The sequence below is a fragment of the Microtus pennsylvanicus genome, chromosome 13 (genome assembly GCF_037038515.1).
Source record: "Microtus pennsylvanicus isolate mMicPen1 chromosome 13, mMicPen1.hap1, whole genome shotgun sequence".
Lineage (NCBI taxonomy): Eukaryota > Metazoa > Chordata > Mammalia > Rodentia > Cricetidae > Microtus > Microtus pennsylvanicus.
The window spans coordinates 74,421,000-74,492,405 of record NC_134591.1 but is presented as its reverse complement, the minus strand read 5'-3'; the positions used below and the strand labels follow the sequence as shown (position 1 = coordinate 74,492,405).

The following is a 71,406-nucleotide window of genomic DNA, read 5'->3' as shown; positions in this document are numbered from 1 at the left end:
GGACCATGTGAGGCAGCTCGGAGAGGCTGAATTTGGACCTGCCTGCTTCTGAGAGGAAGTCAGCTGTCTCATCGTCAGGAGTGAATGACCTCCAAAGAAGGTGGATTTTTGTCATGGGAAAGAATGGAAAGAGGTCAGGTGTAGGGGATGTCCAATCCAAACGGACAAATAATTTCACTCCCACTTTTCAGGGAATCTTCTGGTGGTTGGCTGTCATATTGCTAGAATCTAGAATCATGTATAAGGCAAGTCTCTGGCTAGGTATGCCCCTGGGGGACAGGCCTGTGTAGGCTTTTCCGGATTCGGTTCCTTGAGTTATGAAAGACCCACCCTAAAGGGGGCTGTACCATGCCATGGACTGGGGCCTTGGACTGTTTAAATGGGAACAGTGAGCTGAGCACCCGCACATTCCTTGATCTGTTTTCCTTGATTCTGCTGCCGGCCAGACCTTCCCCATGCCCTGATGGACCGTGCACCGTCAAACTGAGAGCCAAGGTGATCCCTTCCTTCCTGAAGCTGCTTTTGTCAGGCATTTGATGACAACTACAGGAAAAGTGATGACTTTGCCCAGTATGCCAAAAGGCAGAACATGAGTGTACACACATATACACACATGCGTACATATGCACAAACATGCACACACGCACGCGCACACATACACACACGTACACATGCATACACACACACACACACACGCAGAGGTGAATCCAGGTCCTTTCTCCAGCTTACTCACAGCCCCGCTGTGTGCTGAAAGCCTTCATTTCCCTCTGCTGATTAGTTATTCAGGAGTTGTCCATGGGTGACACACACCTTAGAGTCGTGGTGACTTTCAATCCCCTGGAGTGTGGAAACTGGGCAGGGAGGCCTCTGTGCAGAATGGCAATGCGCACTGGGAGCAGGTGGGGAGAAAGGCTTCATGGTTGCCTTGAAACAAGACCTGGTCTCTGAGAGAGCAGTGCCGCAGACGGGACCCAGAAAGGCGTCCAGAGTGACTCTTTCCAAGAGACATCAGGCTAAGACAGGCTGGGAAAGAAATGAGTGAACAGAGGGGAGATGAGGGGACTTTTCCTCTCTGCTGGGATGAGATGAGTTCCTGAGAACTAGGTTGGAAATTGGAATTTTTATAGTTCAAATCATTTTCCCCGTTATTTCCCTTGCCCGCCCTCCCAAATGGCTCCTCAGAACATTCTCCAACTCTTGAATATAATAAAATTACAGCCAAAGCCTCAGCAAACCTTTAAACATTATTGCTTTTATAACGGAAACTGACCATTTTCTTATATTAAAGAAAATCACATGTGGAAAAACATGAAATAACATAGCTGAGGTTGCTTCTCTATGTGGTACCATAGTTTCAGTGTTAATGGCTGTTGACTGAGCGGCTCCTAAGTTTGGGGCAGCAGAGGAGAATTTCAGCACAGCGCCCAACTTCACTGTGAACACAATCCTGAGAGCTAACTATTACCTCCGGCTTAAAGTGCGGTGATCACATTTGGGTCGGGGGTAAGGAACTTACCAACACTCTTGGTGAGCTAGAACTGGCAAACTGAGAATCTAGACCCAGGTAAGAGTGGCTCAAAGACTGTTCTAGTCTCCTTTCACTTGAGGTACTCTATTAACTGAGCTACATCCTCAGCTCTGCCAATACCACTAGGCTTCCAACACCTCTACGCTCAGGGGCTAAATCAGACCCGAACTATAGCACTGGGGGACGACGTGCGTAGCTCAAACAACCTCTAGGACTTGAGGCTTCTTCTAGTAAATGGGAGCGAGCCTGCCCCTCGCTTCAGTGGTATTGTTGAGTCCACAGAAGGCTCACACACACCCCACACCTGAAGTCAGGGTCTCACATCAATTCACAGCAGATGCCCTTTTCTCGCAGTTCCCCCAGGAGCCTCAGGCTGAGTGTGTGGCTCAGCAAACAGCTGATAAAGTAGTCTTAAATTAGTTAGATAAGAGACCTTGCCCCTAAAAGGATACAGCCCTAGCCAGCCCCGGTACATCTCGGGGGGAAGTCAGCAATCAACGGCCATACTAATAATAACCCTTCCCCTTTTCTTTTTGAGACTGGGCTTCACTATATATCCCAGGATATCCTTGTGTTATAGTTAGTTAACCTTAACTGTCAAGTTGACACAACCTACAACTCCCTGGGAGAGAGTCTCAATAAGAGATTTGTCTACACGGAGTTGGCCTGTGAGCATGTCAGTAGGGGACAGCCTTAGTGAAGTTACTTGATGTGGGATACCCGGCCCACAGTGGGTGGCAGCATTCCCTAGGTAGAGAGCCCTGGCCTGTACAAGAGTGGAGAAATAAGCTGACCCCAACAAGCCAGCACTCACTCATGCATTGTTTCCTCTTCTCTCGACTGTGGATATGATGTTACTAGCTGTTGGAAGCTCCTGCCTTGACTCCCCCACACTGATGGACTGCGTACCCTGGAATTGTGAGCTAATAAACCCTTTCTCTCCTTAGTTGCTTTCTGTCTGAGGAGCTTACCACAGCAACAGAAATGACATTCAGACAGCTTGAATCCTAGACCCTCCTCTAGGACCTCCTGAGTGCTGGGACTAGAGATGTGTAACCATTTTTAATTGACCACGAAGCAACATGGTTTGAGCTCTGTCTCAGAGGTAGCCTTAAGCTGTTGTTGTTGCTGTTTTTCCACAAAAAAAGAAGTCTCAACTCATTGGAAGTCTCAACTCATTAGCAAAACACAAATTCTGGTGTGCTCTTTAGAGCCCCTCTGAGGACCATGCTGACCTGGAGGTAAACTGCAAATCCTGAGGAATAAACAAACTCCCCACCCCCTGCAGCGGGCAGGGCCCCCCAGCCTGGACCACCCTCCCTTGCTCTACTCCCTGGACTCCAACTGGGAGACAAAACAGCAGTTGTTTCCTCCCCAGCTTCAGGGATTCAGAGGATCAACTGCTGACGTCAGAGATGAATTTCTCCTGCTGGTTGTGGTCTAGAATTTCACAGCCTTCGGTGCCAGGAAGGCCTGAGCCCTGTAATGGGACACAGGTGGAGAGATACTGCCATGAGCGAGCTGTCCTGCTTGGGTTACTCACAACTGCTGGGCCGAAGGGAAAAGCCGGGCATGTCTACAGTTCCAGAGACTGGGAGAGTGAGCGGAGAAGGTCACTCGAGCCCAGCAGTTCCCTGCCCACCTGGGCAAAACAGCAAAGGCATGTCTCAGAAATAAACCAAGAAAGAGAGCGACTGGGAAAGAGGGAGAGAGAGAGAAAGGAAGGAAGAGAGCAAGAGAGGAAGAGGAATGAAGGGAGGAAAAAGGAAAGCAGAGAGCGAGAGAAGAAATCAGGTATTTTAGTTCAAATTTAGAACCCCAGCACTTAGAAATCTGAGAGAGGGGGGTTGCCATGAGTCTGAGTACAGCCTGGGCAAAATAGTGAGTTTCAGAGCTACACACACACACACACACACACACACACACACACACAGAGAGAGAGAGAGAGAGAGAGAGAGAGAGAGAGAGAGAGAGAGAGAGAGAGAGAGGACTCAGCCAGCCATGATAAGCTTAATAGGAGTAGACCACCCGAAGGAAGTTCTTTACTTCCAACCATTATCACCTACCAGAGTAGGACTCAGACATCGATAAGTTTAATGGAGGCCTGAGTCTCAGTAGTTTACCCTGAAGCAATACCTGGTTGCGGGAAGGACCACAAATTTAGATTACCCAAGCACCATCTAAAGGAAATGCCTAACATTCTAACCATTGTAGATAGGATCACCTGCAGCACACACTCATGAGGACACCCCTAGACAAATGTCAGCCAATCAGGGGTCCTGAACCTTAGAAATCCCTCACCCCCACCTTTACTACTATAAAAACCCAACTCTAACTGAGCTCGGAGACTCTTCGATTATTCCAATACGTTGGGCATGCAGAGAGACCGAGTTTGCAAACTTATATAAAATAAAGGATCTTTGCTTTTACATACGGGACTCGGTCTCCTTGTTGGTTTTGGGGGGCCTTTGCAGATCTGGTCATAATAACACACACACACATAGATCTTTCTCAAAAGAAATTAGTAGGATATTCCCCTAGTATAACCCTGCTGCCCTGGGTTCGATCCCCAGCACTGTATGAAACAGGCATTAAGACACACACTTGTATAACCCTGTTGTCCTGGGTTCGATCCCAGCACTGTATGAAACAGGCATTATGACACACACTTGTAACTCTAGCTCTCAGGAGGTGGAGCCGAGAGGATCAGAGGTTCAAAGTCATTGTTAACTTCATGGGGAGTTCCAGGATAGCCTGGGCTACATGAGAGCTTATTTGAAGAAAAAAAATCAAGGAGTAAGAAAAAAGGAAAGAAGGGAGAGAAAGAAAATTGGAAGAAGAGAAGGGAAAGAAGAAAAACTGTGTAACAGCCCTAGCTGTCCTGGAACTAGCTCTATAGATCAGGCTGGCCTCGAACTCACAGAGATCCACCTGCGTCTGCCTCCCAAGTGCTGGGATTAAAGGCATGTGCCACCACTGCCTAGCTCCAGTTCATGTCTTTTGTGTCTTAACATGATCAAATGTATACAACTTTATCTCATGACGAAAAGAAATTGTTTATTCTCAAAACCCTCAAACTTCAGAGTTTCGGAGTTACCCAGGACACAGGATGAGTCCAGTTCAGCAGACACATTAGAGACAAAGGAAAGGGCTACTGACTGTCCCAGGAAGGGCAGCCATAGTTCTCCAGCTCCTTCGGGTCCCAGCTGAGAACAGCTCAGTCCCAGCCCAATCAGACAGCCACCCTGTTCCTGGTCCCAGGTTCTTCACTCAATCAAAGGGACCAGGAGCATCAGGACCACCAGTTTTGGTGGTGCCTAAGGACACAGCTATGTACAAACAGGCATGAAAAAGAAACAGACAATAGACAGAGAGAGGGGTGAAGGACAAGGTATTCACACAGGAATGGGCTTACAGGAAGACTGTTGGGGGCTCCTTTGCCTGAGTGGTGGGAGATGGCCTCTGTGAGGGAACATCTGGATCGCTGCAGAGTTAGGTTTTGGATGAGCAGTGTCCTGGTTAGAGGTGGAATCTGCCACATGCAAAATGAAAATACAGAGCTTCATTCAAAAGCCAGTGTAAAGTGGAGCTGAAGATGTGGCTCAGGGATTGAGGGCACTGGCTATTCTTGCAGGGCCACAGGTTCAGTTCCCAGCACCCTCATGGCAGCTGACAACCGCCTATAACTCCAGCTCCTGGAGAAAGCACGGGTGTTGTAAAGAGGCTGCTTGTTTGTTTCCCAGCTGCCCAGACTCCTGAAATAACCACACAGAAACTGCATTAATCAAATCACTGCCTGGCCGATTGCACTAATTTCTTATTGGCTAGCTCTTACATTTAACCCATTTCCATTATTCTGTGTATCATCACAAGGCTGTGGCTTACCAGGTAAAGTTCTGGCATCTGTCTTCAGGGGGCTACATGGCTTCTCTCTGACTCTGCCTCCTTTCTCCCAGCATTCAGTTTAGTTTCTGCCCCCCCCCCCCGCCTACCTCTGTGCTTCTCTGACCTGCTATAGGCTCAAAGCAATTTCTTTATTCACCAATGGTATTCACAGCATACAGAGGGGAATCCCACATCACAGGGGGATTTTAACTTCAAGGTCAGTGTGGGCTACATAGTGAAATCAGAAAGACTTTTGGCATCTCAGAACATTAAAGCCAGTACAAACCCTTCTAAGCCCAGAGCCCCAAAAGATGACTTGGGAGATACACGCGGAGGAAGAAACACCAGAAGAAGGTCTCGTTAAAGACCCAGAGCCCTGAGACTTGTACAGTCCCAGAAAGTCCTGGAATTAGAGAAACAGTGTGTGTGGAAGGTAGAAGGCAGGAGACATGGTCAGAATGTTGTGTGGTGGAGAGATGGAAGAGGCAAGGGGTGGAAGCCAGGGAAAAGGGTTGAATTGTTGACATGGCCATGCCAGACCCAAGGGAAAATATAGGTATCCCAAGCTAGGAAGCATCTCCCCATTTATTTCTCAGAGTGAGGCTCAGAGGCAACTGGCAAAACCTGCTTGGGGGTCTAAGTATGAATTTGATTGTGTGTGCAGAAGATGTCTACCATGGCTTTCTCCCCCGAGATATTTATGGCCTGGAAACTGACCCCCTATAGAGACTGCTTCTACTGAGATTGGCTAAACCTGTATACCATAAGCCCACCTTCCTGGTCAACTGTATACCATAAACCCACTTCCCTACTCAACTGTATACCATAAACATACCTCCCTGACCAACTGTATACCATAAACCCACCTCCCTGACCAACTGTATGCCATAAACCCACCTCCCTACTCAACTGTATACCATAAACCCACTTCCCTACTCAGCTGTATACCATAAACCCATCTCCCTGCTCAACTGTATACCATAAACCCACCTCCCTGCTCAACTGTATACCATAAACCCACCTCCCTGCTCAACTGTATACCATAAACCCACCTCCCTGCTCAACTGTATACCATAAACCCACCTCCCTGACCAACTGTATGCCATAAACCCACCTCCCTACTCAACTGTATACCATAAACCCACTTCCCTACTCAACTGTATACCATAAACCCACCTCCCTACTCAACTGTATACCATAAACCCACCTCCCTACTCAACTGTATACCATAAACATACCTCCCTGCTCAACTGTATACCATAAACCCACCTCCCTGACCAACTGTATGCCATAAACCCACCTCCCTACTCAACTGTATACCATAAACCCACTTCCCTACTCAGCTGTATACCATAAACCCATCTCCCTGCTCAACTGTATACCATAAACCCACCTCCCTGCTCAACTGTATGTAATAAACACATCGTGAACTTCCAGGCTGATGGGGCTTTCCACCAGAGGGTTCAGTCTCCCCGATCCCAGCTTTCCTGTGTTTCTGTAGGTCTGTTTGTCTGTTATTTCATCATTCTCTTGTCTCCCTAGTCAGGCAAATCTCTGAAAGTTGTGCAAGGACTCCACAAAATACTGCTTATCAGTGAGGGGGGCCTGAAGGGAAGCAGGGGCCATGTGAGAAGGCTGAGATGATGCACTTTGGGCCCCGTGATGGCGGTGGAAGGATGGGATGATTCACCTTGATTGTAGACTTGAATCACCATGGAAACAAACCTCTGGGTGTGTCATCAAGGGGGCTTCTGCACCAGCATCCATCCCTCCTCTCCTCTAACTGTGGATGTGACCAGCTATCTCCAGCTTCTGTCACCAAGCTCTCTCTGCTGGGAAGGACTGGACCCTTCAGCTGTGAGCCCAAACAGACCCTTCCTCCCTTCCCTCTCTAAGTTGTTCCTGTCAGCAACAGGAAAAGTAACCGGTACAGACACACCCCACCCCCTTGTTTTGTTCCTTTAATATTTTGGGGGGAGGGCATGCATCTCATGTAGTCCTGGTGAGCCTCAAACCTGGTAGGTAGGTGGGGATAACTGAACGTCTCAATCTCTCCTTTACTAGCATCCATCTCTCTCGGCTTCCTCACTTCCAGACCCAGCGTGAGCAGCTGCTTTAGACTTCTACTACCATGGTGGACTGTCACCTTGAGCCATGAGTCAAACCTTCCTCCCTAACTTATTTCTGTTCATACTTTGTTCAGCAGGAAAAAAAGTAACGAACAGAGTATAGAAAATAGAACACTTGACTGCCTGCAGCTCCTGATGTCCACCTTAGGGTCCTCGCTCACACAGTCCTCTCCTTCATCCCTTCCTTCCTCCCCTCCATCCTCCCCTCTGAGGGACTGGGCATCTTGGACCTTCACTTTGCGCACTCCGTCTCATTCTGCATCCCTGCCTGAAGGACCACAGCTCCTCCCAAGTGTCCACCTCCCCAGCTCTGAGTCCGCTGTCTTCCAGGTGGCCCCCAGAGTGTCTACCACATGGTGATGGTAGTCACATCGCTGTCATCAAATGAAGACATTTGTCAACTTCAGCCAAGAAACAGGGCTCTGCTCCAGCCGTGCAGATCTGAGCCTAGACCTTGACCTGGAAAAGGAGAGTGTATTTCTAAACAACCAGCGCCTTTCCCTCTCATTAAATGTTTAAAAAAAAAAAAAGAAGAGAGAGAGTCACTAAAAGAAAGAGCAGAAGCTGACATCCGAGGCTGTGGCACCCAAATTGTAGGCTGTAACTATTGTTTACGCTATATTTGTCCTGTCTCCTGGCATCATCCCGGGGACAGGAAGGAAAATGTCAAGCCATTGGCTTCCCTGGCCCAAGCACCACTAACTGAATGAGTCCGTGTTGCCTCCTTGTGGCCAAGATGGGAACTGCATTGACCTCCAAAGCAGAAAAAGCAGTCGGATGTGAAAGTAAATGTTTCAGTCAGAGAAGGGTGGGTGAGCCATGCTCTTAGGCTGGGGGGCTCCATTAGCCTGGACTGTTATTTACTGGTTGGGTTGCATCAAAATCCTAAGGTTGCCTACACAGTAGCTGGGAGACCTGTCCCAGACAGGCGACTGGCAGCTCCGGTCCAAGGACACAGGGCCTTTTAAAACGACTTTTAATGTCCCCCTTCACAAAACGACTTTATTTACCTGCCGCATGGATGAGGCCTAAGAAAAACCCACATTTAACGTGTAATTTAGAGCTAAGTACACAACAGATGTCCGGAGTTTTAAAATTAGCCAAGTGAACTGAACGCTGGGGTGTTCTGCTTGCTCTCAAGCGCCTGAGTGTCTGACAGGGAAACATTGCCTGGGGCAGATTCTTGATAAAATAATCAGGCTCTGTCACTCCTGAGGAAGAAGGGGGACACTGCTCATAAAAGGACCTGCTATCCCAAACCTTCTCCATTCATGTCAGTGAGAAGAGCTGTCTGTGTGTCCCTGCCACACACACATGGGGTGCCCTGCGGTTTGCAGAGATTAAAGTGAGATCCAGAATGATTTCTGAAAGACTTTTGGATATCTAGTTTTATGAATGTATCCCACCCACTTAGCTTGAAAGCCAAGGCTTTCCTCTATCCTGTCTCCATCCCCTACACAGGGTGATAGAGAAAGCGTGTTCAGTGAAGAGAAGTTCCCCAGTGCCTACTGAATCCATGCTAGGCCTTCCCATTAATAGCCAAAGCAGAGGCTGTGAGGATGGTTCAGTGGGTGAATGTTCCCGTCTTGCCATCATGAGGACCTAAGATGGATCTCCTGGCATTGTGGTACACACTTTGTAATCCCAGTTCTAAGGAGGCAGAGACAGGATGGTCTCTGTAGGTTGGGGAATAGCCTCGTTGGTGAATTCTACAATAGTGAGAGACTCTGTCTCACAAAATAAGCTGGACCCCTGACCTTCACATGCACATGTACACACGCTCACGCGTACACACACATACACACACACTAGCTGAAGTGTGAGAGGTGCTTTTCCTATGCTCTTCACTCTCAATAATTCATAGAATCCTTACCCTATGGCTTTACAGGACCAATATGACTTCCTTTTCCTGAAGGAAGGGGCTGAGAAATCAGGGAGGAACAAAGACTTGCACGTGACCACCATCTTAGTTTGGGTTTCTATTGCTGTAAGTAGACACCATGGCCACGGTAGCTCTTATAAAGGAAAACATTTAAACTGGGACTGGCTTACAGGTTCAGAGGTTTAGTCCATTCTTGTCATGTTAGGAAGGTTGGTGGAGTGCAGGCAAAAATAGTGCTGGAGAAAGAGCCAAGTTCTAAATCCAGATCAGCGGACAGCAGGAAGAGAGAGTGGCATTGGTCTTGGCTTGAGCATCTGAAAACCTCAAAGCCCACCCCCAACTTTCTCCAACAAGGCCACACCTCTAAGAATGCCACTCCCTATGGATCTATGGAGGCCATTTTTATTCAAGCCACTGTGGGGGCCAGCCATGGTAAGCTAAGTCTGGGCAGGCCACCCAAAGGAAGTTCTTTACTTCCAATCATTATCACCTACCAGAGTAGAACTCAGCCAGCCATAAATTTAATCAGAGGCCTGGGTCTCAGTAATTTGCCCTGAAGCAACGCCTGGTTGCAGGAGGAACCACAAGCTGAAATTACCCAACCTCCACCCAAGAACAGACCATTCAAAGGAAATGCCTGGCATTCCAACCACTGTAGATAGGAACACCTGCCAGCACACTCACCAGGACAGGACACCCCTAGACAAATGTCAGCCAATAAGGGTCCTGAACCTCAGAGACCCCCAACCCCCACCTTTACCACTATAAAAACCCAATTCTAATTGAGCTCTGGGCTCTCCAGTTTTTCCAACATGTTGGACATGCAGAGAGAAGGAGTAGGGAGCCAATCAGTAGCAATCCCATGGAGCTTGGCTATACAGTTCGGAAATATGCACCATGTTCCCGTATCCTCAAACACGGCAGCTTCAACAACCGATGCTTATTGTCTCAGCGCCCAAAGTGGGAACGTAAAAGATGATTAGTGGGGTAACGATGGGAGAGTGTGTTCTGGGAGACTGCAGATGAGACTCCAGCCAGGACTGCAGTGAGCTCAGGGGTCCCCGGAGGCTCAGTGATTTGATGCTAAACTCACGCTCTGGACTATTGGCATGGGCCATAAGCTCCATGGCCTTAGCCCTGGGCAGCTCACACTTGGAAGGTTGGTTTCTGCAGAGCAAGTGAGGAGGGAGGGTGGGAGAGAAAGGAAGGGAGGGAGGAGATAGGCAGGGAGGGAAGGAGAGGTAAGTACTCAGGAGTAATCCTCTTCCCTGTTACCATGGGAACCGCCTTGATACAATATGGCGCTCCTTGAGGACACGAACGATTATTGGATGCTGTTTTGGAAGGTGTCCACTTCAGAGACAGAGAGGTTGGAAAGACAGAACAAAACGATGACTTTAAAATACAATGAGCCAGATATTGTGGCCCACACAAGTTATTCTAGCACCTGGGAGGCTGAGACAGGAGGATCACCATGAACTGAAGCCCAAGCTGGGCAACAGACTAAGGCAATGTCTCAAAATTAAAAAAAAAAAAATAAAGTAACAACAACAACAAAATCCCACTAATACACACGCAAGAGGCTGATACCACAAGTTCAAAGTCTCTGCACTTGGAATACATACCAAGTAAAAAACTAGTCAGGACTATGTAGTGGAACTCATTTGTTTGTTTTTGTTTCTCAAGACAGGGCTTCTCTGTGTAGCCCTGGCTATCCTGGAACTTACCCTGTAGACCAGGTTGGCCTCAAATTCAGAGATCTGCCTGCCTCTGCCTTCTAAGTGCTGGAATTAAAGGCATATTAGGATTCCCATCTCAACAAAAATAAATACTGAAAATCAGCAACAAAAGATATGATCCAAGATGTTGGGCCACAGGACTCCTTCAGGGCTATCCATGACACAGACATATTTAGCTACCGGGTCACAGGTGGCTCTGGAAGGCAAAGAAGCCAGGTAGGCTTTATGAATTGAAAAGTGGAGAAGGCTACTGAAGGTATAGTGACGGTGTCCTGGTATAGAGACGGTGTCCTGGTATAGTGAGGGTGTCCTGGTATAGTGACGGTGTCCTGGTATAGAGATGGTGTCCTGGTATAGTGATGGTGTCCTGGTATAGAGATGGTGTCCTGGTATAGTGACGGTGTCCTGGTATAGAGATGGTGTCCTGGTATAGTGATGGTGTCCTGGTATAGCGATGGTGTCCTGGTATAGTGACGGTGTCCTGGTATAGAGATGGTGTCCTGGTATAGTGATGGTGTCCTGGTATAGAGATGGTGCCCTGGTATAGTGATGGTGTCCTGGTATAGCGATGGTGTCCTGGTATAGTGACGGTGTCCTGGTATAGAGATGGTGTCCTGGTATAGTGATGGTGTCCTGGTATAGAGATGGTGCCCTGGTATAGTGACGGTGTCCTGGTATAGAGATGGTGTCCTGGTATAGAGATGGTGTCCTGGTATAGTGATGGTGTCCTGGTATAGTGACGGTGTCCTGGTATAGTGACGGTGCCCTGGTATAGTGACGGTGTCCTGGTATAGAGATGGTGTCCTGGTATAGTGATGGTGTCCTGGTATAGAGATGGTGTCCTGGTATAGTCACGGTGTCCTGGTATAGTGATGGTGTCCTGGTATAGAGATGGTGTCCTGGTATAGAGATGGTGTCCTGGTATAGTGACGGTGTCCTGGTATAGAGATGGTGTCCTGGTATAGTGATGGTGTCCTGGAATTTGATAGTCATCTGATTCGTCACTGTTGGCAGACTTGGTGAGACAATTGGGAATTCTTTTTTTTTTAATTTTATATATTTATTATGTATACAACATTCTGCCTGCAGGCCAGAAGAGAGCATCAGATCTCATTTCAGATGGTTGTGAGCCACCATGTGGTTGCTGGGAATTGAACTCAGGACCTTTGGAAGAGCAGGCAATGCTCTTAACCACTGAGCCATCTCTCCAGCCCACAATTGGGAATTCTTAAAGAAAAGAATTAGTTAAAAGAGAGAGTTTTTTCCCGTGCTAAAAAATGGGAAACACTATTACACTGGAGAGAGTTGTGTCTCTGTGTAATTTGTGGAACAAGTAAATTAAAAGATAATCAACTGGTATTGACATAATGTTAACTACCATTTGAATAATCTTTGCTGTGGGTTTGATAGTCCTTGATTTATCCTTTAAAAAGTTGGTTGATATGAGTGCCAAGATACAGGTCTTAGAAAAACGTAGTAAAACAGATCACAGAGATATTCAGATCTAGACAGAGGAAATTAAAGAAGAACCAATTTCAGCATTGCAATATAAGATTAGAGAAAACAACCTAAGGTTTCCAAACAATCAAATTTAATTTATCCAGTAACTTTACAGGAATTGGCAATGATAGATATCACCAAGGCTGTGCAAGAGCTGAATGAACTCCTGTGGAAATTTTAGATTTAAGGAGATTCAAAGAAACAATAGTCTCATATGGCATGCACTCACCTTTTGTCAAACAGATGTTAAATTCAACATGTAGTAGAACTATCCTTTAAGACTGGAGAGACTTTGTTACAGCAGTCTTGGAGCCTGGTTCTCAATTACAATGGGGGACCTGGTAGAAAGATGAGGCTATAACCATTGAGCAATGAAGAAGGGCTAAAGGTATGGAAATCTCCAAAGACCAAGGACTTCTTTGAGAGGGAGATTATGTTAATGTACAAAGGCAATCTCTATATAATTATGCTGTGCAGCAGCTTTGAATGCTTGGGATAGAATTGAAGACGTAGCAAAGAAAATTAAAACATTTATTAAAGTTATGCAGGGCCCGAAAGAAATCTTCACTGATTTCTTGTAAAGATCGACTTCAGCAGTAAATAGAATACCTAATAATTGAATCTCTGGCTTTTGAAAACACTAATGCACAATGCAAGAGGGTAATTAGGTCATTAAAGGCAAGATCAGCACCCTTGGAGAAATGGATCTGAGATACAACCAATACTGAATCTCATAACCATGATGATGCTTGGATAGAAGAGATGATTTCTTGAGGTTTGAAGAAAAATCAAAATGTCAAGTGTTTCAGTTGTGCTAAACAAGGTCACCTAAAAGAGGATTGTAAACAGGGTGTTTCTAGAAACAATATTTTTTTTTCTAAGCACAATCCAAACAGAACTCACCTCTCTTCTGGATTATGTAGAAGATGTGGCAATGGCAGGCATTGGACTAATAAATGTGGATCAACAAGGGACAGTCAAGATAACCATTTGCCATTGGGAAATGCCCTGAGGGGCCTCTCACAGACCCCCATGTCGAATTCAGTTCAATCATTTCCTGTCATCATGGAGGAAACTCTTTCCCAGAACAATTAAAGGACCTAATGCCTATTATAAGAAACCATATTGCTCTGGATGATAGAACAGCTTTAGAAAATAAAACCAACATTTCGGGAGAAACCATAAATCAAAATGGATAAGGGTTCAATTTGAACAAGAAAGACCTCTTAATTAAAAGAGGTGATAATTCATCGACCAGGGTGACCATTCTATCTAGACTAATTTAGATGACTAACAAATGCTTCTCATCTGATCAGATATTACTTGTCATAAGGGAACCTCCCTAAAGTTAGGGTTGGGGCAGGGATTTCTTTTGTCTTTTCAGGAGAAAAGAAGGCATCCAGCCAAGGAATCTGAAGACAACTGGACAAATGAGACATCTGAAGAAAAAGAACAAATCATCCAAAAAAAATGTCCTAAGAGAAAGAGTAAATTGGCCTACCAGTATATCACATTTCCAACAGGATAAAATTTCATAAATCTTCCCAAATGTTTGTTTCTGCTGTTCTCTACAGACATATAAAGTAAATGGTCTTTTTGTAGTTTCAGTTCAATTAAAAATTAAACCTGTCTTTGAAATTGGGGCATGGCTCTCTGCTTCTCTAAACCCAAGCATGATTATTAAAGTAAAATCCAAAATTCCTGTCTCATGTCAGAAGAGCCACCTGATATGGGATAGAAGGAAAATCAAAATTAAGGAACCATTTTGTTGCCACTAATCTCATAATCTTTTGGTTTTATTTTTACTTTTTAACAGGTTAAGGTACAAATATTATCTCAAAATTTATAAGATTAATATATATATATTTAAACTTTTTGTCATGATATTAATGATCATATTGAGTACTAACTAATTCTAGGAAAAGGCTTCATCTAGCTTCCTGTACATGATTTCAGGTTTGAGTCTCTATCAGCTAACTAGGAATTCAGTTTTTGTACGCTGGATGGACATAACAAAGTATGGTCCTTTAACATTTTTTAGATCTGCTGCATATGATATTTAAATGTTTAAGTTTTCTCCAGTGAACCAAGACTGTGCCTAACAGTGAGCTTTGAAGTCTCCAAAAGGAGGATGGGGCCCCACAACGATGATTCCACAAGGACTATGGTAACACCAAGCTGAAAAACACCACCTAAAGACCGGCTTTTGGCTACAAACTGCTCAGGACAATTTCAAGGTGGCTAGCTGAGTGATCCAGCCTCACAGACTACTCTAGTCAGTGCTTGAGACAAGCCCTGCACCTTCCCATTACACAGAGACTGGACAGCAAATGATACAGCTACCTCTCCCAGGACTTAACAATTAACCCAAATTTTTTCAGGGTCCCCAAAGATACCATTGCCCCAAAACAGCAGTAAGTAAATTTAAGAACACTATTCCCACATTCCCAAGAGGTAGGGTGGGTGGTTTTTGGTCATTCAGTGAGTTATGGATAATTGCCATTGTTTAGGGTGGTTGATTACAAGTTGTTATCAGTAACAGTTAAAAGTTTGGTTTTTTTTTTAATGATAATGGGACAGTAGCATCAATCTACATCAGAGAAGATGATGGGCACCAAAGAAACTTCACACGGAATTTACTTTCTTTGTGGCAAAAGTTAGCCATTGGGCAAGAAAGTGCTCTCGCCTTGACAGCTGGCAGTATGTTGCCCTAACTGAACAAGGAGAACACAAAAGATAGCCTGTAGGCCCAAAATGGATGCCCCAACATTGGTCAGGTACCCTGGGTAACTGTCCAGACGGCCAGCTGTTTCTGTCATTTCTCACATATTTTAGAAGTCACTTCCTTGCACTTCCTACTTACTCAGGTAATATTATTTCCTTCTCAGGTCCCTGATGGAGTTGAAGACTTTATAGTTATAGTTTTCCTTGTTACCATAAAGTATATGAGGTTGAGAGACATTAGAAGACAGCTTTGGTAATGCAAATTAGGATAGAAGGTGAATTAAGTACAGTCCTTTGACCTAAAATAGGATAGATAATGGAATATTTTTTCTGAATTTGTCATATGCATATGGACTAGACATTGTTGATGTATTTATTGCCTGCATACATTGCATATAGTCATTGTACTTATTGTATATAGTTTTCTTATATTAGTTATAACCTTTCCTATTTTAGACAAAAAGGGAAAATGTGGTGACATTTGGTTTGTGATCTAACGAATAAAGTTTGTCTGAAGATCAGAGTGTAGAGCTAGCCACTAGTTAACACTGAGGCCAGGCAGTGGTGGCACATACCTTGAATCCCAGCACTCGGAAGGCAGAGGCAGGCCGATCTCTGTGAGTTCAAGGCCAGACTGGTCTACAAGAGCTAGTTCCAGGGCAGGCTCCAAAAGCTACAGAGAAACCCTGTCTCAAAAAACCAAAAGGAAAAAAAAAGTAAGTAATAAAGAAAAGTGTCCTTAAAGAATGGGGCTGTTGCTGACTAGTTTGTTAAGAGGAATTGTGGAAGAGTCTGGAGTTGCAGCCTAGAAACATCCTAGAACAGCGGTTCTCAACTTGTGGGTCACAACCGTCAGGAAACACTTATTTCTGATGGTCTTAGGAACTGAGACACCACTCCTCTACAAAATAAAATAGCAATGAAAATAATGTTATGGTCGGGGTCAGCACAACACGAGGAGCTGTATTAAAGGGTCGCAGCATTAGGAAGGGTGAGAACCGCAGCCCTAGCAAGTACAACCTGGTGGGTCATTGAGGTGGGAGTCTGGAAGATTAGAATGTTGACAGACAATGTGGACAATGAAGGCCTAGCTCATGAGGTTTCAAAGGGAAAAAAAAACTCTGCTTGGAATTGAGATAGAGGTGGCTCATGACATATTCTAGCAATGAATCTGGCTGCATTCTCCCCAGGACTTGAGAGCTGAAGTCAAAAGTAATGAACTAATTTGCTTGGCAGAGGAAATACCAGGAATGAGCGGCATTCAGGCTGTGGCATGGTTTCTGGTCACTACTCTTAACCAGGTTTACAGTGAGAGAAAGAAAGAGAGCACAGCTCGGCGATGGTGGCACACACCTTTAATCCCAGCACTTGGGAGGCAGAGGCAGGCGGATCTCTGTGAGTTCGAGGCCAGCCTGGTCTACAGATGAGTACCAGAAAAAACTGCAGAACTTGGCAGCACAGTTGACGTCTACTGGGTTTGCCTGCATTAAAAACACAAGGACGACGGGAGCATGAAGGCATGCGCCAAGGCTCCGGAGAGCTGCTGAGGCCAGGCAATGGATGACAGGGTCAGACTCCTGGCAAGGAGGAAAGGGAAAGCCATTGTATGAAACTATCGAGATGAAACCTAAATTGCAGTGGATGTTAGAAATGCCAGGACCGTGGAGTATCTAACACAGGAGAGTTGCAGACACAGGTTGGAGCTAGCCAGGGGAGAAGACCTGGAAGGGCAGGGCTGTCTAAGGCCACTGGGTGTTGACTGATTCTTGATGAATAGACCAGCAAGGCCATTGGTCCTCTTATTCCAAGCCATGTGTGTGGTAGCCTTTGCAGCTGCTGTTTCTCAGCTCTGCTGGTGGTTCTGGTCATGAGATCTGAAGTCTCCTGCCCTTCTACCAGGACCAGGTCTCCTCTTCACATCCCTGCTACTTCAAGGTGATAGGAAAGTCTTTTCTATAAGCAGTTACCTCTGTTACTTCAGGGTCTCCTTTGGGACCCTCCATACACTGAGCCACACTGCTGCATGCAGGCCATGGTGGGTGTCTCTGTAAGCAGGACACCGGCTTGGATGTTCTTGAGATTTATTTTCTTCCCTGGCCTTGGGCAGCAGCTCCCAGAATCAAGCATCCCACCTCCTCACTTTGTTCTCTTTGTCACCCCTTCCTAAAAGACAGTGCCACATACCACATGTCACATATGGATTCTCTCTAAGCAAAACCCCTATGAGACAAGCTTACCGGGTTTAGCTATTATTGTAAAAAGGATGCTTGGACATTCTCAGTGTGACTTGATTATTTCAGCCTGTTTTATTGCTGAGGATTTTGGAAGCCCATTTTGAAAACCAAATACTGGGTACCAAGCCCTTTCTCTATATAATCTTATGTCCCCAAAACTAATCTTCCCAAAGGAGATACTCTGACTGACTGGGTTTGCAAAATGAGGGTCGATGGGGGAATTTTATTGTTTAGGTAATCTCATGTTTTATCATTACATGGAAGTAAACGGGTGGATACCACTGGCACCTGGTGAATTGATTTCATGAATGTCCCTAAATATCTTATAATGCCCAGGGCATGACTTCATAAAAAGGAATTACCAGGTCCCAACTATCAACAGTGCCAAGGTTCAGAAGCCGGGCTGTGGCTGAGCAGTAGGAACATCCCAGATAAGCCTTCCCAAACCCCATCATCCATCAGCAGTCACACAGTCGATGTCTGTGGCTCCCTGCTTCTCCACTCAGCTCCTGTGGTCCCCTCCCGTCTCTCCTCCAGTGGACCAACCACTCCTCCGCCTGTCCTTCCTGCTTGTTTCTTCCTACATGTTCCTCTTTCTGCTTGCCCGTCTCTCTGGTCTTGCATCAGTCAGCAGTCAGCTGAAGGTGACTGTCTCCTCTTCAAAGACTGCCTTCCTTCCTTCCTTCCTTCCTTCCTTCCTTCCTTCCTTCCTTCCTTCCTTCCTTCCTTCCTTCCTTCCTTCCCAAAGCTCTCTGCCACTACACTGTTCTTCAGGTTTGAGGGGCGGGTTGTTTGCTTAATTGATTTTGTTTTTTTTCCAGACAGGGTTTCTCTGTGCAGCCCTGCCTATCCCGAAACTCACTTTGTAGATCAGGCTGGCCTCAAACTCAGACATTCCCCTGCCTCTGCCTCCCAAGTTCGGGATTAAAGGTGTGCACCACCACATCTAGCTTGGGTTTTGTTTTGCCTAGAAACCTTTCGAGCAATTTCTAAATGTTACGTATCCTCTGCGCACACTTTAAAATCCTTAGAGATGCTTTTGGGCCGTGCAATAAAATGACAAACACAAAGAGAAGATCCTGATCTATGTTCTCTAGATCCTTCAGGAAACATGGAGTTATTCCTTTGGCCACAGATGTGTGAGAGGAGAGGAGTCACATTATAGACAGCAGGGGAATTCACGCTGTTCAAAAAGGAACGCCCGTAAGTGTCACCATGGCAAACTTGGAGCAGTCTATAGTGTCCACTCAGCATGCTGACGGCGTTGTAAACAAGCACAAACAAAATTCTTGCCAGGAGAATTAATGTGCAGATGGAGCCTGTTAAGGCCTCCAAGAGCCGAGACAGCCTCCATAAACGGAAGGAGAATGATCTGAGAAAAGTGAAGCCAAGGAGAAGGCACCCGAGTTCAGCTGAAGCGCTGGCCTGCTTCTCACAGAGAGGCAGCCTTTGTGACAAGGGAAGAACCCCCGAGCAGCTGGAGCCCATCCTGCGAATTCACTGCTCAGTGCAGAAAAACAACCCTTCAGATCTGCAGAACCACAGACTCTGGAGAAGGCAGACACCTGGAATTCCAGCACCACCTCAGTTAGTAGAGGCAGGAGGAGGGTCGGAAGCTCAAGGTCATCCTCTGCTAGGAGTTAGACTCTGTCTCAAAGATGGACAGATAGATGAACAACAGACAGACAGTGAATCGTTCATCACAAGCTTAGTAGCTGCAAAGATGGAGCTCCCAGCCCGGGCATATATCTCAGGTTAGGCAGCTCCAAGTCCTCCTATACAGCAGCAATCTATCACTGGTGTCTGCAGCTGCCTGCTTAGCACAACAAAAGATATGGATAGGTCTGTGTGTGTATGTGTGTGTATGTGTATGTGTATGTGTATGCATATAAATGCGGACACTCTAAAATAATCTCTTTCAGATTGCCCTGCGACTCCACACGTGTGCCATGGCTCATGAATACAGATAGCAAACAAATAAAGTAATTTTAAAATTTAAAAAACACAGAACTCCTTAAAGATAGTCCCCAAAGTTAGCAATACATATTAACTGTTATTCTGCTTAGAACATTTTTTTTTTACGAATGACACTTTATTCAGTCATTTTCAAAATTAACATCCTTGCCCGTGAGCTTCTTATACACACCAGAAAAAGTTTACACCTTGTGTTCCACGTTGTTCTGCTGTGCTTTGTCTAAATGAACCTTTACGAGCCGGCTGCTGTCCAGTTTCACACGGATCCTCTTGCCCACAATCTCACTCAGGAAGACCAAGTCCTCAAGGATGGCATCGTGCACTGCGGTGAGCGCGAGGCTTCTGGGGTGCTTCTGCTTATTTTTCGTACGGCTTTTCCCAGTTGGCTTGGGCAGAATCCTCCTCTGAGCAATGAAGACTACGTGTTTCCCGCTGAACTTTTTCTCCAATTCACGAACCAGCCGGACTTGGATTTTTTGGAAGGATTTCAGCTGAGGAACTGGTACAAAAATTATGATGGCTTTCCGGCCACCACCAACTTCAATTTCCTTGGCCGCAGTGATGTTGAGCTCCCGCAGCTGCGCCTTGAGATCCAAGTTCATCTCCAGCTCGAGCAGCGCCTGAGAGGTGCCGGACTCGAACTCGTCCGGCTTCTCGCCATTGGGCTTGACGATCTTGGCGCTCGAGCTGTACATGGCTCGCCCTTACGAGTGCCGGCTTGGAAAGAGCTCCTTAGAACATTTTAAGTAGATGCACCCAACATGGGAAAATCTTTCCTAAGACCCATGCACGTAAACTGGTTTGATATCCCCACCCACTTTATACTTTGTTATCCATTTAACCATAGATTTTGTCCAGTGAATCAGTAGGAAATTTCTCTTCCTAACACTCTGCTGGCAAAGCCGTCTTCCTTATCAAGCGGGTCATCAGATCAGCCCGTCTAGTCATCGGTCTGCCTTCGTTTCCTGTCTGACGTGACATGTTGTCACACCTGTCTTGAGACAGCTGACAAGATAGATGGGTTAGGCGGAGCAGCGCTGTGTGCTTGTTCTAGTGTAGAGCCAGGCTGTTCTGCCCATTGTGTGATGTTTTACACTTTGGACTCTTTTGGGGAGCCCACTGCCCAGCTCCCAAGTAAATGACACACAGAGACTTATTCTTAGTAATGAATGCCCAGCTTTAGCATGGCTTGTTTCTTGCCAGCTTTTCTTATCTTAAATTATCCCAAGTTTCTTTTGCCTCTGGGCTTTTATCTTTCTTTCTTCTGTATGTCTTCCTTTCCTTCTTACTCCGTGGTTGGCTGGGTGCCTGGGTGACTGACCCCTGATATTCTCCTGTCCTTGTTCTCTTGCTCCTCATTCTCCCTTCTCTCGGGGTTCGCCTTCTATTTATCCTCTCTTCCTGCCAGCCCCACCTATCCTTGCTCCTGCATCGTTATTGGCCAGTCATCTTTTTATTAAGACCACCAGGTGTTTTAGACAGACACAGTAACACAGCTTCACAGAGTCAAACAAATACAGCATAAACCAAAGTTACACACCCGAAAATAATATTCCCCCAAATTCACTCTTTCCTTGCCTCTTGTCATCCTTTCTGCTTTGGCCACCAGAGCACTAGCAGCAGTCATCAGATTCCAGTGCCAAGACACAGAAGAGGCGAAGACACGTAATGGAAATTATAGACACTCTTGCCATTTGCATTGAAAATAGCACAACCGCCGGGTGGTGGTGGTGCACACCTTTAATTCCAGCACTCGAGAGGCAGAGGCAAGCAGGATCTCTGTGAGTTCGAGGCCAGCCTGGTCTATAAGAGCTAGTTCCAGGACAGGCTCCAAAGCTACAGAGAAACCCTATATGTGCAGCGCGATGAGGAGGAGGAACACAACCACCAGGCCGCAGTGGTGCACACCTTTAATCCCAGCACTTGGGAGGCAGAGGCAGGCAGATCTCTGTGATTTCAAGACCAGTCTGGTCTATAAAGTGAGTTCCAGGACAGCCAGAACTGTTTCACAGAGAAACCCTGTCTCAAAAAACAAAATAAAAACCTACAAAAAACAAAACAAATAAAAAGAATAATACAACCTTGGTAAAAATTCCCTGTTTTAAAGCTGAATTTCACACTTAGCAGAGACATCGACTTGCCAAGAAAGACACAACCCACCCCACCCCACTCCCTAAGCCTATAGAGGCTGTTCAAACGCTGTGTTCCATTGTTAACAATGGGCAATTCCTCAGCCCAGGTAAGCTTTAGGGAAATGGAGTTTAGTCAAGGGCTGTATCTAGTGATGACTTTCTTAATGTCAGAATTCCAAGGTGGGCCGGGCGGTGGTGGCGCACGCCTTTAATCCCAGCACTTGGGAGGCAGAGGCAGGCGGATCTCTGTGAGTTCGAGACCAGCCTGGTCTACAAGAGCTAGTTCCAGGACAGGCTCCAAAACCACAGAGAAACCCTGTCTCGAAAAAACAAAACAAAAAAAAAAAAAAAGAATTCCAAGGTGGTACATGATCTGCAAAAAGACAGGGGAATCCAGGGTGTGCTGGTGTGCACGTGTGTGTTCAGATAACTGTGTATGTGACTGTGTGTGTGTGTGGTATGTGAGTCTGTGTGTGTGCATGCACACCTGTGTGCTATGTGTGTGATATGTGTGCATGCCTGTGTATGTGCACACCTATGTGGTAAGTATGTGTGTGTGTAGTATGTGTGCAGCCCTGGGTGTGCCCGCATATGTGGTGTGTGTGCACATCTGTGTGGTATGTGTGTACCTGTAGTACCTGCATGTGTGAACAACCTGTGTTGTGAGTGTGTATGTGGTGCCTGTGTGTGTGTGTGTGGTGTGCATCTTTCTCTCTGTGTGTGTACACCTGTGTTCTGTTTGCATTGAGTATGTGTTGTGTCTATCTTTCTCTGTGTATACCTGTATGATGAATGTGTGTGTCTCTGTCTCTGTGCACACCTGTGTTGTGAATGTGTGTATTGTGTGTCTGTCTCTCTGTCTCTGTGTACACCTGTGTGGCGAGTGTGTGTATGATGTGCATGTCTGTAGCACGTATGTCTGTGTGCATGGTTATGTGTGTTGTATGTGTGATGTCTGTATATGTGCCTGCACATGTGTGTGTGTGTGTATTCGTGTGTGTGTGTTCTAGGCTGTCTTTGTTCTAAAATCGCTCCAGGACTCCATCAAGAGGCCCCGCCCTGACAAGCACATCTGAACTGCCTTCCAAAGGTCCCACCCCTAAATGATACAACTCAACGGTTAATCCTCTCCATACCTCACAGAGGAGATTAATTTTCACCACAGGAATCCTTTGGGAACAATTTCCAAACCACAGCACACAACAATCTCTCCGATTGTACTTTTGGTGCCCCGAGTGGGATCTGCATGCCCGGAGCAACACTGTGTCCTAGGATCAAGCATATCTGAGGGCTTTGTGTTTCTATAGCAAAGCCCAGAGGTAAAAAAGCAGAGAACAGGGAAGTAGATACACGTTCGAAAAGAGAGCCGGGTTAGCTGAGACTCTGAAATGGATGCCCTTGACTCTCCCTTCCTGTGAGTCCCTTTAGAGGGTCAGTGCTCCTCTAGGGATTCGGTACCCCTCAGAATAAAGCTGATATCCTCCATTGATGCATTTCCTCAACATATTATTTTCTATTATTTCTGTTATTTTTTATATTATCAATTTTAATTATATTTTCTGTTTCCAACCCCATCATTCGTCTCTTTGAAACACAAGAGGTTCAGAAATGGGAACCTGAAAATCTGGCCCCCGGCACGTCCTGGGAGCCCAGTACATTGCTGCATATACTTCTTATTTATGTAGCACATGCTGACCTTATCCTAGAAATGACTAGATGACCACACTCCCTGCACCGGGAAGGAAAACAGAAAAATCACTTGAATAACATGTCCCAGAAGCCCCCTGGTGCTTTGTGACCATCTCCAGAAAGTACACTGGGGCCGTGCAGAGCAAGAAGAGGCTTGGCCCACTTTAGAGTCTGCAGGCAGCTGGGTAGCAAGGACCCTGCTCACACAAAGCCCTTTTCTCCCGGCTTTATTAACTTCTAAGCCTTTTCCTGTTTGTCTGTCATGGCCAAACCCACCTCTTGGCAGACAGTGAGTCTGAGTATTTGAATTAGATTCCTGAGCAGTGATTAAAACAGACTCGGGCCCTTAACAAAGAGGTTCTAAAACAGCACCAGCAGGGTCCGGGCTATACTGTAGGGCCTTCACTCCAGCCTGTGGGTCTACGACCTGATCTCTGGGCAAGACGTTGGGTGCACCAGGGAGAACAGACCCTCCAGGGTGGGATGCAGTCTGTGATACTGGGACTCAGCTGTCCTTGTGACAACCAGCTGCTGGCAGAAGCAAGCCTTCGGTACGCAGTTGCTCCTTCAAGGAGGACAGCCATCCTTGGGGACACAGAGCTGTTGCCACGCTCATTCTCACAAGTCCACTTTCCACCCAGGGAAACAAAGAGGGCACAGGGCTAGTGCTGATGTCCACAAAGCTTCCACCTTTCCAGGAAGCCATGAAGGAAACGGTAGCCCCGGCTGCTGTCCTGCGTGTCCCACGTGCCTTCCTAACCTCACATACACACATGCGTTTACATGTAAACGCCTGAGTCTTCACAGCAAAGACCCGGGAACACACTGACAGGAGTCTTCCGTCTTTGAGTTCTGCATCGTGACAAACGCCTACCTCCCCAGGGCTTGTCTGTCCTTTCAAACTGGGCTTTGGCTTTGCCTGGCTGTAAACAGCATCATCCCAGCCCAGGAAGGCTGAGGCAAGCGAACCCAAAGTTCCAGACTAAGATGAGATTTTGTCTCAAAGCAAAAACCACAAACTCAATATTCACCATAACAAAGTAAACCCAGCCAGACTCCGATTCCAAACTAGTACAGCGACACTAGTTTTGTCCAAATCATCAGAGACCTCTGAATTCAATGGGGATTCAGACAAGTTCTCCTTTCAGTTGGGGGAAGGTAGTGTGTAAACCATGAGTTGCTATGACAACAACCTTCAACAGCTGAGGGACTCTTTGCAATTTGGGGGGGGGGGCAGTGAGAAGTCAGCCCAGGGCCTAGAGTCTCTAAGATGGGGGTCACTCCCCTTTCTTCAAAGGCTCTGTTCACCTCACTGACCAGAGCAGCCTGTGTGAAGCCGGTGCAATGTGTCCTGCCTCGAGGATCAAGGGCTTCCTCAGAGCACAGACAGCACAGAGGCCTGTTGATCTGGATCTGAATAATTTCCTCATCATTCCAAGAAGATAGCAAACTCTTTAAATAGATCATAGAAAGACTCCACACAATATTTCTTGTCTTATGACAGCCACGGGGACCCACCTCAATCACCAAAGACTGTTCTCGAAGACTCTGTCACAGGGCGGGAGAAGTAACGGAGTTGGTAGAGGGCTTGTCTAGCAAGCAGGAGGCCCTGCATTTAGTTCCCAGTTCCAGATAAAATGGGGTGTGGTATGGAGTGCTAGTGTTTCCAGAACATGGAAGATGAATAAGAGGCGATCATGAATTCAAGGTTAACCTTGTCCAAATTTGTGAGTTCAAGACTACCCTGGATTACCTGAAACACTGCCTTCCCAAAAGAAAACACACCCTCAAAGTGATGACTCCTGTGTGTGGATAAAATGATCAACCCTGCCTTCCCCACCCATGGGCCCTGCCCCTCGGGAACTGTAAGCCCTTTTCTCTAAACTGCTTCAGGCTGTGGTATTTTATCGCAGCCACAGCAGTTAATACAGGCTGTTGGGATGGGCTGATGAATCAGAGGTTTTAGGGTTCTAACTTTTCCTTCTCGAGCAGCTGCAGGAACACCAACCTTCACAAGAATCCATCTTACTCTAGAAAGAAAAGCAAGTCTCATGTCTAAAACAAAAACTTGCTTTTCTTTCTATAGCCTAGACTGGCCTTGAACTTGCTACAAAGCCAATGATGACCTTGAACTTCTGATTCTCCTGCCTTCACCTCCCAAACGCTGGCTGGATTTACCAGTGTACACTGTAAACCAGCTTCTTAGGTGCTGGGAATCCAATCTGGGGCTTTGTGTTTTCTAGACAGGCACTCTGCCAACCGAGCTACGGTCTCAGGAACAAGGTCGAGTTGTTATCCCTAGCATCTTACCCAGCTAACGTTTTACCTAACATCTCACCTAGCATTCCTGGGATGGAAACAAAGGCACCGCGAGGACTGTGTAGTTTAATGACTGAGCACTACCATACCACAGCTGGAAAAACAAAAAAGGAACTTTAGTCCAGGGTGCCAATGGGAAGGGCACACTGTTAGAGGCAGAGGTCCACCCAAGTAAGGTGTTCTAAATTCAAAAGCCTTGGCTACAGGCTCAGAGGTGGCACTCAATAGGTGATGTGTAAGAAAGATACCAGGGCACTCCTGTGCCCCGCAGCCAGGAGGCCTCATCTACGTCTAGTCATCAGGAAACATCCCAGACTCCCGCAGAGGGGCGTCCTACAAACATAAGCTAAGGCCTGCCTGTCAGGGCATCCCACAAACACTTAGTCTGCCGCCTTCATCAAGTGCCAAGTTCATGAAAGACAAGGAGAGACTCAGTGTTCTGGAGTCTTCGGAAGACAGGACAGCAGTTATGGACCAGGGGCAAAACAAAAGCATTTTTTAAGTTGTTTAGAGATGGGGTCTTGTTACCCTGAGCAGGCTGATCTCAAATTCTTTGGCTCTAGTGGTCTTCCTACCTCAGCCTCGTGATCCAGCTCGGGCTTCAGGTGGCCACCACGGTGCCCGGCGTGCTGAGGCTCGAACCCAGGATTTTCTCCATACCAGACAATCAAGAGCAGTGTTTTAATATTAAATCTCTTAATTTGATAATCCTGCTGTGGCTATGAAGGAGGTCTTTGATTTTAGGAAATTTGCACTCAAGAATTGAGGACTCGAGGGCATAATGTCTCTATGACTCTCCCTGTGACTCAGAAATACACCAGTGCCCGTCTCCACGTCATAGCAGACTGCTGAGTCACGAGAGTGTAATAAGGCAGAACAGAAGCAGGTTGGTTAATACAGAGGAAGGGTATATTGGAGTTCTGGATTATCCCTTCAAACTCTCTTTTTTTTTTTGTGGGGATTTTTTTTGGTTTATTTGTAGGGGTTGATTTTTAGAGACAGGGTTTCTTTGTTATGCTCAGATCCATGAAGATCCCCCCCCCCCCCCAAATCAACAAAGAGATTGAGTCCTATATGTAAAAGCAAAGAGCCTCTATTTTATACAAGTTTGCAAACTCAGTCTCTCCACAAGTCCAGCGTATTAGAGTTATCAAAGAGCCCCGAGCTTAGTTAGAGTTGGGTTTTTATAGTAGTAAAGGTGGGGGGGGAGGTGAGGGATTTCTAAGGTTCAGGACCCCTGATTGGCTGACATTTGTCTAGGGGTGTCCTGGTGTACGTGTGCTGGCAGGTGATCCTATCTACAGTGGTTGGAATGTTAGGCATTTCCTTTAGATGGTGCTTGGGTAATCTAAATTTGTGGTCCTTCCCGGAACCAGGTACTGCTTCAGGGTAAACTACTGAGACTCAGGCCTCCATTAAATTTATCAATGGCTGAGTCCTACTCTGGCAGGTGATAATGGTTGGAAGTAAAGAACTTCCTTTGGTGGTCTGTTTCTATTTAGCTTATCATGGCTGACTCCTACACCTGGCTGTTCTAGAACTCACTATATAGACCAGGCTGGCCTCAGATTCAGAGATCCACCTGCCTCTGCCTTCCTAATGGTGACTAAAGGCATGAGCCACCATGACTAGGCTCAAACTCCCTCTCCCCCCCACTTCCTTCCTCTCCTCTTTGAGACAGGGCTTCCTCCAATTTACTATGTAGCTGAGAATGACCTCGAGCTTCTGATCCTCCTGCCTCCACTTTACAAACACTAGGATCACACTGCAGGTATGAGGGTACCACACACACCCAGTTTATGTAGCAATGGTGTTGAAAACCAGGGCTTTGTATAAGTTAAGCAAGCACCTCTCCCTTCAGGCGACAACTCCCCCCTTCCCTTTCCCTCTCCTCTCCTTTTCTCCCCTTCCTTCTCCTTCCCCTCTCCTCTCTTCCCCTTCCCTCTCCTCTCCTATCTCTTCTCTGTGCTTCCTCTCCTCTTCATTTTAGTGCTGAGTACTGAATCCAGGCTTTTACATATCCTAGGCAAGCCAAAACTTTGAAATTATGAAAGAAAAAAAGAAAAGCTGAGAGGCTGAGCATGTAGCTCACCAGAAGAGCATTTGTCTACTATGAGGCCCCAAGTGCAGTCCCTGACACCAAATAAATGAATGAATTAGTTACGAGATAAATAAATAAATAAAACAAAGGCAAAAGAAACCTGAAGAGTCTTGTATCAAAATTATCAGCATATATGTATAACAATACACTGATAAAATTCTTTACAACTTTTAATGGTCAGTTTTATCAAATCAGGTCAAAAAACATTCTTCCAATTACAGCCACTATTCACCATATTGTTTTTATTTCTTAAATTTCTTATTATGTATAGTGTGGGAGCCCAAAGAAGTTGATCTATCCCCACCCCCTTGACTAAAGGTCAGAAATCTCGGACCTATTCTTGCTCCTTCAAGGTTATAACAGGAGGTTTGACCTAAGATGTAGCTACTAACAGAATGTTTTGACCTAGGATGTGGTTACTTGATGCTTTGGTTACTGAGAAGGTAATTGCTTTAGTTGTTCCTTGTATCGTGGTAAAGAAGACTCTTGCCTTCCCCCTCCTCTTTGGATTGGGGTGTATAAAGCCTATGAGAAATAAACACCAGGTGAATCTCGGGATTTACTGGCTGCCCTCCCAACTCTAGCAGATGTCTCTAGTCTCTTAATCCTCATGCTTCCCTCCAAGCACAGACCTGGCAGGACTGATGTTGTTGCCTGGATGTGGGATATGACAAATGGCCCTCAACGTGGGTCATATGGCAGTACATTGCCAGCAGGTATGTTTGTGCCCTACATGTGTGCAGTGTCTGCAGACATCAGAAGAGGGCAAGCTGGGTGGTGGGGGTGCACGCCATTAACCCTAGCACTCAAGAGGCAGAGGCAGGAGGCTCTGAGTTTGAGGCCAGCCTGGTCTACTAAGTGAGTTCTAGGACAACCAAGGCTACACAGAGAAACCCTGTTACCTGTCTCAAAAAAGAAGGAGGAGGAGGAGGAGGAGGAGGAGGAGGAGGAGGAGGAGGAGAAGAAGAAGAAGAAGAAGAAGAAGAAGAAGAAGAAGAAGAAGAAGAAGAAGAAGAAGAAGAAGAAGAAGAAGAAGAAGAAGAAGAAGACGTCAGATCCTCCTTGGATCCTCCATTGGATGCTCCTCCTTTGGATACTGGGAACTGAACCTGGGTCCTCCAGAAAAGCAGCAAACGCTCTTCCCTGATGAGCTCCAGTCCCACCGTATTTCTTTTTCTGAAATGCTTAACATGTTCAACATCTTGTTCAATCAGTCCCCTAGATCCACGAGTTCAACTAATCACAGATTAATATTTAGAGAGCTGGACATAGTGGCACACCCCTTTAATCCCTTGGTAAAGGAAACAGAAGTAGGCAAACCTCCATGATTTCAGGGCCAGACTGGTCTACTTAGGAAGTTCCAGGCTAGACAGAGCTCTAGTGAGACTGTCTCAATACCTACGAGTGGGCATTGAACACACACGGGCATTTTCCTCTTCCCCTTTGCCTCTAAACAATACAGCACAGCAGCTATTCATTAACACATAGTATTGGTATCGCATTAGTTATTATGAGTGAAGAAGAAAGAGACTGGGAACTCAATGGGCCCTGGTAGAAACAGCCGCCATCAGGCTCAGATCCTAGCTGTATGCAGAGTTCTCGGCAGTGGGAATCAGAATCTCTGCTCGCTAGCATGCAGATTCTGGGGCTCATGTGGCTCCCTGGCTCCTTTCAGAAAACCGAGGTGTGGTGAGTTCACAGCCTCATGTTATTCCTGGTCCAGCTCGAGCCCTAAGAAATGACCTATTCAGGAGTCACAGAGATGCTTCGTGTCTTGGGGGAGTCAGCTGGAGGAGTTTCAGCCCCAGAACGCTGTGTCTTCCCAGGCACCCTGCAAAAGTTCAGTCAACTGCTCTCCAGACTGGGCAGAGGCCTCAAAGAATGCTTCCAGCGCTAGACCCAACACCAGCCTTCAGCATCTCCCAGGACAAAAGGTCCCATCCCATTCCTGCCATTTTAGCTCCGTCTATTGTATTCAAGACCCAGGATTAAGAATAGGCTTCAGCCCTGATCAGCCACAGAAAAACTGGTCTTCCCTCCCCATTCATTTTCTGCAGGACTCCACAGGGTTTGTGGTATGTTGTAAAGAGCGATTCTCAACGTGGGACCCCTGGTCTCCTTCTTTTAATGAATGAGGACTTTGGAGTGACCCCAGTGACCCGCGTGTTAGGCAGCCCTCCAGGTGAATTGGCGCTGTGATCCTAGATGAAGGTTGACTGGAAGAACAGTTGAGATTGCAAGGTAAGATTTACAAATGGTGGGGCCTGTGGGCGTTATCTCAAGGTGCCTGTCTCTACCTCTTTGTTTCTTTAGTCTCCACACAAGCTGAGTCATTGTCTTCACACAAGCTGTGTCCTAAGGGGGAAAGATCCCTGTGGTGCCAAGTTGGATTTATGGCTCTGTATCTCTCTTGGGCATCTTTCGGCCCAGGGCTAAGGTGTCTCTAACCTGCTGTTTGTCTTGTTGTGCAATGTAACCCCCCTCCCCCACCCTGTCCTTCAGTGACCCTTCTAGGGGCCAGCCACACACCTGGTTACTCAGAAAGTCAACATGAAGACCTATTTCAGACCCTTCCAGTTCTCTCCCCGTCCCCAGACCCCCAACAGGATTCTGTTTCCACTTTTGTCCCCTCCTCCAACCTCTACAAGAAGATAGGAGACCAGCCTTCTACAACCTAGACACATCCCTAGGACACAGGGAGAGAGGAGCAGGGGGTAGATTTCCTGGATCCTTCATCTACTCCTAGAACTCACTCTGTAGACCAGGCTGTCCTCAAACTCACAGAGTTCTACCTGCCTCTGCCTCGTACTGGGACTAAAGGTGTGTGCCCCCACCATCTGAGCTGTTAAAATAATCTTGGTTCAGGAAATAAAAGGGCTTCCCTGGCAGCCTTAGAGATTTGGGCTTAGAACATACATGTGAAGGTAGGAGTGAGCCAACTCCGCAGAGCTGTCCTCTGATCTCACACACACTTATATGTCATGGGTCCCTACACACATCATATACACACATGTGCATACACATGCACACACATACACACACGTACACTAAATAATTTTAAACGTCTACTCTTGAAGTTCTTAAGATGAAGTCTATGCCAGGCAGTGGTGGCACACGCCTTTAATCCCAGCACTCAGGAGGCAGAAGAGGTAGGCGGATCTCTGTAAGTTCGAGGCCAGCCTGGTCTATGAGAGCTAGTGCCAGGATAAACTCTAAAGCTACACAGAGAAACCCTGTCTCTAAATAAATAAATAAATAAATAAATGAAGTCTATTTAGAACCAGGTCACAGACCAAAGGATGGAAATAGCCCATTTTCACCCTCATTGAAATACTTTGAGGACCTTCATCCTTAAGTTCTGTTTTTAATTTATTTTTATTTTTACATCCTCTCTCTCTCTCTCTCTCTCTCTCTCTCTCTCTCTCTCTCTCTCTCTGTGTGTGTGTGTGTGTGTGTGTGTGTGAACTGTCTGGTCAGAAGCATCCTTTGGGGGTCATTTCTTTCCATTCATTATTATGGGTCACCAGGTTTGGGGGCTGAGCCTTCTCAGGGCCCATCTTCAGATGCTTTTGTTGAGTGGAATTTATGGCATCTGGGCGCGGAGTCAAGACCATGTCCCCATCCCTGTTCTTAAATTCCAGTAGGTTAGAAGGGGGATAAAGAAGAAGAGCTCTCTTGCTGATACCCACTCCCTGAGACCGAGGAGAGATTGTTTAAACCAAGAAAGGAGGATTACTGGTTAAATCCTGGGATTAAAATGGATAAACTGGAACTCTTAGTTCCAGGTGAGTGGCCACCCATTAGATGACACAGCTGCTCACGTCTCCAGGGGAAGCCACAATGTCCCCAATATCAGGAAGGGTCACGTGCTCTGCCTTTCAAAACTGTGTAAGTCACTAGGGCCAAGCACCCTAGCAGGCCAAGCGCCCCAGCCAGACCAGTACCCCTCCTAGACAGGTACCCACAAAGCCAAGTATCACACTGGAAGCCAGTTTTGGGGAACAGGCACCCCACCAGCCACACATCCATGTGCCTTGGATGAGGGCTCAGTTAATTAGCACGAGTTGCCTCTGACTCACCCAAACGACTGCCGTTTTTTTTCCCTAACTCTTACATTCAGTATTTATAAAAAAAAATTAAAAATCCAATGTGTGATTCTAAAACCAAGGAATGGGCCACACTGGCTACTGTGTGAGTCTCCCTTTAGCCCAGTAAAAAGGAAAACGTTGGTTTTGTGCTTTCCCCTTTAAAACAGAATAATAAGTACAGTAGAAAAAAATACATGAAAAATTATAAATCAGAACTGTTTACTGCCTGTGTCCCCTCTTTCTCCTGTGGTGGAACAGTCAAAAGCTTTTTTTTTTTTTCTTTTTTGGCCTGGGCTGAGCCCCAGTGGCTGAGAGGCCCTGTAACTTTAAACCTGGCCTGAGGTCATCTTGTGATGCTGGCCAAACAGAGTCCGGGGGCGGTCCTAGATCTCTGGGCTGGGACCACCTGACGCCCACCCGCTCCCGCCCCGGGTTGAGAGACATAAATGCTGTCTGCGCCGAGAAGTTGCCCGCTGCCAAGTTTGCTGTTCCTGCTGCTGCCGCGAGCCAAAGAAGCCCGGGCACTCTCCGAGACTTTTGCTCACCGCCTTCCAGTCTCCTGCAGAGTTCTTCCCGGCTGGGCCTGTAGTTGCGAAGCCTTTTTTTCCGTCTTTTCACAACCACAAAAACCACTAGCTGCTGAGGCTCCAAAGAGATCAAGATGTGGACGGCGCCGGTGTTGTTCTGGGTTTTGGGGAGCGCGTGGTGCTGGCACTTTGCGCACGGAGGTAAGTGTCCCGGCCTGAGTGGCTACCAACACTTGCTGGGGGGGGGGCGCGGATGAAGGGAGGCGGGGGTTGCCTGGCATCAGAGAGTGCCCGGGAGAAAGCTGGGGCAACTTAGTTGGGGCCAAGTCCCCAGGAACAGTCAGTGGGTGTGGAAGTAGTCCGGATCCACAGGTGGTAGGGGTGCGGAATGTCTCCCGCCTCCCGGGGGCGCGGGGTGGGGGAGGACTAATGTCGTGGAGCGGGAGGGTGATGCCAAGGGAGACTGTACTGGCCCAAAGAGCGGAGTATTAGAGGAATAGTTAATGTCTCTGGAAGAGAGAAACAGGCGGAAGGACAGGTTGGAACCAGGGGTCCCATCCTTGGGGACAGACCTGATGGATGGTAGCCCGGGTGGGAGGCGAAGCAACTCGGAGTAGACGAGGGGAACCGAAGGCTGCTGTCTTTCGAGCAGCCTTGTCTCTGCCTCCTTCCTCTTTTGACTCCAGCGCTGGGAATGGATGGAACCCAGGGCGTCCAGCATCTAAAGCTGTACCTCCTAACTTGGAGCATCGCCGTGAGCATTGAGGTGTAAGTGTGCTTGAGGCCAAGGACTCAGTGGCGTTTGTAAAAGACCAAAGGAGCTTAATGCTCTCAGTTGGCAAAGTCCTTGCCTTGCAGACCTGATGCTCTGGGTTCCATCCCCAGCAAGGTGCAAAAACCAGCGTAGTGATGTTCACTTGTTGATCTCAGCGTTGGGGAAACAGGCGTTTTCAAGGTCATCCTGGGGGCTACGCAGCGAGTTTGAAAGCAGCCTGGGCTTCAGGAGCGAACCTACCCTGTTTTATTTCTTGCCTTGCCTTTCTAGTTGTGTCTGTCTCCCTGGGGATTCTAAGCTCTAACTTTGATCCCAAACATCACCTGCTCCTCAGCGAGCTAGAGATGGAGCCCTGTCCTTCCCGAGAGGGAAGGAAGTGGTCTCTGTGAGCCGGGTGAGCCTAGCCTCGGCTTCTGTAATTCTCCACCGACAACACCTACCTAGTCTTCGGGAAATTATACAGCAGGCTGCTTCAAAGAGGCGAAGCTGCTCTTTATGGCACTCTGGGCTATTCCTGGCAGGCCTATCTTTGAAACTTCTCCTTGCGCTAGGATGTTATATACAGTTCTGTATTTCAGTTCTATTTCTGGTCTGGCGAGACAATGTGTGTAAATGACATGGCGTTTCACTCGCCCCAACCACATCCGAGGAAAGCCAGAGACTGGCTAGCATCCTCTCAGGCAAGGGTAGGCTGCCACTCTCGGAAGCCAGTTCCCAAGGTGCTCCTAAAATGTAGCTGCTGTTCGGTCTTGTCTAGAGTCTTCGTTGTGCTCTATTAGAAACTGTACAACTGAAGAAAGAGGCCTGGAAAAGAAAGGGGGTGGCCATGTGGCCAGTGCTATGCAGGCTGTTCTGCTGCAAGATTGAAGCCTATAGGGGTTTTGTCTGGGAATAATGAATATGGATGAGCAACACCATTGAGCTGAGGTATTATTGGGGAGCCAGACTGGAGGTGATTGTGGTGTGCTAACTCAATTAGGGTCATGTGCCATGATTTAATATTAGAATCCAACCCCCTTTGCCAACTCTAAAGTCTTCGTGGATTCTAAAAAGGACTGTTGTCCTCACATCTGGCATCTTCCTCCATTGCCAGGCCCCACCCTCGCTCTGAACATTCATCCAAAGCCTGTACCCGAGGGCCTGTCCGTTAGGCAATTAATTGTTGTAAGATTCTGAAAGTCGCTGCTTGCTGCTAAGCCATGTGTGCTCTTCCGGGACCAGTCCAAACAGGATTAATCATGTGGCAAAGAAATCATCCTGTGATTTCCCCGAAGTTCTTGCCAGTTTGGGGGAGGTGGGGAGCTGGAATCCTCATGGGTTGCTGAGGGTTTTTGGTGCAGAGACGTTGAAGAAAGCTCCTTCTCTTAAAGATTCTATGAGGGAAGCTTGGGCTATGATTCCAAACTGAGTTCAGAAAGAAAAAGCACATTTGAAGCTCTGTGTTCGGCCCCAGAAGGCTGAGTGTCCCCGTAACCGACAGTACCCAACTCAGTTCACCACTTACTGACTCAGTGCTGGCACAGACAGAGACCCAAATCTTGGCATGAGTGAGGATGGCCCTGCCTAGTGGGCAGGGTACCACTTCGTTGCGTTCCCATCCCCCACCACATTCTAGGAATGTCACCAGACTACCTCGTTTAATCCCCGACAACTCCTGTAAATTATACACTATTATCTCAGAAGCTGCCAGAACAAAGATTCAAAAGCAAAGTCAAACTCCTCACTACTCCTGAACTAAAAAAAGAATTAAAAAAAAAAAAAAGAGAGAGACAGTTGAACTTGACACCAAAGGTGGACTTCATTTTCAGTCCCTTAAACATGAATACAAACTTTCCTAGACTTCTTTCAGTTATGTGCTCCCCACACTGTAATCGGTGCATCAAAATAGATTGCCTTAATCCATCCGGCTCACAGGTGCTAAATACCTCCCAAGAGGGTGCGGCAGGTTGCTGGGTGCAGGAAAGCCGAACGTGTGCTCCGCCGTCCTCGCCAACCAAGAAAGAACCTGTGCTCCGGATTGCACTGGCTTATCTGAATTTTTGTCATAGTTCTGGCTTCTGCGAACAGGCATTCCAGGTTACAACTTGTGGAAGTATTTCGGGGGAGGCTGCGAAGGGAGCCAACTCAAATGCCAGTCTTTCCTGGAACCCCGCAGAGGATCCCCAGCCCAACCTCCCAGCGCTCAGGGAAACCCTGCTTATCCTGAAACCTCTCACTCAGGGAAGAAACCGATGTGGTCTCCTTAGAGGAGGGTCCATGACTGGAGAGGTTGAGACACTCTCAAAGCTGATGAGGTTGCTCACAGAATTCTCGCGGGGTACACAACAGATTAAGCTCCCTTTGTCTGCAATTCTGAGTACTTTGTCAATAGATGTCTTGAAATGTGTATGTCTGTGTGTGTGTGTGTGTGTGTGTGTGTGTAGGCCAAATCTTCCTCAATGACTCCGCACCCTATTTTAGAGACACTGTCTCATTGAACCTGGGGTTCTCCAATTGCTAGACTGAACAATGGTCCTCGGGAATCTGGTTGCCTCTACTTCCCCAGTGTTGTGGTAACAGATGCACCCTGCTTTTTGTGTGAGTCTGGGGGTTGGAACTCAGATCCTCATGTTCGCATGGGGAATACTTTACTAAATGAGCCATCTCTCCATCCCCTGGAAAGTTCTGGGAAAGGAAAGTGGTCAGGCTTTTCATCCAAGCTCGAATGCAGGATAGAGCCAGGTTAGGAAACAACTGGCATTCTGCCAAGTTCATGCAGGGCAGGAAATGGAGGTGTCTGTTTCCTCCCACGTGTCTAACCACAGCGCCTGGCTGTCCGTCATCCCAGCCCATTCATGGCCAGCCAGGTGATGGGAAACTCTTGAACATTAACGGAAAGAGTAGAGTAAGGTTAGAGAGACAGCTGGACGGATAAAATGCTTGCTGTGCCAAGAAGAGAGCCTTAGTTTGGTTCTCAGAACCATTTTAAAAAGCTGGGCGGTAGCAGGGATTTGTAATCTCGGTGCTAGGAATGCAGAGTCAGCCACATCCCCCAGGCTCTTTGGCCAGCCAGTCTAGCCCAATCCACAAACCCCAGGCCAGGGAGACACCCTGCTTCAAAAAATAAGATACCTAGAGAATAATACCTGAGGTTATCCCTTGACTACAAACACACACGCACACGCACGCACGCATGCACATATACCGGTACGTCTGTGTTTATATCTGGTCTCATGTCTTTGTCTCAGAGAACGGTTTGTATTTGGAGGTGAATCTGGTTAAGTTCAGAGGGAGACTTTTGACCTTGGCCAGCTGATCACTTCCTTGGAGAAACAGAAGACAAACATTGTAGACACAAGGCAAAATGGATGCAGTTTCAAAAACAAAAAACATATGCAAAGGATGAAGATGAGCTTGTGATTTCTGTCCAGAGGGTCAGAAACTGGAGAAATGCCTGGAGAGGTATGGGCAGGTCAACCTGCACCACAGCGGGGCTCTGAGAGCGTCTGTTAAATTGGCAGGGTACAGGGGAATGCCAGTAGTTTGGAGTACAGTTGGAGGCGGGAGGCCCGGGAAGCAGGGGTGCAAAATGTGTAAACAGTACTGAGGGAGCAGGGTATTTCCCAGAGGCCATCATTGTGTTTTCACCAAGGGGAATAAAAGACAGCAAACAAACAAGGCTGTAAAGCAGAGGGGAGTGCTCCACCCGAGAGAGAAAGGACTTAGTTTGCTTGGGTTCTCTGGAAAGGGAGAGAGGGAGAGAGAGGCAACCGCCCTGCTCAAGGAATTTGCTTATTTGGCAGATACTTAACCGAGTCCTTGCTATGTGTTCAGGCTTTGGAGCGTGGTGTTATCCTGCTTTGAGCTCCTAAGGGGAGGTCCGATCTGGCAGCTTTGGGCAGTCTGACCTCAGTTAGGGTGGGTCCTTGAGCATCCGAGATCTTTATTCCCTTAATCTGGCAACACATTCCATCCAGTGCTTTTGTTCTACAGAAGATCAAACATCTCCGGAACCTTGGTCACTTGAGAGGGGCATGACATCGGTAGCAACTATGTACATAAAGTGCAGAAGAACAAGTCTTATTTGTGCGTGTGTGCGCATGCGCAGATGTGGAGGCTGGAGGAAAAATATCTTGTCATCCCTTTTAAAAAATTTTATTTTAAGATTTATTTTTAAAAATTGTGTGAATGCATATATGTCTGTGTGGGGGTATGCGCACCTGAATGCAGGTGCCCACAGAGGCAGGGGGAGTCAGATCTCACAACAGGCGGAGTTACTGAGAATTGTGAGCAGCCCGAAGTGGGTGCTGGGAACCAAGCCCAGTTCCTTTGGCAGTGTAGTATGAGCTCTCAACCGCTGAGCTATCTCTCTCTTCAGGCTCCCTACGTGGTTTCTCAGAGACAGGCTCTCTCACTGGTCTGGACCTTGTCAAGGACACCAGGTTGCGGGGCCAGCAAGCCCCAGAGAGCCACCTTGTCTCTTCTTCCTCAGAGCTAGGGTAGAAGTCACACACCATTACAGCTTTGGTTCTGGGGATCCAAATGAGGTTTCCATCTGTGCTGGCTTGAATCACAATGGCCCCAGAGGCTATCTATGTATTTGACTGCTTGGCTCACAGTTGGTGGGTGGGCTTTGAGGTGTCAAAAGCCACACTATCCCCAATCTCTCTCTCTGTCTTTCTGTCTCTGTGTGTTTGCGCGTGCATGCGTGTGTGTGCGCGCCTGTCTGTCTCTTTCTCACTCTGCCTCTCTGCCTCTTTCTACCTCCCTTCTACTTGAGGATAAGATACAGGCTCTCAGCCATTGCTCCACTGCTGCCATGTTCTTCACTATGGTGGTCATGGGCTCGCCCTCCGAACTGTAAGCCCTAATTAAACTCTTTCTTCCAAAAGTTTCCCTGGCCGTGGTGTCTCTTTGCAGCAATGGACAAGTTCTAAGGTACCAAGCTTGCAAGGCAAGTTCTTTCCTGGCTGAGCCCTCTCCCCACGCTCCCGTGTCTCGTTCCTAGTAACCTTTGGTTCCTGGCATCTTATAGAAAGGTCAACTCATGGAAGGCAGCCTTTTCTGAGACTATCACTTCATAGGAAGATTAAATGTGAAGCTGCAAAGCCGCACACTGGATTCCAAATGGGAGGGGCTCATAGCAATAACCACTTTGGAACTTTCACCATTTGCTGGGCTAGACTGTCTTAGCCACTCGCGAACCCGGTTGCACTCAGTCCTCACAGCACAACGACAAGGCAGGAACTATTTACATCTTATAGACGAGCTCATCCAGGTTCAGACACAAAGCCAGGAGACAGCAGCAATGAGCTGGAACTCAAGTACTGGAACATAGCAAGAGCACACGCCCTGGGCACACATCCCTGGCTGCTCAGCTAAGTGGCCACCAGTGCTTGGCGTCGGTGTCCCTGAAGACACCTAGAAAAGCCAAGCCGTGTGATCCCTCCAAGGACTTTAGACGGCAGCAACACCCTCTGTTACGGTAATACTCAACCAAGTTGTTTTAATCAATTTTGTTTGTCACACACATGATTTTAATTATGTATGTGATGTCAAGAGCACTCTGCTGGGTCGTTTTCATTTTCAATTCGACACAACTAAGAGTCATCTGGGATGAAAGAGGGGACACCTCAGTTACAGAAGTGCCCAGAATTGCCCAATCCGTGGGATATTGTGGTAATTGATGAGGGAAGGCCCTGCCTACGGTGAACCACACCTCCTACTGTGGGGAGGTGATCTTGGGCTATAGAGAAAAATCTAGCTGGCATGAGCCAGAGAGCCAGCCCATAAATGGCGTTCCTCCAGGCTCTGTTCGTGCCTTGAGGTCTGCCCTGGCTTCCCTCAGGGATGGATGATTACCTCAAGTGTGGCTTTTGGTTGTGGTGTTGATCCAGCAACTGAAAGCAATTATGAACAAGTACCAAATGCTGTCTCTGTCCCTTTAAGAGTTTGCAGGCACATATTATCAGGGATTAGAGGGCATGCTGGTTTAAGTGAGAATGGCCCCATAGGCTCAGCTGTTCCAAAGCTTGGTCCCCAGTTGGTGGAACTGTTTGGGAAGGACTAGGAGGTGTGACTTTGTTGGAGGAGGTGTGCCACTTGGGGGTGGACTTTGACGTTTCAGAAGCCCATGTCTCCATCTCTCTCTGCCTCATGCTTGTGGATCCAGATATAAGCTCTCAGCTCCTGCGCCAGCCCCACCCACGGCTGCCTACCTGCTGTCATTGCCCCCTGCCATGCCCCCTCGCCATTAAGACTCTGAGCCTCTGAAATGACGAGTCCCTAAAGTAAATGCTTTGTTTTAGAAATTGCCTTGGTTATGGTGTTTTGTGGCAATGATAGGAAAGTAACCAAGACAGAGGGGAAGAGAGGATGGATGGTTAATAGGTCCATGAGTGTAATTCCTACGCATGAGTTCTAGTGTCCTATGGCTCAGCCGGGCAGCTGTGATTGACAGTGAACAACTGTGTTTGTTGATGTAGCCAGAGGATTTTGAGTGTTCCTGACAACTGATACGTGTTTGAGATGATGGAAGCCAGCAGTCCCGCTCTGATCTTTACATACTATAGAAAAGTATTGAAATATTGTATTGCACCCCATAAATATAGCTGTATCAGCCCCTTTTTTGTTGTTTCCAAGCCTTTTTTCTTTTGATTTTGTTATTGTTTTCAAAATATTGCTTCCCAAATTTTACTCTTAAAAAGAATTTCAGGAACTGGAGAGATGACTCAGAAAGGTTAAGAGCACTTGACTGCTCTTCCAGAGGTCCTGAGTTCAATTCCCAGCCACCACATGGTGGCTCCCAACCATCTATAATAGGATCTGACTGCCTCTTCTTGTGAGCATGAAGACAGATCACACAAATACATGATTATAGGTGTGTCCCACCATGACTGGTTTATGAGGTGCTGGGGTTGGAACCTGGGGTTTTGTGTATGCTGGGCAAGGACTCTGCCACCTGAGACAGATCTTCGTCCCTATTTTTTCTTAAATTTAAAAACAAATGTCTGCACACATGCTCTCTCCTCTCTCTCTCTCTCTCTCTCTCTCTCTCTCTCTCTCTCTCTCTCTCACACACACACACACACACACACACACACACACACACACACGCTATTCTAATGAGCAGGGAGTATCTCACACTAGTTCTGAACTGTCTTTCCTTCACTAACGACAAATGAACTTGAACACCTTTTCATGCTGAACATCTTGGGGGATTGTTCAAACTCTTGGCTGTTGAAGTCTTCAGGCATTTTGCTAATTTGCTTTTTTCCAAGTAAGAAATTAAAGTTTATTGATTATCGAATACATATACATATATGAGAAGGAGGGGGCTAGGGTTCCAGTCATTTTTAAGAGGATTATGTCTGGTGGTTATGAATAGACAAACTGTTTACACTGTCCCCATGAACAGTATTCTCGGGCCAAAGCCAAACTGGAACTGATGACTAAACTATTTTTAAAAAATCAGCAAAGAAACAATTAAATATTAGTTTCTTGGTAGATCAATTTATTTCCCAGGTTGCCCCCCCCCCCCCCCCGCGCCCGCCCGAATATTGCCTCCTTCCCACACATTTTGACCTTTGGTGCTTTCATCAATAAGTAATGCATTTTGTTGTTCTTTAGAGTGAGAGTTCTGCAGATTATTTCTAGTTGCAAGATATGAAAATTTCAAGTGGTTTTTTTTTTGTGTTTCCTTTTGCTGTTGATTTCTGAATAGATTTCACTGAAGCCAGAGAAGAGATTCTTCCCAAGACATTTCTTCCATTCTATGAACTGGCTTATTTGTTATTATTTTTTGATAGTGTTCATTAAAGCCCCAATTGTTAAGAACGTGAAGTCTGGCTTGTCCCCCCTCCTTTTCTGTTCTTGCCGTTGGTACCAGTGTTGGAGGCTGCGGAGGTTGACTCTGACTTTGTATGGCTTCATTCTGGCAGTCGGGCGTTGATGCCTTTGCAATGAAGATTCGTGTGCCCCATGTAGTGACCCAGCTCCATTCTTTACCGCGTGGCAATGCAGTTGTCCCAGCACCTTCTGGGATGAAAAGATAACTCTACCCCACTGAGGTATCTTGGTGCTTTTACACAAAAATCAGCTGTCTGTGAGAAGAAAGGCCTATGCCTGGACTCGCCGTTCTAGTCTGTGGGTCTACACGCTTACCCTTACCCAGTGTCTGCGGTCATTTGTGAAAACGTTTCCCCATTGCTGGAAATTAAACACGGGGCCTCTGCAGGCTACGCGAATGCTCTGCTTCTGAGCTCTGCCCCTAGCTTATTTCTATTTTACTATTTTTCTGAGATAGGGCTCCCTCTGTGCTGCATGCGCTGGCCTTGAATCCCTGGGCTTGAGATGCTCTTGCTGGGCCTACAGGGACACCATGTCCAGTTATAATCAGCCTTGCTTTCTGCAGATCTGCTTCATGTGTTTGAAATCAGAACGCACGAGTTCTTCCACTCGGTCCTTCATCGGGATTGCTTTGTCTCTTCTCCTCACTATATTTTATTTAAATATATATTTTGTTTATTTTACAACCCGACCACTGTTTTCCCTCCTTCCTCTCTCCCCATCTCCTCTGTGCCCCTCCCCCATCCACTCCTCCTCTGTTTCTATTCAGAGGAGGGACGGCCTCCCATGGCTATCAGCCAAACATGGCATATCAAGTTGAGCGCTGGACGCAACCCAGTAGGATGATAAAGGTCCTAAAAGCCGGCAAAAGTGTCGGAGACAGACCCCGCTCCCCACTGTTAGGAGCCCCACAAGAAGACCAAGCTACACAACTGTAACATACATGCGGAGGGTCTAGGTCAATCTCAGGCAGACTCTTTGATTGTGTCAGTGTCTGTGAGCCCTAGGAGCCCAGGTTTCATCACTGTATGCTAAGTGTTTGTGGACCGATCTGGCCTCTTAGCAGAATCTGTAAAAGAACACTGGGGCTGGGGTATAGCTCAGTGGTAGGCTCCTTGCCTGGCCTGAGAGGCCCCGTGTAAAAGCATCTGTTCAGATTGTAGTCACCATCTGTCAATGAAGAGCAAGGGAGTGGTGTTACCCAAACCTATCGGTAGTCAAGGCAATGAGGACACTGGAGTGGGAGAGATGGCTCAGCAGTTAAGTGGACTTCCTGCTTTTACAGAGGACCCGATTCACTTCTCAGAAACCCCACGGAGGCTCACAACCACCTATACTAATTTTGGGGGATCTGATGTCCTCTTCTGACCTCCGACAGCACCATCTGTGTGTGGTAGTCCATATACATACATGTAGGCAACCACTCATGTACACAAAATCGAAACAAATCTATTTCAAAAGAAGGCAGGTGCAGTGATTAGCTTTTTATCACTGCGAGCAGATACCTGACGGAAAGCAACGTAGGGGAGGAAGGCTTTGGTTTGGCTCATCGTGTGAGGGCGTGGGGTCCATCATGGGAGGGAAGATGTGGGGACGGGGTGTGAGGAAGCTCACGCATGGATAGTCGGGGAGCCCAGGGAGAGAGCTTGCTTCCTCCTTGGCCCTTCTTGTGTTCAGTCTGGACCCCCAGCCCACAGGGTGCCGCCACTCTCCTTCAGAGTGCCTGTTCCCTCCTGGGTCACGCCTCTCTATAAACACAGGTGTATCTCCTGGCTGACTCCACATCCAGTCACAGGATCTGTGAAAATCAGGTAGGGGAGGTGAGAGGCGAGGGAGGAGTTGGGGAAGAGTGGCAGGTGTTTGCTCTTCAGTGTTAAGACTATGAGGGGATGGAAGAGATCCATCAAGATACATCTCGTGGGCGTGTGGGAGCCTGTGTTCTAAGAGGGTCTGAACAGTGAACCTGGAGATGGGGCTGGATGAACTTCCCATGGGCCAGGACGAAGGGAGAGAGATGGCAAGGGAAATTCAGAAGACACCCTACTGGCCAAAGCAGCTTAATTTTTAGTCTACCACGGGTTGAGATGAGATGCGATTTGGTCATAGACGGTTGCCTAGCACACACACACAAGGCCCTGGGTTTGATTCCCCGGGGCTATGAAAACAAAACCAAGATTATTCTAATGCAAAATAAAAAATCTCCCGAGATACAGCTTCCAAATGAAGCGGAGGACCAAGGCCAAGGGCAGCCACGTTCTGCACACAGCTGGAATGTCTACCCCGCAGGTCCGATCTGAAGGGGCTCTTCTTCCACTCTTTCGAAATCCCAGCCGCTCAGCTGAGAGCCCTGAGTAATCAGAGCTCAGAGTCTCGCTCAGTTCCTGGCAGATGGCAAGTGCCCTCACCCTACTGTGATGTGTACTCTGGGCAGCACCCTTAAAACATCCGATGAGGTCACCGCTCAACTATCTTCCCTAGAAGGTGGCCCTTCGTGCGTGCATCCAGCTCCCGCTGGGTTCCAGAAAACCTCTTAGGAGGTATGATTCCTGCCCACAAAACTGAGAGTTCATTTCCCCTTTTACAGGAAAACCGCCTGCTCTTAGTCAGGAGAGCGAAGTGGTCTCCCCGAGTTGAGTAATCAAACTGAAAGCTGGAGTCAGCTGTCTCTGGTTTGCTGCTGAGTTTAGGGGTGAGCAGTATACTGATTCACTTCCTGGAGCCCCCCCCCAAAATGTAACCACCGCTCACCTAGTCATTCTGTGTCCTCAGGCTATGAGACTGACTGGGCAACAAACTCAGCAGAATGGCAGGTTGCTTAAAAGAAGGTTCTAGAACCACGAAGGGAGGAAATAGTGAATGGGCCCAGTGTAGCCAAGACCTGGACTGCCATGGAGACACTGCCTCCCAGCTTTCCTGTGGAGAGAGGGACTTTCTCCTGGGGCAGTGGGTGTGGTGAAGCCTTGAATGGACAGCAATGGGCCTTGGCAGCCCAGCCTCAAGCTCCTGTGATCCACAGTAAGCTGTGTACCCCAGCCTTTTCCTTAAAATAAAAGGCAGAGGCTCAGGGCTGAGGAAATGGCTGAGCTGGTAAAGTGTGTTAGCCTTACAAGCATGAGGACTTAAGTTCAGTTCTTAGTGCTTTGAATCTTAGCGCTGGAAAGACTGAGACAGGAGGATTCCCTGGAGCTCACCTGCCAGCCAACTGGGCCTACCCCGCAAGCCCCGTGTCCTCAGAAAACAGGGTGAGTAGTTTCTAGGAAGTACACCCGAGGTTGACCTCTGACCTCTGTGTGTGTGCACATACCTGCTTGTACACTTGCCCATAGTGCTCACACGTGTCTGCACAGCTGAGGATGGACACACACAGACACACTCACACCCACAGAATACAGGCCTGCAAGAGGGAGCCAGGCGAGAATGATCCGGAGACACACTGGTTACAGGTGGCTTTGCACTCTGCTGGACGCTGACATCCTGTCCGCCATAACCACTTGTTCTCCTAGTCAGTGGTTCACTAACTCTCTCCCTCACCATCCTCCCGAAAAGCAGGGATGCTCCTTGTGGCAGGGGTGTGTGTGTGTGTGTGTGTGTGTGTGGAAAGGCCGTGGGGAAGCTCAGGGCAGCAGCTTCTGTTCATTCTCTGTAAACTCAGTCAGAAGGAGCCATCATCAGAATTGCTTCTCCTGGACAGTCCTGTCCCCTGTTCCCTTTCTGAGGGTAGAGGACCGGGTGTGCTTGGGTGGCCCAGAATTGGGCCCTCCCCCTTCCACCTGCCCAGTGACTTCTTGCTCTCAGAATGAAAATGAGAGTCCTTAATGGCCATTGGCCTCTTCTCTATTTTCTTTCCGTTTTCCTCCTCCTCTTCATTAGAGTCTTCCTGTAGCCCAGACATACCTCATATTCATGCTTCGGTCCCTCTAGTGCTGAGATTACTACAGGGGTGTATCGTTCCCATCCACTCTTCCCCCTCCCCTCCCCTCCTATCCCTGTCCTCCCACCCCCACCACAGCTATGTTGGTTTTTCTTTTCCTTTCTCCTCGTCTTTCATTGTCCCTTTCTGTGACTCTGGAGATTGATCCCAGGGCCGCCCTGTGCCCCACACTCAACCACTGAGCCCCACCCCAGCGCTTCTCTCATTGCCCTTGTTCAGCTACAGGAACGTTCAGAAGCCGTTTCCAATTTTTAGGAGGTGGGGCCAGCCACCCCGAAGCACAAGAAACCTTTGGAGCCATGCACAACCCATACCCACTATGAGGTCAAGGGAACAGGCTCCTGATGGTAGTGTGTAGGATTTTCTCAGAGGATCTAGGAACACATCTCAGTTCTGACATCCTTCTGTTCAGTGCGTGGAAGAGGGGCTCATCCTGTCTGTCAGCAGCTTCATGCAGGCTGACAGTCATGTCCCATCTCATCAACCAGACTTGGTCTGCAGGTTTGACAAAAGCTGTGACGGCGAGTGACAGGCAGGGCCGCAGAGTTCAGCCTCACAGGTGAATTGTTCTGTCCTCATCCCTGATGCCCTACAGTAGGGAAAGGCCCTCACCAACTCTGCAGTGAAGGCAGTGCACACATCTAAGGAATATCTCAAAAGAAACCAGTTCCTTGACTGTCTATATACTTACCCACCGGTCACTCAGCAAACACCTGCCAAGGACCTGCCGTGACTCCAGAGGCTGGGAATATGTTAGGTGGCACCATGCTCTCCCAGAGGGAAGTAAGTGAAGGCATTTCTGTGGGTGCCCAGGGTGACAGGGGCCAAGCCTCCCAAGAGTTGTCTAGATTAGTAGAGTTGTTCAGCCCAGGTATGCTGGCACGCACGCCTCTAATCCCAGTCTCAGGAGTGACAGGAGGATCGTGAATTCAAGACCAGCCTGTGTTACAACACAGTGAGACCTTGTCTCAAAAAGGCACAGAGAGGGCTGGAAAGATAGCTCAGTTGGTAGATAGTTTGGTGTGCAAAAATGAGAACCCAAATTTGAGTCCCAGAATTTGTGGGAAAAATAAAAACTGCCAGGTTATGAGTGTTTAGAATCCCAGAGTTGGGGCTAAAGAAACAGGCAGATCTCTGGGGCTTCCTGGCTAGCCAGCTTAGTGGAATTGACAAGTTTCCACCCACTGGAGGACCCTGTCTCAAAAAGTAGGGTGAGTATATCCTGAAGAGTGACGCTGAGGTTGATCTCTGATCTACACACACACACACACACACACACACACACACACACACACACACACGCTCGCGCGCGCACACACACACATACACACACGCGCGCGCGCGCATTCCCATGCACGTGAACATGACATGCATATAGACCCCCAAGGCAGAGAGGAGGAGGTTTTCCAGTGCCAATCTCTCGATCAGATGAATAGTTTGCCAAGCTGTATGGAAAGAGTGAAGAGACAAAAAAATAAAAAATCCTTGGCCACACCAGGGAGGATTCTGGCTACGTCCAGCAAACTACCTGGTGTTGTGTTGAGGAACATGCCTTTTGGAGAACGGCTCTTAATATCAGAGGAGCCCTATAAATATTTGCTGCTGCATCCATATCCAAAGAATGACCTCCTCAGAAGGCCAGGAGCAGGACCACCCCACGGTGCACCGAGAACATCAGAGCCGTGGAGAGGAGAGTTCTAGGCTCTCGCCCTGGCTGCAGAAACCCACTTGGGGTAGCTGGGGGAAGAGGCAGGAGCTCCTGGGAACCCCAGTGAGAGGTCAGCAGGGTTGAGAACATCTATGGTGTGAGGTATGTTTGAGACTTGTGGTCACCTCTTAAGACATGATAGGGAAATGAGATGCAAAAGCCTTCATGGGGGTAAAGGAACAGAAGAGAGTTTGTTCTTCCAAATGGATTCTCTGTGTGAGACGTATGTAAGTGTAAGTGCATGCGTGTGCTGTACACACAGGTGGAGGCCAAACATGCATGGCCGTTGTCTTTCTGGGTCATTCTCCACTTTTTAAAAATGATGTTGTATGTGAGTGAAGGTGTCCAGAGTGAGAGCCCCCGGAGCTGGAGTTGCAGGTGTTTGTGAGTTGTCTAACCTGGATGCTGAGAATCGAACTCAGGTCCTCGCATGCTCGCTTAACCACTGAGCCACCTCTCAAGCCCCTCTACCCTATTTTTTTGAGATAGGGTCTCTTATTGAAGCTCACTGATTGGCTAGACCAGCGCTGGATTGTAGGCACCCTTCCACATGGCTTTTCACATGGGTCCCGTGCAGCAAACACTTTGCTGACTGAGACATCTCTTCAGGTCTGGACTTAATTTTTTATTTTATTTTATTTGTTTGTTTGTTTTCCCAGACAGGGTTTCTCTGTGTAGCCCTGGCTGTCCTGGAACTCATTCTGTAAGAACAGGCTGGCCTGGAACTCAGACATCTGCCTGCCTCTGCTTCCCAAGTACTGGGGATTGAAGGTGTGCACCACCGCCGCCCAGTTTAGACTTCCTTTTTAAACCATGGATTTATTTACTGGGGGAGGGGCACATGCATGCCACAGTGTGTGGAAGTCATAGAACGACTTTTGGGAGCCAGTTCTTGTCTTCACTATACGGTCCTAGGGATTAGACTCAGGTCGTGGCTTGGCTACAAAGTTTCTTCATCCACTGAGCCATCTCACTAGGCCAGGGCCCTTGTTTTTCCTTATGAAAAATTTCAGGTCAGCAGAGGAAGCCATGGGCGTCACCGTGGCATCTGCCAGCGTAAATGATATTTGCTTTGTTCTCATTCTCCTCTCTTCTGTCCCTCCCACCCCTTCCAGCTGGTTCCCTTTCTTCCCCCAGTAACTTCCTCTTTTGCTTTCCTAGTACGAGTGTTTCTTTGCTGTCTTTATTTTCCACCTCTCCTAGGGTCTCCTCTTCCCCTTACGATTATCTTTCTAGTTTTGTGTCCTACACACACATGTAAACACACGCATAATGTAAACACACGCATAAACACACACGTGTAAGCACATGCATAAACACACACACACACATAGACACAAACACACACAGAATTTACATTTAGGTTTAGCCTATGAGAGCAAACATGCTGTGTGTCTTTCTGAAATTGATTTATTTCACCAAACAGAATGGTTTCCAGTTGAGAATGAACTTTTAGTTTTATTGTTTGGGGGTTTTGCGGGGGAGGTTGTTTTGGTTTGATTTGTCTTGTTTAGGACAGGCTCTTCCTGTGAAGCCCAGACGACTCAAAATCAGGATCCTCCTGCCTTTGCCTCCTGAATGCCCCTTGCTCAACAGCAGGCACACTCTGCTGTAGGCCAAGACACTTAGCTTTGTGGGAAAACCTGGCTTGTTGTTCCCACAGATTTAGACCACATAGCCCTTCCACTCTCCACCCAAAGCATCGGCAGCTGCTTCTGTGGCCATGCACTTATTTATCATAGATAGTATGAAGTGTGTATTCACTTCCGCTTCAAGGAGTCTCTGACAGTCGTGGCTGGGATGGAGAGATTCAGCTTCATCTTGACATAGCCGTCAGTCCAGCGGGTACCCCGGAAAGAGCCCTTACACAGCTATTTTCGTTATTTGCTTCAAGACAGGATTTCACATTGTGGCTCAGGTTGATCCTGAACTCACAAGTTTCCTGCCTCAACCTCCTAAGCACTTGTGAGATTATAGGAATCAGCCACCACACCCCCCCCAAAATTTCTTTTTGCTTTTGTTGTATGCATGCATGCAAGCGTTGTTGGTTTACTTCATGTGATACTAGGGTGTGAGCCCAGACATGCTGGACAAGCGCTCACTCTACAGATGAGCCTACACTCCTAGTCCCATGGGCTCCTGTCTTCATGGTGATGCTGCCTTCACTTGAGCAGGGAACAAAGGACTGTCTTTCTAAGACAGACACACTTTTAGGATAAATAACGTCTTCTCTCTAATCCACCTGCATCAGATTCAGAGTAATGTGTGGCACCGTGATGCATGGACAGCTCTGGTGCCCCATTTTGAGCACCATTATAAGCTCACAAGCAAAGGTTGTTGTGCACAGATGGAATCTTGTTAGGTAAGGCATGCCTGCATATTCCTGTTTGATGGACCCCATTGAGTAAACACAGACAGTCAAACTATTAAGTATACAAACTAAACTGAGACAGGGGAAATAGGCATGAATATTTGCAGAACCCAAGGAAGGCTTGGTGAGTATGGTGTCAGAGAAAGGAAATATGATGTTTGATTACTGGCTGGGTTTGCCTTTTGCAAAAGAGATGCAAATTCCAACTAGCAGAAAAGCAAGCTATGGTAGCTAATATAAAGAGTGTATCGTGTGTGTGTGTGTGTGTGTGTGTGTGTGTACCTCTATATTTGTACACACATAGGGCTGATATTGGGTATCTTCTTTACAGGAACCTTAAAAAGTTTTACACCTTTACTATTCCCTTCCAGGATTCAGTTAAAGACACCATGGATAGCCAAAGGGGGCTAAAGATCTGAGGGCAAAGAAATTTACTCACAACGGGAATTGTCTTTCTACGTTTCTTTATTCTTTTTTCTTCAATCCATCATTTCTCATTGTTTTATCCGTTACTTGTTCCCCTTGTTCTATACTGTTCCTTAGTCTACATTGCTCCTCCTTGTCCTTAGTTCTACCTGTTACCAATGTTCCCAGTCATATATACCCTTAAAACTAGCAATTCCCCAGCCCTAGAAGGTTCCAGGCTGGGATTCTTTTGCCCCAGAGAAAATCAGATAAAAGTTTTCACACACACACACACACACACACACACACACACACACACACACACGGGAGTGACTAGTACACGTCAGTGAACTCCTTAATGGAGAAAGTTAAGTTAAGAAAGGAATTAAATCACCAGGGAATTCTAGAGAGGAAGGTTGGTATGCTACACTTCATTTTTAGGTGGTTAGTAAAGAGCTAAGGAATTTATTTTCAGTAACATTATGAATAGGGCATGCATTGTTTAAATCAGCGCAGAACTTCTTTTCTTCCAGTGGGCATAGAGGCTGCAAGGTAACTAGGCAACCTAGGGAAGCTGATGGCTCTTGATCAGATAACACATACACCAGACACTGTACTTTCCTAGGTCTGGAGTTAGACTTACTGCTCTAGGCAGTGGAAACAAAGAAGGGACCCAGGTTTCTAAATTTTCTTTATCAGCCATTCAGGTCGTGGGGTAAAACCAGAGCAGCAACTTGGGCAGGAAGTAATTCTGTGTCCTTGGAGATCTGTGAGTACCGTAAGTGGGATGCTCTATGCTTGGACCCAAATGCCTGCTGATGAAGATAATTGCAGGAAGACATCTCTGCACTTACCTAGGAGAGAGGAACAAGGCCTGGCAGTGGGAAACTGTTTTCACGAAACAGTTCTGAGCTGTGGGAATTAATTCCCAAATATGTAACAGAAAAGGAAATCAGCTACAGCAAAAAATCTACAGCAAAGGACAGCTACTTTATTCACAAGGCAATAATACACCAAAAAGCCTTGCCTTTTGGTTTAGCTTTTACCAGATCACTTGGATCTGATAAGTTGCTTGTGGAAAGATGGTTGGGCAATTTCTGTATAATGTTGCGGCTTGCAGCACTTTGCCATCTGTTTTTGAGACAAGGTCTCTCACTGAGCACCAAGCATTTGGGTTCTTTTAGACTGGCTGGCTGGTAAGCTCCAGAGATCCTCCTGTCTCTGCCTTCCACCAGCACTGGTGTTACGTACAGATGTGTATTACCATATCAGCTTTTATTTTTTTATTGTTATTTTTTATTTTTTTGGTTTTTAGAGATAAGGTTTCTCTGTAGCTTTGGAGCCTGTCCTGGAACTAGCTCTTGTAGACCAGGCTGGCCTCGAACTCACAGAGATCCACCTGCCTCTGCCTCCTGAGTTCTGGGATTAAAGGTTGTGTGCCACCATTGCCCGGCTCATCAGCTTTTAAAAGATGTATTTATTTTATGTGAATGTGTGTGCGATTATGTGATGTGTATGTGCATGTGAGTGCAATACCCATGGGGGCCAGAAGTGGGCACCAGATCCTCCTAGAACTGGAATTACAGGCAGTTGTAAGCGGTCATGAGAACTGAACCTGGGTTCTCGTCAAGAGCAGCCAGCACTCTTAACCTCTGAGTCACCTGCGCAACCTCCATTTTTAGTTTTTATATGGGTGCCGGGTCCCCCCATAATTTCATAGCAAGCAATTTACCAACTGAGTCTTCTCCCCAAACCCCTAAAGAATATCTTCATAAGGCATGAAGGATGTGAGAAAACTCAAAAGAGATGGAATACCATAAGAGGAAAATGTGCCTGACAAAGGCATTCCTGATGGCTAGCAGCTAGATGGGACCACTCGCCACCACATATTAAATATATACTAATAAAATCAAAAGACTGAACACACAGTCAAAAGATTTTTATTAAAGATTTGTGGCTGCAACATTGTACCTATTACAATATCTAATGTGACATATCAAATTCTATCAGAGCCAGGTATGATGATAACCTGTAATCCAGCACTTCGAAGACTGAGGTGGGAGGATTTCTAGGAGTTTAAGGCCAGCCTGAGCTACATAGTGAGATCCTGTCCCCAAGCGAACAGAAGGCTGAAGAAATGCTGCCCCCACAAATGTGTCCTTATTTGAATCATTTCGTTAAGATGTATCTCTTAGGATTTTTATTAATGCGTATGTGTGTAAATGAATGTCGTGTGTATGCAGATGCCCTCAGGACAGAAGTGGATGTGGGATCCCCAGGAATTTTAAATTGCAGATGGTTGTGAGCCACCCGATACAGGTGCTGGGAGGTGAACCTGGATTCTCTGCACAAGCAGCAAACTCTTAACTGCTGAGCTATCTCTCCAGCTCCTTAAATAATTCATTAAAAATCCTTTTACATTTATTTATTTATTTTTGTTTGTTACGGGGGCCTCATCGGTCATAGAAGGCATATGGAGGCCAGAGGACACCTTGAAAGGGTAGGCTCTCTTCTTCCATGTGGGCTCCAGGGACAGAACTCCAGTTGTCAGGCTTGGCAGCAAGCACCTTTACCGGCTGACGCATCTTGGCAGTCCATAAACTTGAAATTTGACTTTGTAGTATTAGAATTAGATATTAAGATAAAGCCATTCATAAGGTCTGGTGAGGTTGTTCAGTGGTTAAGCTGTTCTTGCAGAGAACCTGGGTTTGGCTTCCAGAACCCATGTAGTAGCTCAAACTGCGCAATAGTCTGGGGCACAATTAAAAGTTCTTGGCTTCCAAACTTAAAAGCCTCAGTGTAAAAATCATTTTTAGTTCAGTTATCTCCTCTTAAAGAGTTCAAACTTTGTCCTAGCTTTTTCAAAATAATCTTTAAGACTTGTTTATTTAATGTGTGGGTGTTTGTGATTAAGAGCATGCAGTGCCCACAGAGGCCAGAAAAGGGCATCACAATCCTTTGGAACTGAAGTTACGGGCAGTTGTGAGCTGTCACATGTGGGTGTCGGGAATTGAACCCAAGTCCTCTGAAAGTAGTCAGGGATGTTAAGCCAGCCCCTGACGTAGCTTCTTAAAGAATAACAGTGAAAATGGCAAGGGATGAGTTTTTTTCTCATGTGGAGAAGTTCTGTTGATTCTCACTTTCATGTTAGCTGCAGCTGAGTGTGTCAGGGAACTGTACTCAGGTGACCGGGAAGGGATACAGATGTTTCCAGAACTTTGCTGGCACGCCAGGCTGTGAGCATTGTTGTGATTGTGGGTTCTTCACTCTCTACTTACATAAGCATTTGTACTCAAGCATAGATGTGCCACCCTGCATGTGTGTGTGCTGGTGTGTGTATCCTAGGAGGACATGGGAGTGCAAAGACATCCATCCATGGCTTGAAGGTCACCAGCAAAGAGAAAAGGAGATGTCAGCTACTGGCTAGAAACTCGGCAGCTGGCCGACACTCTCCACCAGGGAAAGCCTTCTGCCAAAATAATTGAGAATCTTGTAAAGATAACTTTCCCAGGGAGCCAACAAGAATGCTGGGCCAGAGAGACAAAAGGCACGCATCGTAATCTTGACGGTCATTCATAAAACACCCTTTGTCTATTCAGGGAGACTTCAGTACTTGGCTGTGTGGGCCAAGGGAAAGAAAGAACAAGGAGGAATTTTTTTTATCGAGTTACTCTTTCAGTGAACTGAGCTTTCTATGAAAGGACTGAAGCCAGCTTCATTCAGTGCTTTTGTTTTGAAAGCAAGGCTTGTTTTAAGTTAGAGACACCGTATGGAAAATGATTTTGATGAATGGGTCCTAGGAACTTTTTGACAACTGATGAGCTTGAAAACTGAATTCAATCCAGGGGATAAAGAATTGTGTTGTTGTTGCTATTTTAATGTTTTCTATTAGTATTTTATTAGTATTCTGTTAGCTTGTATTACGTGTACATGATGCTGGGTTTCATTATGACTTTTTCATACATGGAGTAGTGTGTTCTGGCCATATTCTCCTGGTCTCTCTTACCGTCCCTCTAGTCTCCATTCTCTTCCAAACTAACAAAACTATTCCCTTTCTGGTTTCATATCTTCTTTGTGTGTGTGCGCGCGCGCGCGTGTGTACACACGCAAGTGTGAAGAGGGAGTGAGAGAGGGAGCGGGCGGGAAAGAGAGGGAGAGAGAGAAAAAGAGAGAGAGACCCAGTGAGTTTCACTAGGGTTTTACTTTACAGGAGCATGGGTGGAGGTTTGCTTATGGGAGTGTGAGGTACCTTACCAGTGGCTGCGCCGCTGAAGACAATGTCTGTTCCATGGAATGCTTAGCTTTTAGGTAGGGATTACTTCTGAAAAGAGCATCTCTCTACTCCGTGGGCATAATCTCTGCCCTCAGCCATAACAGCAAACGACCACAGGAGGAGACCTACCATTTGTATGCACCGAGTTTTTTTGTTTTGTTTTGTTTTGTTTTTTTCGAGACAGGGTATCTCTGTAGCTTTGGAGCCTGTCCGGGAACTAGCTCTGTAAACCAGGCTGGTCTCGAACTCACAGAGATCCACCTGCCTCTGCCTCCCGAGTGCTGGGATTAAAGGCGTGTGCCACCACCACCCGGCTTAAAATTAAATTTATATGATTTTTTTAAGTAAATATGTTTATACATTTTATCTCCCGGCCACTGTTTCTCTTTCCTCCTCTCCTCCCGTTCCTTCCCCCCATCTCCCCTCTGCTTCTGTTAGAAAGGGGCAGACCTCCTATGGGTATCAACAAAACACAGCATATCAAGCTGCAGGAAGACTAAGCACCTCCCTGTATTATGGCAGGACAAACTAATCCAGTATGAGAAATAGGTTCCCCAAAGCCAGTGTTAGGGACAGCCCCTGCTCCCATTGCTAGGAATCCCACAAGTAGATCAAGCTACACAACTGTCGCATATATGTAGAGGGGCTAGGTCATTCCCATGAAGGCCTCCATTACTGGTGGGAGTGCAAAATTGGACAGCCATGTTGGAAATCAGTGTGTTGGTTTCTCAGAAAATTGGGAATCAGTCTACCTCAAGATAGTTTGTTTGTTTTGTTTTGTTATTTTGTTTTTTAAGGATTTATATGCTAGGTAGCTCATCTAAAGCTATCCGTCAGCAACTGGAATAGGGCAAGCTGCAAAGAGAAGGCTCCAGAACTTAGCAGCATTCCTCCAGAGGCCCCCCACCCTGTTGGCAGCAGCAGTGGAGTTCTGATCAAATATTTATGAGCCACGCTTCTGGCTGGGCTGTCTCAACAGAGGGAAAATCAAGTGTTGAAGGGAGGGTTGCTCATCAGAACAACATCCTAGGCGTGGATGAACATCTGCTCTTTAATGACACCGGGCGCTTTCCAACACCCCTCCCTCCTGTACTTCTGATGCATGACCCTTCTTTCGTAACTGCATCTGGTCATGGCATTTCCAGAACCGCTCCATCCAGGGAGGAGGCCCACAGCCAGTGAGTCAGATCTGTAACTCGTGAAAAGGATTACGTGAATTAAGAGCAGATGCCCTGGTGCACTTAGTCCTGAGGCAGTTAGATGACCCTGTCATCTCTCACACCATTTGAGTCTATTTATTTTCGTCGCTGTAACAAAATACCCCAAACCATGTAATTTATAAAGAATAGGTGTTTATTCTCCCCATGGCTCTGGGGGCTGGGAAGTTCAAGAACATGGTGCCGTATCTGCTAGCACCTTCGAAGATGTCACAGTGAGGATGCATACCTCAGTTCAGATCTATCTTCTTCCTCTTTCTAACCCACCAAGTCACCTCTTGGAGACCCTGTCCTGATGACCTCATTCAATCCTCATAACCTGCCAAGAGCCCCAGCTTCAAACACCCTTGACTTATGAATGTGAGCAGTTTCTAGCCCATGGGATCTGGTGGAGATAGATGCAAGGCATGGCATCCCACACAACGGGATTCAACCTGCTACTGCCTCATTCATCCTTCATCCGAGTGTGAGTGCAGGAAGTCAGGGTCAGGGTAGGCGGGATGACTCAGTGGGTAAAGCACTTGCCATGTGTCTTAGTTTGACTCTCTGCAGCTGTGATAAAACATTGACCAAAATACAGTCTGGGGTACGTAGTGAGACCCTGTCTCAAAAAAGCAGTTGGAATCAATTTATGAGGTCAGTGGGTCAGTCACTTAATTATCCAAGTGAACGGCAATCTCAATGAAATAGTATGGAGATTGGGTTTATTGTTGTTGTTTTCAATTTTGTTGCATCTTATTTACTCATTTATGGGGGCAGGGCTTGTGCCATGACATGCATATGACCATCAGAGGACAATCTGCAAAAGTTAGTTCTCTCTTTCTACCTCGTGGGTCCCAGATTTGGTCTCAGATTATCAAGCTTGGCAGCAAGCACCTTTACCTTCCCAGCCATCTTTCCAGCCCTATGATGATGATGATGATGATGATTCTTCTTCTTCTTCTTCTTCTTCTTCTTCTTCTTCTTCTTCTTCTTCTTCTTCTTCTTCTTCTTCTTCTTCTTCTTCTTCTTCTCCTTCTTCTCCTTCTTCTCCTCCTCCTCCTCCTTCTCTTCATCCTCCTCCTCCTTCTCTTCATCCTCCTCGTCCTCCTTCTTCCTCCTTCTTCTTTTTGGCTAATTAGTGAATGTTTTGGTGCTGGGGACTGAGACCAGTACCTTGGGCACACCAAGCATGTGTTCTGCTGCTGGAGTACCGTTAGCCCTGAAAGTTTGATTGTAAAAAGTGAACGAACACTCATTTTTTTGGACCTTGTAGGCTTGCACAGAGCATGGACCCAGGTATGTTTAGAAAACTTTTCAGATGATTCTACAGAGTTTTTCTGGTCTGTGTAATACTCTGCCTGTCTGAATGGAGGCACTGGCTCTTTACTGGAAAGGGAAAGGTAGGCAGGTTCTTGTCCAGCCCTAGCTGGTGGTGTCACCAAGTGTTCCCATTGCCTTTTGCTTCTCTATGGAGACCAGGCCATGGTGTGTGTCAGTGGCACCATAAGGAAGTGGTGCAGGCCCTGGTACTGTGACAGGGCAGAAAGGACCACAATTTAAAGTATAGGAAACAATCATGACTGTAAGTAGCCAATTGGCTTCGTCCACATCATCTGCGTACCGCATCCCTGACTGACCTTTCTTTTTCAGCACCCGTAGGTGGACTAGAAGATGATATTGTGACCCCAGGTCCAGGAGGTGGCATGGTGAGACCAGGTCTGGAAGACAGAATAGTAACCACGGGTACTACTGGAGGACTGAATGAATCTACTGGCAAGGTACCCTGGGGAGAGTCCAGGGAAAGAGGGAGTTGGCTCCAAAGGCAGGCTGTCACATGCCAGGGGGATGACGTATGCTTTGATGTGAAATCAACCGCCATACAATGAAATAGTGGTATAGCTTACCACAGAGGTACATCCAAGTCTCATCCAGGGACAAGGGAGCTGGTGCGGTGGACACAGACAGTTTGAGAGCAACAGACCATGTCTTCTCAGAATGGTATGAAATCAGCTTAGCCTTTGCCAGCCTGCACTGAGGCCAGGTGTAGTGGTACACATACCTGTAATTCCAGTACCCAGGAGGCAGAAGCAGGCAGGTCTCTGTAAATATGGGCTAGCCTGGTCTCCACGGTGAGTTCTAGGACAGCTAGAGCTACATAGGGAGACTCTGTCAAACAAACCAACAAACTGGATTCAGGGAGCTTTAGTAGGTCCCTGGGGAGGTGGGAGGAGTTCACCATGCAAGCCCCCAGCCAGTTACGACACAACCTCATTCTGTGTGGCTCTTCATCCAGGTCAGTTGCTCTGTCCTCAATGACGAGCAATGAAAAAGTAGAAAAGCCAGCCCCGGGCTGGGGAAATGGCTCAGTCAATAACATGCACGTCTTGCAAGCATAAAGACCTGGTTTCAACCCCTAGAACCCACATAAAAGCCAAAGGTGATGGTACCTAGAAAGGTGGACCTCTGGGGTTTGCTGGCCAGCTAGCCTAACCTAAGAGGCATGCCCCAGGCCAGTCAGAGAGACATCTCATGAAACAACAAACACATTCACATACCCACTGTGTAGATGGATTTTTTTTTTGGTCTGCCAGCTCACCAAAAATGACATGGAGGCTTCTTATAAATTATAAAAGCTTGGCCTATAGCTTAGAATTGTCCCACTAACTCTTATAACTTAAATTAACCCAGTTATATTAATCTACATTTTGTCTCATGGCTTTTTACCTCCCTTCCATCTTGCACTTCCTGTTCTCACTCCATCTCCTCTGGTGTCTCTCATACCTATGTTTATTTCCTCATTTCCTCTTCTTTACCCTCTGTCCGGAAGTCCTGCCCAACCTCTTCCTGCCTAGCTATTGGCCAGTCAGCTCTTTATCAAACCAATCACAGTGACACATCTTCACACAGTGTAAACGAATATTCCACAACAGTGTGTCCCCCGCCACACACACACACACACACACACACACACACACACACATATACACGCATTTCACACATAGACCCGGAACCACTTCCTAGCCTTCCACTGTCACCGAATAGCTGTGAGGACCTTTCCTGCAGGGAGTCAGTGCTCATTATGGAATCTCTTCGGCTTTGTTCATTGAGTTTACTTGAAAAAGTTGCCCATGTCTGGTCCTACTGCACATACAGGCTTTGTGGGAGCCTAGGCAGTTTGGATGCTCACCTAACTAGACCTGGAAGGAGGTGGGTGGTCCTTGGTCTTCCCACAGGGCAGGGAATCCTGATTGCTCTTCAGGCTGATGAGGGAGGGGGACTTGATTAGGGGAGAGGGAGGGGGATGGGAGGCGGTGGCGGGGAGGAGGCAGAAATCTTCAATAAATAAATAAATTTTTTAAGAGAAAGTTGCCCATGGTGTACCGAGAATGTGTTGAAAGGACCTTGTACAAAGTGAGCTGTCAGTGACAGTGAGCTCCGCTCCTCCACACAGTTCTGCAAGTCAATGTTAACAGAGAAAAGTGCTATTCCAGTTTCAGAGAGAGAGAAACTTAGGTGTGAGTGAGCCAGTGTTTTTCAAAGAGATCAAGGGACAGGAAGTCTTCATGCTGAACATTTAATGTTCACTTCTGGACTGAACCTGCTTTTGTCCCTATCTCCACTCTTATTTATTTTTGTTTTGTTTTTTGTTTGTTTGTATCCATCTGGAATTTATACTTGTGTTTGTGAAATGTTTGCTACCTTAAAGTCTTTCCTGCAGGACGTCAGATGCTGTCCATTCCAAACCTCAGGCTCTGTTTCCTTTTTTTGCTTCACCCACTTCTAACAGGTACCAACACACACACACATTCCCTTTGAGGACCAGCCAACCCCAGAAATCCCAGGCCACGATCACGAAGAACATAAGAGTACAACCACTGTCAAAATGGTGACGAGCCATTCTGTGGATCAGTCAACAAGTCACCCCAACAAAGGTGGGTCCGCTCTTACATCACCCATGAAGCTCTCTCAACCTTGAATGATAACTAGTCACAACCCCCTCCAAGGACCCGTCACTGGCTCCCGGTGTTGCACTGCAGACCCCGTGTTAGAGCCTTGTGCTGGCTGCTGAAGAGGAGGCTTGGTGGCTAAGAGCACACACTTTCAGAGTTCAGTTCCCAGCATCTCACGGCCTCCTGGGGCTCCAACACCCCTGTCTTCTTTAGGGTGCCACACACAAACACATACACATGATGAAAGTAAGATAAATATTTAAAAAGGAAAAATATCTGTGTAAGACGGGTCATATGGCTCAATAGATCAACAGGTTAGGGTGCTTGCTGCCAAGCTTAACTTCCTGAGTTCAATCCCTGGAGCGTACATGAAGGAGAGAATCAAAGCCTGAAAATTGTCTTCTGCAGGGCACCACAGCACAGTGCCCACATCCATACAGATACGTTAAGTCGATCAATCAATAATAATAGTTGTAAAAGAATCTTGCATTGACCCTCAAGGGCAGCAATTCTACCCCGACGTTTCCTGGTTTACCTTATGGCTATTCTAAGTCAGACCCGCCAGGACTGTGTGTTGTATGCATCATCCAGGTTGGTGCCTGTGACCTGAACTGACCTTGTAGCTGAGGCTAGCCTTGAACTCCTGATTCTCCTGATTTTACTTTCCAAGTGCTGGGACCACATATGGCACAGAACCTGACTGACTGTTGTATATTATTCTTCAATGCATACTTCCAGGTCCAGTGGCCAGTTGAGATTTAAGAACTCTACAGTCATTTTAAGGGTTTAACAAGTGAGTTTAGATCCAGGTGTGGTGGTACATAAACCCTCACATTCAAAGGCACAGGGATTGCAAATCAGAGGCCTGGGCTACATAGTAAGACGTTATTTGACAAAACAATAACATGGGGACTACATGAGGTGCTGTCTCAAGAACAAAGCAAAATCTTTCACAATTGTTTGCCTGTGTACACACCACTATCCACAATATTAACACATGGAAGCAACTCAGTAGTCACAACCAAATGAATGGATAAAAAAAAACATAATATGTACCCACAGTGGAATAAAACTTAGCTTTAAAAGAGAAATACATGCTTAAACATACTACAATGCATGTCAGTCACATTCAGCCAGGTACAAAGGACAGTAGGTATGGGTCCACTTGCACGAGGCACCCAGAGGTGCTGAAATCAATAGATGTAGGCAGCAGAATGCTGGCTTTCTAGGAGGTGATGGTTGGACGTGGTCAGTGTACTTCATCCCACTGAGCTGCACACTTACAAGAATTAATGTTGCTCAGGCATGGTAGTAGACAGCTGTGATCCAGGCACTCAGGTAGCAGAGGCAGATGAAGCTCTGTGAACCTGAGGGCAGCCTGATCTACAAAGTGAGTTCCAGGCAATCCAGCTCCGTACAGCATGATCCGATCCTGTCTCAAAACAAAATAAACGCAAAATCGTAATTAATGTCATAATTTTCATGCTGCATATATTTTGATCCTATTGTTTTTATCAAGTAGGGCGGGGGCTTGTTTATGTATATGGTTGGTTGGTTGGGTATTTTGGATGCTCTGGATCTAATCTAGCACTTTCCTCATGGCCAGGCAAGTACTCTCCCACTGAGCTGCATCTTTGAAGTGATGGAGAGTCTTGCTGCAAGCTGCTAAGAAAACACTGACAGTAATTGCCAGGCAGAACCAAGTCAGCCTCAGTGAGGAAATAATGAGTGTTAGAACACATCTCTTGTAGACCAGGCTGGCCTCCAGCTCACAGAGATCCGCCTGCCTCTGCCTCCTGAGTGCTGGGATTAAAGGCGTGCACCACCACTGCCTGGCTAAGACCACATCTCAAAACTGTAGAGGACTTCTCATGTTTGGCCCATGAGTAAAGCTTCCCTAGTCTTCCTTGAAGAAGAATTCTAGTTTATATGGCTTGTTTCGGGGTGGGTTTGGTTTTATGAGCCAAGAACCTCAAAGCCCCCCCCCTCCATAAACATCACATCACAGCCAGTTTTACTTCTGGAACCTGTTGACTCTCTAGAGCGGTGATTCTCAACCTCCCTAAGGCTGCGACCCTTTAGTACAGTTCCTTGTGTTGTAGGGACTCCCAAACATTAAATTATCGCTACTTCATAGCTGTTAACTTGCTACTGTTATGAATTGTAATGTAAAATATCTGAGACCCTCAAGGTGGTGGCGACCCACGGGTTTAGAACCGTTGTTCTGAAAGCGGTGAGCTAAGATCCTAGGGAAAGTCTGATCTTTCCTTCTCTTCATTGTCTTCACTAGACCTTGGGCCTCATCTACAGCTGAGGCAGATAGCCACCCTCAACTCCAGAATTAAGGACTCTCTGTAAAATGGGTAGTGGACTTTTATTTTAAAGTAGAAGTCATGGGAAACTAACTGTCCACAAGGAAGTCAGGTGGAGAGTGTGTATTGTGGCCACCTGGCTGGACTAGGATGCTGGTGGACACCCTCAAGTGACAGGGGTGGAAGTCACAAAGGACCAGTTTTCATTCAGCCTAGCAGGGCAGGCCACCCAAGTACAGGTCAGACCACAAAGGAAAAGTTATCAGGAGACAACTCACAGTCCTGGCCACCTCCTCCCAAATAAGAAGCCTGCTGTGAAAATGCTTAGGACCTTAGCACTTGCCCTGTTGGCCAGGATTTTGATAAAAAACGAAGTGGCCACACCTGCATTCCTCTGCTCCTCAGCATCCAGATTTCCCAACCATTTACTTCACAGCTATGGCTCAGGAGCCTTGACTCTTAAAATCAGCTAAGATAAAATCCACTGGGTGCAAAAGTACAGAGGATCTGTGGGTGGGCTGTGAAGTCGCAAACTGGTGATAATGCAAAAGGATGGTTATCGGTACAAGACTGTCAAGTGCTGGCTTCTGAAGCCCCAATCGGGTTTGCGGAGGGAATTACCCTCTTTGCATAGGTTTTGTTACATTCCACTTCAAGTAAATTCAGCTGCCAGCTGTTCAATTATAGTCATTAAATCCTAATAGTTCTCTATCTTTGCATTTTTCTCTTTCCAGATAGCACAGCTGACGAAACAGAGACAACAGATAAGAGAGGTAAATGAGATTTTGGTCTTCCTTTGGGAGATAAAAAGAAAGTTTCTTTGAATCCAGTTTTTGGGAGGAATTCTATTCATTCTCAGATCTCAGTCAAACAAGAACAGAAAGGACCATCTTCCAAAACAGAGATGATGGGTTTCCTCTCTTCCTTCTTTCTCTCCTTTCTTTTCTCCCTTGCTTTTTGAAGTGCTGGGAATTGAACCCGGCACCTTGTGCATACTAAGCTAATGGTCCACCACTAAGCAACATCCCCAGCCCACTTTTCACTTTTTTACTTTGAGACAGAATATCACTTAAGTTTTGCCCAGGCTGTAGTTCAGGCTGACATTGAATATAACTCCCCTGCCTCATCTTCACAGGTCTCTCTCTCTCTCTCTCTCTCTCTCTCTCTCTCTCTCTCTCTCTCTTTCACACACACACACACACACACACACACACACACACACACACACACACACAGAGTGTATTTACTTAATGACAGCTGTGGAGAATGACAACATATCATAGTTTACTATAACTGTATTATATTAAAAAGCTGGCATCCTTGTTCTTGTAATGGACACAATTTGTGGTTTTTCCCACTTAAATAATGTTGCCTGTAGGTTTGTCATACAGAGCCTTTATTATGTTGAAATGGGTTCCTTCTGAGTTTTCTGGACTTCTTTTGTCATGAACCAGCCAGAAAGAAGCATGCCCATCAATGATGAAGCCAGCGTGTGTGATAAATTCAGAGACTAAGAAATCTCTTGATTCACAAGATGGGATTAGAGCAGAGCTGGGGCTGGGGCTTGGTGGCACGGTGCTTGACTAGCACACTCAAGGCCTGGGTTTGCTCTCTGCACCAAGAAGAGAAAAATGGCTCAGTGCTTCCACGCTTGACTCAGGCTCCGCTGTACTCGGGAGAAGAGCAGAGCGCACTCGCTGCTGAGAGCAGCAGGCCAATGCCGTCTCTGGCATCTGCTCTTCCCAGCCCTCATGGTTCTTTTCTCTTCATTCAGATGGCTTGGCAGTAGTGACCCTGGTTGGAATCATAGTTGGCGTCCTGTTAGCCATCGGCTTCGTTGGAGGGATCATCATTGTGGTTATGAGGAAAGTTTCTGGAAGGTTCTCGTAAGTAACCTCTTATCCCCATGTGATATGTGAACGTTGGCAGTCTGCTCACCACTCAAACCTCTGCATGCATAGAACCGCTGCCTCGTCGCCTCCACAGGGAGAGATGTCAGCATTGGCTGTAGACTTTTCTAAAAACACAAGCAGAGCTCAAGACTGACTTCCTCTGTGGTCTGAGGAGACTGGATCTCTCGTCTTAGTTTTCCAACTACCCACACTTGAAAGAAAATCCAAACCAAGTTTTAACTTGTTCCCTAATCAATCTCCTTGCCCTCCAGCCGTCAAAGACAGGTGTGCTGAGGGGGAGAAAGCACCTGTCACAGAGACAGGCCTTCGTTCTGATGAGGACCTGCACTGTGGGTGCACTGTGTGTGCCGTGGGGGGGGGGTCTTTTGTAGTTCTCACTCCCTCACACCTGTCCTGCACACCCATCACACAGGTCAGGTCGTTCTATCTTCCTGGCATTGGCTTTAGGAGGGAAGAGCCTTTCTCCTGGCTAAGCTTCTCTCACAGCGTTCCAACTCAGCACGGGAGAGAAACCAGAGAAATCTGATGGGCGGGGAGGGGAGAGGATGAGTCGTCCATGGCTGGGAAGGGCAGTGACACACAGCTGCCAGTGCATCGTGTTGGAAATGTCTGGAGTCCTGACCCCGCCTGCCTAAGGACTAGGTGTGGAGGGGAATACCTGGGAACTAAGGGCACAGGCTTCTGGGACTGAAACCACAGAAAAGGACAATAGGCTCAATGACTATGGGGCAAGGGAATGATTGGTCCCAATAGTTAAAGAAGCAATAATTCTCTTTATTTTCACAGGCCCTAAAGAGCTGAACAGATCAGGTTGTTCTCCCAACATATCTGAAAATAAGGGTGCTTCCAGCATCCCCTGTTCCCCATCTTCTGCTTGTGGAGGAAGATGACCCATGGAATGCCCACCCCACTCACAGCCATGGTGACTCCTCCGCTTGCCGAAGTACCAAAAGGAAAGACAACAAGCCACGGCCCCTCGAAGCATATGCCTTTGGAAAACAAACATTCTTAATATAAATTTTATAATAAATGATTCAAAATACAACATGCGTGGAAAATGAAGCGAAGCTACGTAAACTGACTTGTTAACCAAGACAGCATCACCAGTTGACGTTAGCAACTGTAACCATGGCTTCATCCTGGCCATTCCCTGCTACTGCTGGGATGCAAAGGAATCTGGAAATGTTTATTGAATCTGCAGAGCCGTTGGCTCAGTGTTACTTACGTCAAAGAGGCACGGGCCTGCTGATATGTACACATTCCAGCCTGGATTTGGGGGGGGGTGGTGTTTAAATATGTTTGAGTCTTCGAGCTGCAAGGGTAAATTTATAATCAGGCATGGTGAGCAGCCCCTTAAGGGAGCCTGGTGGACCTTTTCAGAAGCATCCATTGTGGCTTCAGGTCCAGGAGGGTACTTGGCTGGTTACAGTTCTCTAAACCATCTCTAAGCCATGGTGACTTGAGGAGTCATGTCCTCACCTCCCTACACTCAAACCTTTGGATGATTTGATTCTTTCCGTACTGTGAAGGCCTTATTCCAGATGTTGAGAAAGCTTTTGGATGTCACAGGATGCCAGAGGCTCAGCAGCTGTAGAACCAAGCAGGGAACTTGGTCCTTAAGCACAAGAGACTCCTGTGTGTGTTTGGTATAGAAGATAAACTGACCAGTTTCTAACATCTGCCTTCTGTTTCTGAAGAAAGACAGGGAAAGCAAAAAGAATAGTTGCTCTTATGTGGATGGGTGTAAAGGTCTGAGTTTAAAGTAAAAGATACTTCTAGTCTTCGTACATACCACATCTTTCTGTGGGTTCAATCCAGAAGATCAAAACGATGAGACCACAGGGGTGTCCTGCCTCTACCACCCAGCTCGGTACTTCTCCTTCTTCTGCACAGTATTTAACACTGGCCTGGCCAGATGCTCTGTTAAGACTGTGATTATATAATCCTTACATCCTCTAGCCTAGAAAGAGTTCACAAGATGCAGAGAAAAGTAACCCAGTGTGCCTGTGTGTTGACCCAACCCAGCTGGCCCAGCAGGCTGCCTATCCACACATCAGCGGGGCCGAGCTGGTTAGAAGAGCCTTGTGAGTCAAATTGTAGTGTGAGTGGTCCTCCTTCTCATCCGTCAGATTCCAAACTGGAGCTAGGAACAATGCCCTTTTCTTCTTTCTATCCTCTCCCTTCCCACTTCCACCTCCACCCCACCACCTTCACCCTGAAAAATAGCAGCCCAACTCAAACTATACCCCAGAGTCAGTGCCTGCTGGGACAGGGCTGTGGTGTCTTGGTCACCTGTGTTGGTACTCAATACAGTGTTGACATCTTTTCAAATAAAACATGATTGTGTACAAACACGAGTCCAACCTCTGACTCAACACTTCCGCCGAGAATGGATGTTATTTCTGCTAATGGTATACAACATTTACTCGGTTTTGGTTTGGTTTGGATCTTCAAGACAGGGTTTCTCTGTGTAGCCCTGCCTGTTCTGGAACTTGCTTTATAGACCAGACTGACTTCGAACTGCCACATGCCTTTTAAACCCAGCTACCTGTTGACTTAATGGAAAGAGAGTATCCATGGTCACAGGAAGTTTATTCCCAGGAAAGAAATGTAACCACAGCGTTCATTAATCTCTGCTAAAGACGAGAGGCCAAGGCCAACAGGACAAAAACTAGGTGGCCTCTTGAGTCTTTTACTCTCTCTGATCTCAGGGTTAGTGAGGTCTTGCCTGGTCCTTCCTTTCTCTGCATTGTAAAGAAAAGCCAGGTGAGGAGCAATTTTATCTTGCCCTTGAAACTCAAGGCCTCCCTATGAACCCAACTGTAGATCCAGAGCTCAGCTGTCCAAGAACAGGGTGACAGAAGGGAAGGGCCCACAGACGTGGACAGCTGTGTCTCCATCCAGAACCCGCTTCTCACTTGTTCTTTTGACCTGGAGACGGCCCCAGTCAGGGGACTGGTCCCTCTGTCATCTGTCCCTCTGCATCTACCACTTTGCCAGGATCCTGTTGTTGCACTGTTGACCTTCTACAAGCCTATGATCACTTATAAAAGTTGACGGTTAGCAGTAGTTACATTCTGCCCCTTTCAAAATAGGTGAAACTTGGGGCTGGTGAGATGGCTCTGTGTGCAAAGGCGCATTCTACACAAGCCTGAGGATGTGAGTTTGGTCCCTGGAACCCAGGGGAAAAGGAGAGATCTGATTTCTCTTGCTTCCACTAATTTTCACATATCACCCATAATAAATAAGCATTTAAATCAGTAAAAATAGGAATTGGCTATCCCTTATATATGCCTAGGATCATAAGTATTCAGACATTTTTTTTTTTTGGCTGGGGTGAGGGTGTTGTTTTGAGAAAAACTTATATTTTAAAAATTATTATATTTTGTGTGTCTATGTGTTTTTGCAGCATGTCTATTTGTACTACTACTGCCTGGATGGAGCCCACGGCAGCCTCCTGAAGAGGGCATGGGATCCCCTAGAACTGCAGTTACAGATGACTGTGAACTATCATATTGGTGTTGCGGGCTGAACCAAGGTCCTCTGGAAGAGCAGCCAGTGCTCTTAACTGCTGAGCCATTTCTTCAATCCCTTGAGATAGACTCTTGTCTCATGACTTAGGTCGCGCTTGAACTCAATCCTCCCACCTCAGCTTTCCCAGCTCTGAGATTATGCGCACTATGCCTGGCTCCAGACATCAGAAAATGGAATATTTTCATAGTCCCAGTTGACCATCCCTAATCTAAGATTGATATCTATGATACTCCAAAGTCTTGAACGGAGCATTGTGTCAACTCAAAATACTTCTGTATTTTTTTTAAGCATTTCTGATTTCAAAGCTTGAAATGTTTGACCTGGCCTCACGTTTTATTCAGTTGGGGTTGTTGAGTTTGCAGAACATCAGAATCCTGAGTGCCTGGTTCCCTAGAGAGGACTGAGATTTTGGCCCATCCATTGCTTTTTTTTTTTTTTAACCCCTTGGGTGGGCCATTTAAAAACCTTGAGGGTTTATTTGTAGTTATTTCTGGAGACTGTGGAGAAAGGTTCTCTTGTCTCATGGAAGACTAGGCACACTTCCTAGTCTCACACCCCCAAAAGGAAAGTGGGCCCTCCTTTTGTTTGTCTCGTGCACATTTGTCTTCCAGGATAAACACTCCCAGGGGAATGCTGGAAAGCAGAGCGACGGTCTGCCAAGGGTGTGGAGAAGAAAACAGCTTTGTCTACTCCTCCACCCTGGACATCTGGGCTGGCGGTAGTGATGAAGTTCACTTCTATTGCTATATCAGTCCGTTGTTCGGCTGTTCATGATGTCTCATGCCTGTACTCCCCGAGCCCAGAAAACTGAGGCAGGAGGAGGATGAGTTTGAGGCCAGCCTGGGCTTTATACTGAGATGCTGGATCGACTCTCCGCTTCCTGCTCCACGTTTGTCTTCTCCAGCAAACTTAAGGTTCACTTCTAGAGTTCCTCGACTCGGGCGCTGCTCTCCAGCTGAGCAGGTGTCTGCTCAGTTCCCAGCTGTCCCTTCAGCCCCGAAGCAGTGGGTAGCACTTAGCTAGTGGACAGTCCTCCCGCCCTCTGCAAGTATACCACCCTCTTCCTGGTCAGATCTTCAGTAGAAGCTCATCATGACTGCAAAGTTAAATGTCCTCATCCCCCTCCAGTGTGAACTTCTTGTGCCAGGGATCCCGAGCTAGGATATATCTGAACATACCACCACCACATTCCAAAAGTGCTCCAGTGGTTATAAAACAACCAGGGCGAGGGGGATCCTATATGAGACCACGGTACCTATATCACAGACACCCATACAACATATCGCAGTAAAAGCTGCATGGTTCTTGGTCTAGGTCCAGCTTGGGTGCCAGCTTCTCACACCTCCAATACGGAGGAAACTGCTCATTTTGTGTCCTTAGACTTTATTATTTTATTTATTTATAATTTGGGGTTTTTTGAGGTAGGGTCTTTCTGTGTACCCCCAGCTGTCCTGGAACTGTCTATATAAGCCAGGCTGGCCTCCAACTCACAGAGATCCGTCTGCCCTTGCCTCCCAAGCGCTGGGATTAAAGGTGTGTGCCACTGCATTCTGCTTCCTTAGACTCTTAATGATTTTGTTTTTATTTGTGTGCGCGTGCATGTGAGGGCAAATGTCTGTGGAGGCCGGAAGCGAGTATTAAATCTCCTGTAACCAGAGTTAACAGTCGGTTAGGAGTTGTCCGACACAAGGTGTTGGGAACCAAACTCAAGTCTTCTGCAAGACTAGAAAGTGCTCCTATCCCAGAGAACCTAGACAACAATGAGGACCCTAAGAGAGACATACATGCATCTAATCTACCTGGGAAGTAGGAAAAGACAGGATCACCTGAGTAAATAAGGAACATGGGGACCATGAGAGAGGGCTGAAGGGGAGGGGAGAGATAGGGAGGCGAGCAGAGGAAAAAGTATAGTTCAATAAAATCAATAGAAAAGAAAAAATCTATTGTTTAATAAATTTATATTAATGCATAAAAAAGAAAGTGCTCCTAACCATTGAACCATCACTTTAGTCATTTAGTTTTAATTAATTAATTGGTTTGTTTATTTATACATACATGCTGTATGTACGCTTGCATGCATTTTAAAGGCAGCACCCCAGCCTGGCATCAAACTTGATATGTAGTCAAAGATGACCAAGAACTTCCATGTTTCTCCTGACTCCACCCCTTGAGTGCTGGGCTCAGAGCTGTGAACCACGACATCCGCTGAGGATCAAGCTCAGGGATGGGGGCTGGAGAGATGGCTCAGTGGTTAAGAGCATTGCCTGCTCTTCCAAAGGTCCTGAGTTCAATCCCTGGCAACCACATGGTGGCTCACAACCATCTGGAATGAGGTCTGGTGCCCTCTTCTGGCCTGCAGGCATACACACAGACAGAATATTGTATATATAATAAATAAATAAATAAACAAAAAAAAAAGCTCAGGGATGTTTTTCATTCTAAGAAAGCACTCTACCAACAGCCGCACCTCTAGCTCCATGCTTGTTCAAGATCCGTGGTCTCGCCATTAGTCCACAGTCATGCGTAATCCCTTCGGCCAATGGAGAAACGGGAGCCCTGTGTTTTGATTATGAACTGCTTAGAGCATATGGAGAATACAGACCAATGGGAAAGTCCTATTACTCCTATTATCCATTGTAAAATAAATGTTCACACAGTCTATGTAATTATCTTCCAGAAATAAAACTTGTCTGTATTCTTCCCTGGGCACCTTCTGACAGCAAAGCTGCACACACACACCCCTCCCCCCCAGAACCATTCCCCTAAACTGGATGCAGTTCACCTGGTCGCCTTGAGCCACGTATATTTTCTATTACTCCACGTAGATGTCTCCGCAATCAAGGTGTAATACTATGGCTGGGAGATAGCTCAGTGGCAGAGAGAACACCTGTACCACGTGTAAGGCCCAGGGTTTCACTCCTGGACATGGGATCTTCCTCTGGAATTGCTTCCTGTAGCCGCATTCTGTCTGTGAGCCTCCTCTTTGATTAGGCACATTACCCAGATGCAGCCCGACGGCTGGTGTAGAAGATTAGGTCATGGCTACACCGCCATTCCTGATGGTTTTTCCCCATTTCTCAGTATCTAGGCTGTTCCTAAATGTTTGAATCTAAAGATGTCATCCATGGAAATGGACTTTTCTTTGGCCCTCCAGCTCATAAAAAGCGACACAGGGACTTATTATCAATTTTGAAAGCTGGGCCTTGCTTAGGCTTGTTTCTAAATAGCTCTTATAACTTAACCCATATCTTTTCATCTATGTTCTTCCACGGGCTCATTACCTCATCTCCATTTTGCCCATCCTGCTCCTTCTGCATCTGGCTGGAGATGTCACCTTTCTTCTTCCCAGAGTGCTCTGTCCCCAGAAGACCCGCCCAGCCTCTTCCTGCCTAGCTAATGGCCATTCAGCTCTTTATTAAACCAGTTATAGTGACACCGCCTTCCCAGTGTAAAGGGATAGTCTGCAGCACATCCACAATTAAAGGGGTTTTATTTTTACCAGAGGACAGAATTTTGTTCTCCACAAAGAAATTAAAGTGAGCTTATTTATCAACTATTTTACATTTTACTTTTAAGTATGTGCGCATCCGTGTACATGTGTTCTGGTGCCTACAGAAACCAGAAGGGAGTGTTGGATTCCCAGGTGGTTGTGGACCGCCCAGCGGAGGTGTCAGGAACTGAGCTCAGGCACTTTGTAAAAGCAAAAAGGGCTCCTAACTGCTGAGTCATCTCTCCAGCACCTGCCACCCAACTATTTAGGTTTTTAAATATTTATATATTTGGCACCTTTCTTGTAGGCTTGCTCCTAAGGTATGAATTAATTGGATAATAATAATAATCCAATAACTTCATAATGATCATTTCCCCTTTCTCTTTCCCTTCATGTGAATATCTGTGTGACTTCATTTCTATATGAAATTATTTGGATAAAACATGCTTATTATTTCTTTCAAAATGATAGAAATGTCTCATCTACATTCCTAAAAATTTATTTGGGGGTGGTAATTTAATATAATTACAGTTTAGTGAAATTGAAGAACTGCATTTGCTTTTAAAGTATAATTTATCAAAAAATAGGACAGATTTTCTTTGGTTTTGCAGGGGTTGTGTGAGTGTGTGTGGTGTATACACACCTGCTTGGGTGTGTGTGTGGTTGTATGTGCATGTGTGTCAGTGTGAATTTGTGTGGTGTGGATACACATGCTTGGTGTGTGTTTGTATGTGTATATACACATGCTTGGGTGTGTTGTGATGGTGTGTGTGTGTGTGTGTGTGTGAATTTGTGTGGTATATACACATATGCTTAGTGTGTGTGTGTGTGTGTGTATGTGTGTGTGGTGTTGTGTACACATGTGTGCCAGGCATGGGAAGCCTTCCTTCCATTTGTTGGTCAAAATGACTAAAGAGACCCCCAACACAATACAGGATATTCACATTGCATGTTGTCTTGGTTGTTTCCTGTTTCAAAAGACCCCATTGTTAAAGTACTACATACTAGAGACACAGGACACGAAGAAATCGAGCTGGACCTGACCCAGAAGCCTCCTTTCTGAGGGCTAGACCTCAGGGAACCAGAAAGTGCCATGCAAGCTGCCAAGGGAGAAAAGCCAGCAGTAGTTCCTTCCAGCTATAGGACCTACAGACCACAGGAACGACGGGCCTAGCAAGACCGCTCCAGTGGCGCAGTAGTGGTACTCATGTTTGGGGTGCAACAAACAAACCGCTATCTAAGTGAACTTAAGGCTCACTCAATGGGA

General features: G+C 46.7%; 2 protein-coding genes across 3 annotated transcripts; one reads left to right on the top strand and one right to left on the bottom strand.

Annotated features, from left to right (window-relative positions):
- Window positions 1-19,746: 19,746 nt before the first annotated feature.
- On the bottom strand, window positions 19,747-20,299 carry LOC142833577 (small ribosomal subunit protein eS7-like). Its single transcript, XM_075945108.1, has one exon. It carries the CDS (start codon window positions 20,288-20,290, stop codon window positions 19,778-19,780), a length of 513 nt encoding a protein of 170 aa, XP_075801223.1. The 5' UTR covers window positions 20,291-20,299; the 3' UTR covers window positions 19,747-19,777.
- Window positions 20,300-32,335: 12,036 nt separating this feature from the next.
- Window positions 32,336-64,160, top strand: Pdpn (podoplanin). Of its 2 annotated transcripts, XM_075945969.1 has the most exons (6): window positions 32,338-32,652; window positions 56,591-56,718; window positions 58,728-58,872; window positions 61,937-61,975; window positions 62,977-63,088; window positions 63,902-64,160. In XM_075945969.1, the coding sequence occupies exons 1-6, from the start codon at window positions 32,586-32,588 to the stop codon at window positions 63,906-63,908; spliced, it is 498 nt and encodes a 165-aa protein (XP_075802084.1). In that variant the 5' UTR covers window positions 32,338-32,585; the 3' UTR covers window positions 63,909-64,160. The 2 variants fall into 2 exon arrangements, with proteins under 2 accessions (XP_075802085.1, XP_075802084.1); XM_075945970.1 differs by lacking the exon at window positions 63,902-64,160 and having other exon boundaries at window positions 32,336-32,652; window positions 62,977-63,092.
- The last annotated feature ends 7,246 nt before the right edge of the window (window positions 64,161-71,406 follow it).

Coding starts and splice junctions, on each gene's coding strand:
- Pdpn (XM_075945969.1), top strand. CDS start 32,586: ATGTGGACGGCGCCGGTGTTGTTCTGGGTTTTGGGGAGCGCGTGGTGC. Junction 56,719..58,727: donor TGAATGAATCTACTGGCAAG/GTACCCTGGGGA, acceptor CACTTCTAACAG/GTACCAACACACACACACAT. Junction 61,976..62,976: donor AGAGACAACAGATAAGAGAG/GTAAATGAGATT, acceptor CTCTTCATTCAG/ATGGCTTGGCAGTAGTGACC.
- LOC142833577 (XM_075945108.1), bottom strand. CDS start 20,290: ATGTACAGCTCGAGCGCCAAGATCGTCAAGCCCAATGGCGAGAAGCCG.